Source organism: Primulina tabacum, chromosome 8, assembly GCF_025594145.1.
Source record: "Primulina tabacum isolate GXHZ01 chromosome 8, ASM2559414v2, whole genome shotgun sequence".
Taxonomy (NCBI): domain Eukaryota; kingdom Viridiplantae; phylum Streptophyta; class Magnoliopsida; order Lamiales; family Gesneriaceae; genus Primulina; species Primulina tabacum.
In genome coordinates this window covers 18,312,938-18,385,026 of record NC_134557.1, presented here as the reverse complement: position 1 = coordinate 18,385,026, position 72,089 = coordinate 18,312,938, and the positions used below count along the sequence as shown (strand labels likewise).

At 37.8% G+C, this 72,089-nt stretch overlaps 2 protein-coding genes across 4 annotated transcripts; one reads left to right on the top strand and one right to left on the bottom strand.

The window, feature by feature from the left end:
• Positions 1-51,466: 51,466 nt before the first annotated feature.
• Positions 51,467-55,532, top strand: LOC142553851 (uncharacterized). Of its 3 annotated transcripts, none has more exons than XM_075664366.1 (4): positions 51,467-51,614; positions 52,166-52,868; positions 54,143-54,196; positions 55,222-55,531. In XM_075664366.1, the coding sequence occupies exons 2-3, from the start codon at positions 52,331-52,333 to the stop codon at positions 54,163-54,165; spliced, it is 561 nt and encodes a 186-aa protein (XP_075520481.1). In that variant the 5' UTR covers positions 51,467-51,614; positions 52,166-52,330; the 3' UTR covers positions 54,166-54,196; positions 55,222-55,531. The 3 variants fall into 3 exon arrangements, with proteins under 3 accessions (XP_075520481.1, XP_075520479.1, XP_075520482.1); XM_075664364.1 differs by having other exon boundaries at positions 55,240-55,528; XM_075664367.1 differs by having other exon boundaries at positions 51,613-51,747; positions 55,240-55,532.
• A 429-nt stretch (positions 55,533-55,961) lies between these two features.
• LOC142553850 (uncharacterized) lies at positions 55,962-60,978 on the bottom strand. Its single transcript, XM_075664363.1, has 3 exons — positions 60,717-60,978; positions 60,483-60,631; positions 55,962-56,354 (listed from the first exon to the last, which is right to left on the bottom strand). The coding sequence occupies exons 1-3, from the start codon at positions 60,820-60,822 to the stop codon at positions 56,277-56,279; spliced, it is 333 nt and encodes a 110-aa protein (XP_075520478.1). The 5' UTR covers positions 60,823-60,978; the 3' UTR covers positions 55,962-56,276.
• Between the last annotated feature and the right edge of the window lie 11,111 nt (positions 60,979-72,089).

The following is a 72,089-nucleotide window of genomic DNA, read 5'->3' as shown; positions in this document are numbered from 1 at the left end:
GGGTAGAATGTGGGAGAAGGAGTTTAAACCTTTATGTTAAAAGTACAGGCGATGTGAAGAAAATGGGACGTATGATAGGCATGTTGATGAGAATAGGCGAGGTAGTAGAGTTGAAGAAAGTCGAGCATCATATTTGAATAGGGATGATGGTAGACGATGTGATGAGAGTGAAAGACATAGAAGTCGGGGATAACATAGTATAAGTTGTGTTAGGAGATGACAGTTCCATCATTCCATGGAAGAGCTAATCCAAAGGCATATCTTGATTGGGATGAGAGGATGGAGTGTATCTTTGAGGCAGGAGATTATTCAGAAGCTATGAAGAAGTTAAAACGAGCTTGTAGCGAGTTTAAGGACTATGCTGCTACTTGGGGATAAGTCAGTGCTGGGTAGGAGACAATGTGAAGGGGACCCTATAGTCATGTGGAATGAGATGAAATGGTGATGATGAAACTATTTGTTCCTAATCACTATTGGACATCCACATGGAGGTCGAGCCTCGAAGATAAAAATCATTACTATGCCAACGATGGAGTCGAAACATGAAGCTACCAAATATGAATATCAAGGTACATCTAACAAATTCAATTTCTCGTACTTGTGAGATTATATGTTGTCGGTTTTTAGAGATGACGTTATATTAAAAAATGTCCAAATGTGGCTGTTACGGCAATGAATTCTCAAGTGGAGCTTGAATCCAATGAAGTAATTGCTCATGAATCTAAAGTTGAGATTGAAAAATTTGAGGATGATGATACCCCACCAGGTGTTGAAGCGAGTGTGAAACCATATGAGGTACAAGGTGAATCATTAGGTGGTGAATAAGTTTCTGTTATGTATGCTATGGATGAGGAGATTAGACAGGGTGAAACGTTGGTATATGAATGCGTTGAGAAAAAATGTTTATATCTTGTTCAATTGCATCCAAAAGGTAGCTCTTGATAATTAATTCAAATTTCTGGAAGTGGGTGAAAAAGATTGTGAAATGGCCGAAAAAAGGAGTAAAAAAAGAGTAAGGTGGCCCTATAAATAAAAAAATATGAAGAAGAAAAAGAAGCTAAAGAAATAGAAAAGAAAATTGAATTGATGACCCAAAAGAGTGAGATGGAGAGATACTTGTCATTGCACAAACCCCTTCAAGTACCTTTGTGCAAATAGGTTTATTCTCATTGTGATTATATAGCCGGTTCAATCTCAAGCAATGTTATTTCATCTTTGCAGGATTCTGGAGATGTCATGATGAGGAGGCAAGCAAGTGTTGATGGTGGGAGAATGTCATGGGTTGATCCATATGAATTCATAAGAAATAGAGATGGAGGTTTTGGAGATGAAATTATGAGGATGTAAACGAGTGTCGACTCTAGAAGGATCCAATGGGTAGTTCCACATGAATTTGGAAGCACTCAAAGTGAGGTAAAAGTAGTTTGTCACGCAACGACTAAGAAGTATAGCTTACTTTCTTACCTTAATTCTTTGTTTTGTTGTTTTCAAGAGTTTGAAGAACATGTTATAAATGCGCATTTAAGGGACATGATTTAAATTTGACTTTCGTCTCTAATCTTTATGAATGTGAGAGCAGTGAGAAGTTGTGTACGTTAAGCTTGATTATTGGTAGTTTTGATGTGTCACAAGTTTTCAAATGGATGAGACTTAGTCTTAACAATGAATTGTATGCCTTCAAATTAAAGTCTTGTGATGTGTTAAAGGAATGTATGGTTCGTACATGTAACGTGTCATATTTGCATGATCTATGTTTGTTAGAGGGTGGTTTTGAAAAGTGAATGGTAGAATATGTCAATTTCTAGGTTCATGATGAATATTTGTTTAAAGAGAATAAATTTTACATTCCATATTCATTTCATGAGCGATGTGTTCTTGAGACACATTGTTTTGATTTGATAATTGATATGATTCATGATTATATGTGTTGATTGCATATGAGACGATATGTTGAGTCGGGTTTTGATAGGTGCACTGTATATAGGAAAATAGCATCAACGCTAGAATCTTATATTGTGAGGATCGGGGCCGAAGAGGGCGGGGGTGATCGCCGGTGCCATGAGGTTGCACGGACAATGAGCGACTCCTAACAGGCTTCTAGATGGAATGAACATGAATGAACCGATCTTACACCGGAAGGAGAGGGATTTCAAAACTGTGCAGGTATGAGACTGTGCAGTTGAGGAGGGCTTAAAAGATTTGCTATGTGCTACTCATATTAAGAATGTGCATCTTCTTTTCGGTAGCTCATCACATAAGAACTTCATAGTTAAGTGTGCTTGACTTGAGGCAGATTCTGGGATGGGTGACCCCCTGGGAAGTATCCTAGGGTGCGTGTAAGTGAGGACATAAGCATGCTAGAAAAACACGTATTAGTACAGTGAGGACAGTCGTCGAATCTGAGGCGTTACATATATCATACATAAACTAATTCTTATTCCTAGTGAGCAAATATCGTACATTTGCATTTTTTGTGTGGTGTTAACTAGGTATAAGAAGAGAGAAATTTGAAGGTTGTGATGCTTAATGATATTATATTATTATCATTTGGTTTCATTGGATATTTAACATTTGATATGATTGATGAAGTTATAAAGAAGACAGTCATGGAGTTGGAACTTCTAGGGATAATGAAGCCCGTGGATGATAACACCTACAAACTAAAGTTGAGAGGTAGTATGGTGGTAATATAATTTATTGTGTTGCTAACTTGCTTTGTTTTTTTGTAGGTAGCTAATGGATCGTTCAAAGGTGCTTCAAACACAATATTCTCAATGAGCTGCAATTGCACGTGTTCGAAGAATGTAAACATCGATGAATTAGATCGAGTTTGGTTTTAATGAAAGCGGAAAATAATCGAAATAATCATTCTTTAAGAAAGCTAATCAGTTTTAAAGCTTTTAAATTGTGTAAACTGATTAACTGATATAAGGGAGATTAGTTCTTGCATATATCAGTTCAGTTATGGTGAGAACTGAACTGATAACAGCTTGAACTGATCAAATCCGTTTTAAAATGATGATTAAACAGTTAAGCACGCAAGATATGTTTATGGATGTTTGGAGACTTCATCTGCTCCTACATCACCCCTTCTACCACCTCGGGTAGGTTCCACTAGAAGACTTTGATTTATATACAATACCTTGTATAAACTCACTCAGCTTAGGACTTACCCTACTGCCTAACTGAACTCCTAGTCTAGACTGAAGACAACACCTTCCAGCCAACACTTGTTTAACGTCTATGTGTTGAAAACTACATACACAAGTTTTACGTCTTTGTGAAAGACTAAGTCTTCTGATCTTTTAAGCTCTACAATATGATATATGTGAGTGATAGTGTGTGCGTGTGTGAGAACTGAACATTGAATACAATACGAATGTGTTCTCACACACAGAGGGAAAATGGCTTCTACACTAAGCTGATAACACGTTGAAGTGTTCCCTCACAACTGGGCTGATTGCTTCTCGTAAGCTGATAAGACTTTTAAGCGTGCCATTCTTCTTCTCACACTCTTATTTTTCTTATGTCTTCACTGATCTATATATAGGCGCGAAGTTTGATCGTACAGTGAGACTCAATTATTGTATCTGTTGCATTTTGAATATGTTCCTCGAAATATGTCTGTACTTTCCGACAGTCATTCTGGAATGTTTTGGCTTTAAGCACTGCTGCAACGTCTATTATTATCCTTTTACTTGACAAAAGCTTTTCCACAGTGCGCACAGTTGGATTCCATTGAATGAGTTTGTCGTGTTCTGCAAACTGATTGATTCCTAACTGATGTTCTGAACTGGTCAGTTGAACTGATCTTGAACTGTCTCGCTACTTCAGTTGAGATGGTCAGCTGGACTCTTCATCAGTTGAGTTCTTCATCAGCTGGCCAGGCTTCTGAAGGTCTTCTGCTGAACTCCTTATCAGCTGGACAATCAGTTGAACTGGTCTTTGATATATCAGTTGAACTGATTCAGTTTGGATGATCAGTTGGCGCTTTCAATTTGCGTCTCGATAGCTTCAGTTTTGGCTCGATAACTGATAAGTTCGAATCTTGATCAGTTAAAGTTTCTGCGCACTTAGGTAAAATCATTAGAAACAAAATAACATGTTTTGTTAACATCAAAATCAAAATCGCGAGCATGAAATGTTCCAACAGTAGCAAAGATTTGATGAAAAATATTTTTGAAGAAGGGGAGTATGATATGAATTTGACCGGGCATGACGTACATTTGGAGAGAATTTTAAGAAGCTTTGTTATCTCGGACATCCAAGCTTAATGATGATTAAAGATAAAGAATAAATCATATTCAAGTGATTGAAGGAGTTCAATGAAATATTTTACGGAGATGTGTCGACTGACCAAGCATGCGAGTGCAAATTGACCCGAGAGGACATCAGCTGACGTGCACTCGTGCAACATGAACGTCCACCCACGTGCCCGGAAGAAAATTTGTGCGCACGAGTAGAACCAGGTGTGCGGCCGCGCACTGGGCTGAAGAAGAAGGCCAGGAACAGAAGCTCGCACGCACCCACATGATTTCAGCGGACAACCACATGCGATGACTCGTGAAAAGATTTTATTTCCTATATTAGAGTCCAATTTTCATAGGAAACTTAGAGATTACTATCTTTTGTTTATTTAAACATATATACACGATTTGTAATAAGAAGAATTCAGTTTTTGATATATTTTGTGAGTTTTTCTCTCAAACTCAAACCTTGACTTTGTTTACACATTTGTGCGTTTCTCAAATCAAACTTATCAAAGTTTCATAATTTTGTGGGTTTTATCGATTGTTCTTCACTTGGATTGTCAAAAACGAGTTATTTGAATGTTCGTTTGAGATCGATTGTTATTTCTTGTGTTATTTGTTACTAAACCACGTGATTTAGGGTCGAATACACATTGAAAGTAATACACTAAGATCTCAATTGGTATACTCTATGCCACTTCGAACATTAGTGGTTTACTAGAAAATCAGCCATTGGTTGGCCTTTCACCGATTTTTTGGGAAGGATAAATCAAATTGAATTCTACCAATAATATTGACCATTTTTCTATCCTTCGATCGAAGATAGGCCTGTTAAATATATATTTGACTAAATCTGTTTGTGAAATCATATAAACTCTTGAATGGATCAAATAATGTCTTAATTACACACATAGAATAATGTAATGCCAAATATAATTTCTCTATAGCTGAATATCTGATCTCTGCTTCTATAAGTGTTAGATTTAAATAATAAACGACATGCTCATTATTCTCTTGGTTATTTTGTGTCAAGAGACACCCATATATTCTTGAGCGGTCGATATATACAATTTGAGGAGAAAACCATGCTTTGTGGGTATCTGCATAGGGGGTTTAGACAAGTACTTCTTTACTCTATCAAACACTTCTTGTGACATTCTTCCCATTTAAACTCTTCAGAATCTTTTAATTTTAACAACAAAGAAAATTCTCGGGTCTTACCTACCAAGTTAGAAATGAATCTTCTTAAATAATTTACCTGACCGAGAAATCTTTGAAGCTCCTTTTTTTATTATTTGGTAACATAGCATCTATGATAGCTCTATTTTTTTATCCAATGCCATTACCTTTTGTTGAACTTAAAAGCCAAGAAAATTGATGTCCTGCACACTAAAAACATATTTTAAAGGATTTAATTGGAAATTGTTTTGCCACATCCTTATAAAACTCTCCCTTAAATGGGCAAGGTGATCTTTTACTATTTTTGACTTCATAACAATATCATCTATATACACATCCAAACGCTGCCTATCATATCGTGGCAAATTGCATTAATGTCTCTTTGATAGGTTGCTCCTGCATTTTCTAGACCAAATGACATGACAAGCCATTCGAATGTGTCAATCTCCCTAGGGCATCTAAAAGTTATTTTGGATACATCTTCCTCTGCTATTTTTATTTGATTGTATCCCAAAAATCCATCCACAAATGATAACAACTTGTTTTTGCCACAGCATCGACAAGCATATCCGCTTCTGGCATGACATAAACATCTTTCGGTATGGGTCTATATTTGTTCGAAGAAAATGCTTAGCTAATTCCATGCATCTAACCAAAAAATCCTTTTTTCTTCCAACCTTTCGATCGTCCCATTCATTTTCTGTGGGTCCTTCTTCCCCTAATTCTTTCCATTCTACCAACGAATTATCTAGAATAATTCGTAAATCTAGATCGGCTAATTGTTCTCAAATAGCACCTGCACCAGTAGAGATTTCTCGATTTCGAAATGTATCGAAGCCTTGGGTAGTAAAAAAAACGGGATGTTGTATTTGCAAGATTCGATTTCATATTCGAATAAACCTCGTAATCGCAAGAAATTGGGTTTTTTCATTAAGGGCATAGCAAAAGAAAAATTGGGATAGGATCCCATAAGGTTTTTGCCCCATCCTTATAAAACTCTCCATTAAATGGGCAAGGTGATCTTTTACTATTTTTGACTTCACAACAATATCATCTATATACACATCCAAACGCTGCCTATCATGTCGTGGCAAATTTCATTAATGTCTCTTTGATAGATTGCTCCTGCATTTTCTAGACCAAATGACATGACAAGCCATTCGAATGAGTCAATCTCCCTAGGGCATCTAAAAGTTATTTTGGATACATCTTCCTCTGCTATTTTTATTTGATTGTATCCCAAAAATCCATCCACAAATGATAACAACTCGTTTTTGCCACAACATCAACAAGCATATCCGCTACTCGCATGACATAAACATCTTTCGGTACGGGTCTATATTTGTTCGAAGAAAATGCTTAGCTAATTCTATGCATCTAACCAAAAAATCCTTTTTTCTTCCAACCTTACGATCATCCCATTCATTTCCTGTGGGTCCTTCTTCCCCTAATTCTTTCCATTCTACCAACAAATTATATAGAATAATTCGTAAAAAACCCCAAAAACAAAAAGATCTACTCCTTACTCAAGTTCCCAGTGAAGACTAATGAATATTTCATTTATTCTGGCTTATTTTTATTTATTATTTATTAAATTTTCTTAATTCGTTATTCAATTAAGACATAAATGAAATGTGAAATTATTGAGTAGTCTACTTCCCCTCGAATGATGAATCCCTAAAATTTTAATTATATTTCAATATAGTTCTAACTCGATAAATAATTAAAGTAAAATTAAAGTAAAGGAGTACCTTCGAATTCATAATGGATTTACTTGTCTATGTATTGTTCCATTCGATCTTTTAGTTCCCGACTTCACAATTTAAGTCTCTGAAATCTATACAAACTCGAAGTTTTTCATTTTTTTTCATGATAGGACTATGTTTGCAATCCATTCCATGTAACTCAGTGGACGGATGAACATAGCTTTGAATAATTTTTCAATTTATTCTTTTGCTCTTGATTTAATTTCTTTGTACATCTTTCTCGCCGATGCTAGTGGTTTTAAACCATTTTTAGTTGGCAGTTAATGCTCTACCAATTTATGCTCTAAGCTAGAATTCTAGGTACTCCCACACAAAGAAATCGTTGAATTCTTTGAGAAGTTCCACGATTTCTCTCTTCACCTTCTCCCCCAACAAACTACTGATATATATAGGTTTAGGCATCTCATAGTTCCCAAATTCATTTCTTTCAAGGGATCTTGAGTCTTCAACTGTCGATTACCTATTTAAGCCAGAGCTAAAATTATATCCTACATTTGTAACTTTGTTTCCTCATTACCTCCACATTCTCGTCAAATATTATTTCATCTCCATCAATGTCCCACGATTCCTGAGATTGAACTGCATTCACCAAATGCTTCAATATTGCTTTCCACATGGAATTTACAGCCAATTCCATATTTTCCTTAGTGAAATTAATCATCGATCTCCTCAATAACAGGTCCAACCATGGGTCTAGGAAAGACAATGATTGTAGGCTTGAGAACTTTCTCAGCTGCTTCTTTAATTTTCTGAGTATCCATGTACACTGCCTTTAGTTGTCAATTCACCTTGTAGTTATGAAACTTAATAGTACCAAAAGCTCCATCGTAATATCTTGCCTCTACAAGCATTGGAGTTAGATTGATACGGCTGAGAATCATCTTGTACCACCTCTACATCATCTCATTTCCACATTAACAGTAATTGGTGCATGGATGATGTCACACATTGATTGGTATGAATTCTTTTTTCTCCCTAACAAAGCATAGAAGCTAGTACTGGAATTGACCATGAAGAAAGCTGATAAAGAGGATCGAGACCCTACAGTGACATTTGCTGGTAAGACCCCCAAAGTATTTGTAGACTCTGTAGTAAAAGCTACCACAGAAACTTCTATAAGAATCGAGTCTTCTATACTCTTCCCCAACTTTTGAAGAATCCTATATGGTATAATATTGACAACAGATCCATTATCTATCAATACTACACCGAATTTTCATTAACATTGTCGTGATGTAAAGTGGTTTGATATGTTTAGTCATCTCACTAGTAGTTTTCTTCATATTTACTATTTTTTCTTTTTCAACAAGAACTGTAACGTACCGTACTTTTAAACTACTTGAAATTTGCGGAAAATAAAAATTTTCTTAAATACCCAATGAACTTTCAATTTTCGTTCATAAATCAATTGTTCATCCAAAACTATTTGCGTTAAAAGAGATCACCAATAAAGTTTGCTAAAGAAAAATAATTGTTCCAAACATGGTAAACAAAACGTGAAATCAGAGTATTTTGAACATTTCATAAGAACTTAAAATATGGCGGTCCTCGGGTTTAGCCTCCCGCTCAGTTCAAGCCAGCTCACTGGTCCCCCCACCTCTCGTCTCTTCAAACTCATCTTCACCTGCATCGATCAAGTCTAGTGAGTCTAAAGACTCAACATATATAAACTGGAAGTAACGAGTACTACATAATAAGATCACATGTAGCTTTAAAATAGAACGTACATACTGGAACTTGAACTTGCATAAATAAGATTGAGCATACGTACATACATACATAAACGTGCCATCAACATAAAACTTTTCTTAAACATGCTTACTTCGTACATACTTGAACATACATAAACTTCATCATTTTGCGTAAAGGCATGTTTCAAAGCAAGTGACCGATACATAAATACGCCTGATCAGACTAAACCATAGTACTGGACAGACAGGGAAGATCCACTGCCACATACATGAGATCCCCGTCCATAATTTAACAGGTGGATTAGTCTCTGGTCATACTTTACCGCTTTCCAATCCTGATCTAAACCCGTTCATAGTTTAACGGGGTAGATTGGTCCCTGATCATATTTTACCGCTTTCCAATCCCATACATAATTTGGTCACAAGACATTTAGCATACCTCAAAAACTAAAATGTATTTTCTTTGCACGTCGAACATACTTACTTGGGGTTGAGGGATTCGTTGGATCTCGCTTGGGGTCACTGCTGCACATACTATCATGAGTTTAAAATACATAACTTGCATAACTTAGACGTAGGTATTCGTGCTCACCACTGAATCAAATAAATAGCTTATGACATTCTAGATTACTCAGGACTTGACCTCATTTAATTGTCGTACTAAACAATGACATAACACCTCAAAACAATCACTAAATTTTTTCCCAAAAATGGAGTACACGGACCCCATGCACCCCTCCGGGTCCGGGTCCGGGTCCGTGTAGGTATTGTATCTTCACTCTACTGAACTAACCCAGGCACGGACCCCGTGTAAGGGTCCGTCTAGAGGTCCGTGTAGGCTCTGAAAAATGACACTCCGACGGAAACAAAGGCACGAACCCCGTGCGAGGGTCCGTGTACCTACGGGAGGAGTAAAATCACGAAAATTTCTGTGCTTGTGACTTAATCTCCCTAACTTGATCATCCCGACCATGAATCGACACCTCGAGACCCATGCTAGGATACTATAACACTGACTCAAGCCTATACAAATATCCCAAAGCAATCACGCATGACAAGTACACAATAAACCCGTGAACACGTCTTTTGACAACAAAACTGATTTTTACGACTACTCATTCTCCCAAGTGCCTAACGACGCGAAACGAATCAACGATAATCATCCCAAAATCATTACCGATATACCTAAACACAGCAGCGATCACCCGTTGATCCCCAATGAAGCCTGCAACAATAAAACTTCAAGAACACATGACTTTGACCGACTTGGTGACCTTGTTCCGAAGTCTCCGCTCCTGTCTGTCTAGGATTTGGACATGTCTTTCCTCATACGACAGATCTGGAGCAAGTTGCAACGGCTCATAACTCAAAACATGGGAAGGATTAGTTAGGTACTTCCTCAACATCGAGATGTGGAACACATTGTGTACCCCGGCCAGATTCGGCGGGAGGGCAACACGATAAGCTAGTGTCCCAACTCTGTCAAGAATTTCAAATGATCCAATAAATCTCGGACTGAGCATGCCTCTCTTTCCAAATCTCATAACACCCTTCATGGGTGCTATCTTTACAAAAACGTGATCACCTACGGCAAACTCTAAATCTTTCCTCCTCTTGTCAGCATAACTCTTTTGACGACTCTGGGCGGTCTTCATCCTGTCTCGGATCTTGACCACCACATCTGCAGTCTGCTGAACAATCTCCGGTCCAAGTTCTGATCTCTCACCGACTTCATCCCAATGAATCGGCGATCTACACTTCCTTCCATACAATGCCTCGTATGGAGCCATACCAATAGATGCTTGGAAACTGTTGTTGTAGGTAAACTCCACTAGAAGTAGCTTAGACTCCCAAGTCCCATGGAAATTGATCATACAGGCTCGCAATAGATCCTCTAAAATCTGAATCACTCGCTCATACTGGCCATCTGTCTGTGGGTGAAAAGCTGTACTGAATAGCAACTTCGTCCCCATGGTTGCATGCAAACTCTTCCAAAAGGACGATGTAAACCTCGGGTCTCTTTCGGACACAATAGAAACTGGGATTCCGTGCAATCGGACTATCTCCCTGATATAGAGCACCACGTACTGCGTCATGGAGAAAGTCGTCTTCACTGGCAAGAAATGTGCCGACTTATTAAGTCGATCCATTATAACCCAAATAGTATTGGATCCCCTGACTGACCTCGGCAATCCAACAACGAAGTCCATGGTGATATTCTTCCCATTTCCACTCGGGGATATGGAGTGGCTTGAGCATTCATGCTGGCCTCTGATGCTCTGCCTTCACCTGCTGGCAAGTAAGACATTCAGACACAAATCGACGGATGTCTCGCTTCATACCTTTCCACCAATACAAAATCTACAAATCTTTGTACATCTTGGTACCTCCTGGATGAATGGAGTACGGAGATGCATGTGCCTCTTTCAGAATATCCTCTCTGATCGAATCAACACTAGGCACCCACATCTTACCTCTGTACCTCACAATACCATCGGACACTGTGTACAGTACACTGCCTTTGGCTTCATCCTTCAGCCACCATTTCTGTAACTGCTCATCTGAAGGCTGACCTTCATGGATTTTCTCAAACAAAGAAGATTGGATTGTCAGATTAGACAGCTTAGGAGCCCTGCCTTTAGGATAAACTTCTAAATCAAACCTCTATATCTCTGACTGAAGATATCTTTGTGCTGACATCTGTGCTACGACTGCAACTTTACGGCTCAAGGCATCTGCCACAACATTAACTTTCCCTGAATGGTAGCTAATCTCACAATCGTAGTCTTTTACCAACTCCAACCACCGTCTTTGTCTCATGTTCAGCTCTTTCTGCGTGAAGAAATACTTGAGACACTCTTGTGATCAGTGAATATTTGGCATTTCTCGCCATACAGATAGTGTCTCCATATCTTCGACGCAAAGACAACTGCAGCTAACTCAAGATCATGAGTCGGGTAGTTCTTCTCATGCACTTTCAACTGCCTAGAAGCATAAGCTATAACCCGACCATGCTGCATCCACACTGCGCCTAACCCGAGCTTAGATGCATCGGTGTATAACACAAAATCTCCTTTCCCCGATGGCATGGCTAACACTGGTGCTGAAATAAGAGCTTGCTTCAAAGTATCAAAACTCTTCTGACATTCATCACTCCACACGAATTTAGCATTCTTCTTTGCCAGTAAAGTGAGTGGCACTGCTATCGAAGAAAACCCTTGAATAAATTTCATGTAGTAGCCTGCTAGGCCTAGGAAACTGCGAATCTCTGACGCCTTCTTCGGTTCAACTCATTCCTTAACTGCTGCCACCTTAACTGGATCCACCTTAATACCTCTGCTAGATATTATATGACCCAAAAACGCTACCTTTTCCAACCAAAATTCGCACTTACTGAATTTTACATACAACTTGCGACTCTGTAAAACCTGCAAAACTATACCCAAGTGGTGATTGTGTTCCTGATGGCTCTTAGAGTAGATAAGGATGTCGTCAATGAATACTATGACGAACTAATCTAGGTATGGCTGAAATACTCGATTCATCAAATCCATAAAAATTGTTGGAGCATTCGTCAGTCCAAACGGCATTACTAAAAACTCGTAGTGCCCATATCTAGTCCTGAAGGCTGTCTTATGAACATCTGCATCCTTTACCTTCAGCTGATGATACCCTGATCGAAGATCTATCTTAGAGAACACTGTAGCTCCCTGCAACTGATTGAACAAGTCCTCGATCCTTGGAAGTGGGTATTTATTCTTGATCGTTACCTTGTTCAGTTCTCGGTAATCGATACACAGTCTCATGCTCCCGTCTTTCTTCTTCACAAAGAGCACTGGTGCGCCCCATGGTGAGAAACTAGGGCGGACGAATTCTTTGTCTAGGAGCTCCTGAATCTGCTGCTTGAGCTCTAACATCTCAGCTGGAGCTAACCGGTATGGTGCCTTAGAGATTGGCACGGTTCCTGGCAAAAGATCAATTGAAAACTTCACCTCTCTCTGGTGGAAGGCCTGTGATGTCATCTGGAAAGACGTCAGGCAAATCTCTGACTACTTGAACATCAGTTAATGACGGAGTGGGTACGTCAGGTGCAGAAATAACACTGGCCAGGAAAGCCTGACACCCTTTGTGAATGAGTCTCTGCTCCTGCATGCAAGAGATCATGCTAGGGAAACTCCTCCATCTAGCTGGCTCAAAGAGAAACTGCTCCATACCCAAAGGTCTTACTAACACTGACCTTTTCTGGAAATCAATAAGAACTCTGTTCTTTGTCAGCTAGTCCATTTCCAAAATGATATAAAACTCTGGCATCGGCAGCTCGATCAGACCGGCGTACACTAGGTGGCCCTGCAAATCGAGATCGATGTCTCTGACCACACTAGTAGCTGACAATTCTTCCCCTGATGGGACTGTTACTGAGTAGCTCACGTCGAGTCCAATAGACTTGACGTCCAAGTGACTATCGAATGTCTCTGAAATAAAAGAGTGGGTGGCCCCTGAATCTATCAAGGCCTTCGTGGCTACTCTCTTTATGAAAATATTCCCTGAGAGACATTGGTACAACCCAAAAACCTATATCCCGAATTCTAACCTCAACCTCAAGCATAGAAGACATTTATATCCCAAGTCACCAAAATATTAACTAGCACACTAAAATTCCAAATACAATTCAAAACATGCATGGCAGAATAATACGATGCTTAACTAAATGAGTTTACCAGTCAATAGCGTCGTGTCTGGGTTCGCCTCCTAAGCATGCATCGGCGAACACTCTCCCCTGGGTTGGCTACCTCCACTGTGGGCACTCCTTTAGCATGTTATCACTAACTCCACATTTGAAACATCTGCCCGGCTCCGACCTGTGAGGAGCCTTCGGCTGTGGGATATGACCCTTGCCTTTCGGCGGTCCCTGAAATGGCTTTTTTACTTGGCGGCCCCTGGAATGGCCTCTTGAACTGAGGTCGCTGCTGCTGCTGCGGTGCCTGATAGTGCCTCTTGCCCTGCCTATCACCCTCAATATCCCTTTGGTCATGCTCTGCCGCCAAGGCTCTATATACTGCAACGGCATAGGTAGTCAGACCAGAAACCTTCACATCGCGGCGCAAGATCGACCGCAACCCATCCATAAAATGCCTCAGCTTCCCCTGGGCATCATTAGCTATCAGGGGCACAAAGTGACACCCCCTGTAATGCCCCAGATTCGATGATTGTCCTCACTGTATCCAGACGGGTCTTTCCAGCGTGCTTATGTCCTCACTCACATGCACCCTGAGAAAACTTCCCAGGAAGTCACCCATCCCATAATTGCCCCAAGTCAAGCACGCTTAACTTTGGAGTTCTTATGTGATGAGCTACCGAAAAGAAGATGCACCTTCGTGATATGAGTAGTACAAATCAAATCTTTTAAGTCCTCTTCAACTCTACAGTCCATTACATTGAACAGTCTCGGAATCCCTCTAATTCCGGTGTGGAATCGGTTCATTCATGTTCCCTCCACCCAGAAGCCTGCCAGGAGCCACTCATCGTTCGTGCAACCTCATGGCACCGACGATCACCCCCCACCCTCTTCGGCCCCGGGCCTCACATGCCCACCAGTTTCCGCTTGGTTCGTCCCCGAACCACACCGTACCAAGAGAGGTCGGCTCTGATACCAACTGAAACGTATGCTACTCGTTTTCTTAAAACGTGGTAGAATTTTTTTTTTCAAACCTCACATAGCATTCGGCCGAACCATAAAATAGTTTGGAACCATTTAAAAGTAAAACAACCAATTATTTTATCAACCCAAAAACATTATTTGAAAAGTATAGTCCATACTATAACCTCTCAAAAACCACTCATAAATAAATCATCGTAAAAATATCTTTAACATAACTTAAAATCATGAATCATAAATAGTGCGAAAAACTAGCGTCGGTCCTCGGGTTATGTGCACCTCCAGTCCAGTCAGATGCAACCATCAAGACCTCCATTCACATTATTATCATAATAACCTGCATCAATCACACATAGTGAATCTAAAGACTCAACACATCATATCCTTGATAACAAGTAATACGTAATACAGTTAACATACAACAGTGAAAAATACTTATACTTAAAATATCGTTTTCATAAAGATGCATAAACTTAAAACATAACATTTTGGTAAACATTTTCATGATGCATAAAACTTTAAATAAAAACGTTTTCATAATCTTATGCATAAACATTTTCATAGACCTTTTCATATAAACATAAACATATTCATATTCGTATCCATATTCATGTCAATATATTCATATCATCATATTCATATTCATATTCATGTTCGTGTTTATTGAATTCAGATCGTTGATTGTGACTTTTGTGTTCATATACGTGTTGGACGATGGATCCATCTACATGTAACCACAGTACTGAGCGGCGGGGGACACCAGCAACACTCTCACCGGTCAACTGGGCCCTGGCCTTACGTATTAACATATCATTATATACATATACATACACATATCCGTATCAAAGGAAAACCGTCGGGCTCCCACTGGGACCATAACCCTCAAGAAATTTCCAACATATCATCGTAATAGTCACAATCCCTTAACGTCCTTCAACATATTATCATCACTTATTAAAAAAATCCTGCATATACGTATCGTTTTTATTTTGAAACCAAGCATGCAACATATCTTTTAAATGTCCATAAGTAATCCATAAAAATCCATGAACATTTAAAAATCACGATTTAACATCTAAAAATTCATAAACATCCATAAAAATTTTAAAATAACATTTTAACATCATAAACCTTTAAAGTAAACATTTAAATCATAAACATTTAAAATAAACGTTTTGACATAAAAATCCATAAATATATAAAATTCCATAAACATTTAAAATAATCATTTTAACATGTAAAAATTCATCAACATTAAAAATAATCATATTAACGTATAAAACAGCATTCAGGACACTGCAATGACATTTACTAATTTTTAGGTGTAAAAAGACCGTTTTACGCCTGGAAGTAAAATATCACGTTTTTGACATTTTCTTAATTTCATTGACTCTAACATGTCCCAAATAATTATTTAAGCTTTCAATGAATTCTCTCATATTTTTATTTAGCTTAATTCGATGACTTTTAAATAAATCTTTAAATAAGGCGTATTACTGCATTTTAATCCCGAATTAAACCAAACCTTAATATAAAATTCCCAAATTGAAAAAGTAGACTTTTAATAATTATTTAAGCTTAATCTAATTTTCTATAATTTTATAAAGCTTAAAACTGGGCTTTTCAATTAACTCGTTAATTAGCGTAAATCCAAAACTCATTATTTTGATCCCAAATTTTTAACATAACCTTTTTATGATTTATTCTACCCTTTCAAGTCATGGGCCACACCCATGGACCCATGGATTCATTTTTAACTTTATTATTTTTGTTTTTGACACATCGACGAACATGCCGAGCCATCTCCCAATTTACTCGAGCCACGCCCAAGCCAACTCGAGCCAAAACCTAGCCAACCCACCTAAGGATCCTATAGACCAAGCCCAGCCCATAAAACCAGCCCTGGCCCGCCCAAAACACTTCTGAAACTTGGCCCAACTTTCTGCACTCTCCTAAGACTCACGTTAGAAGACTCCTAGTCATCCTAGGTCACCTCCAGCCGAGCCACCCCCGAGCCCAGCCGAACCTGACCACCCCTGGACCATGCCCAGACCCTAACCAACCAGCCCAAGCCCTGGACCCCACGCAGCGAGCCACTGAACCCGCCCAGCAGCCTCGCGCGTACACATGCTACCCATGCGCTTCATCAAGTTCCCTCGAGCCACAGCGCACCCAAGCTGCACCAGCCGCTAGCCCAGCCCTTGTGCACCCTCCTAGGACCTAAGGACCTAGCGTAGCCCAGCCCTAAGCCCCTGGCCGAGCCTCTTTCTTCCCTGCAACAGCAGCAAACCTACGCCACTTTATTTCTAGTTTCTCGGGTGGAGTCCTTGTTGGCAAGGACTCTTCCCAGCCCCTGGTTTTCGAGTCCTAGCGTGACTAGGACTCTTCAATTGACTCATACCTGACCTTAGCCCAGCCCTGGTCCAGCCAAAGCCGAGCCATGCATCACCTTTCCCCTTAACCAAACACACGGCCACCATAACGTGAAATTGGGTCCAGCTTTGTTCCATTCTTATGTGCAGTCCGTGCGTGTGTTTGTATGACTCTAAAACTTGTGTGAATCGTGCCCCTTAACATCCTAAGACATGGCAGCCCCTTAATCAACATAATAAAAAATTTTCTATTTTTTCAGCCATCGGTCTCCGTTCCTCGATCGCAACTCAAATAACCTTTAAAAATACATTTTAATGCTACCATGAAGAAAATATATTTTAAACATGTCAAAATGTACCACATAATTAATTTATGTAATTAAAACATTTAACTAAAATACACAAGAAATTTAATAATTGTATGCATGTGGTTCGCGTGGAACTTTAAATTTTCGGGGCGTTATAATCTTCTCCCCTTAAATTGAATTTCGTCCTCGAAATTCGCTTATCCTCGATAATCAAAAGTTTAGACTTAGTTTTAGTATCCCAAAAATCCACGCTTTCACGGCGCTACTCTGATCAAACTTAAGTTCTAGAATGTCCTTACGTCTCCTTGATCTCAATTAATTTTACCTTCTAAATCCTTATTTTCAAATGGCAACTTAAAAATACCCAAATGACTTAGTGCTATTACTATTATAACCTCGAATTTCAATTTTTCTTACAATTCCCAATATTAAAAGATGGATGACCATACTTACCGTAGATTACTTTCTTATTTTATATCCAAAATTTTCAACTTATCTTATTTCAATCTTAAAATCCCAAACGCATCCGCTAACACTTAGATTTTTCAAGTTTAGTATTGATTCATCCTTAAAAACCCATGATCAACATTCCTTATAACACTATAACCAAGATATCCCAAGGTTCCAAATATTCTTAAGGTCTAAATCATCGAAAACTCTTATCAATTAACCCATTCAATTCTCGCTTATTGCTAAACTAGTCCTCAAATTCCGTAATAATTGCAAAACTAATTCTTAATTTCCTCAAAATTATCCTAATTGGTCCTTAATTTCAGGAATCCTACTATTAACCCATAAATTCTTGGCATTCTTAATTCTCTCCTACATGTTTCCCATAACATAAATTTCGAAAATTTAAACTTATTTACCCAAAAATCAATTCTCATAACAAATTTCACCTTTCATCAAATTTAAATTCCCAATTTATACATTTTCTTACTTCCAAAGATAATTGCAGTCCTCGAATAATTATTACTTATGTCTAATTCCCAAAAATTTATTCAACTAGCAACCATGAGTCATCAGTATTTTCTTAGAAAAATCTACGTGTCCCAAAAGCATTCATAATATTCAGGATTAACTTATAGCCCAAAAAGTAGAACGTCAATACTAAAACCAAAAAATCAAAATAGTCCAATTCTACCACGAAGCCAACATGCGTTGAAATCAAATAATTTTTTATTTCATGTCATATCACGTATAAAAATTCTAATGCATATAAAACATATATCCTCATAATCTATTAAACATGTGACGCATAAAATCATATAAAGCATTTAAACTTACAAGTTTGAGGCTTGACGACTGATCTTTCCGGCGCTGACGGTGGCACAACCCTTTACAGAACCATTGCTCTGATACCAACTGTAACGCCCCAGATTCGAAGACTGTCCTCACTGTATCAAGACAGGTCTTTTCAGCGTGCTTATGTCCTCACTCACACGCACCCTGGGAAAACTTCCAGGGAGGTCACCCCCATCCCAAAATTGCCCCAAGTCAAGCACACTTAACTTTGGAGTTCTTATGTGATGAGCTACCAAAAACAAGATGCACCTTCGTGATATAAGTAGTACAAATCAAATCTTTTAAGCCATCTTCAACTGTACAGTCCATTACATTGAACAGTCTCGGAATCCCTCTAATTTCGGTGTGGGATCGGTTCATTCATGTTCCCTCCACTTAGAAGCCTGCCAGGAGCCACTCATTGTCGGTGCAACCTCATGGCACCGACGATCACCCCCCGCCCTCTTCGGCCCCGGGCCTCACAACCCCTCTCAAACTTCCTCACAAACTCCGGAACGCTGCTATCCCTCTGACGCAACGTCATGAAATCCCTAATCAGGCGAGAGCGTACTTCCTCAGTGAATTACTTTGAGTAAAAGACCTTTTTAAATCCATTCCACGTCAGTGTTTGCAAGTTAACTGACACTAATGCACTTTCCCACCATATCCTGGCGTCTCCGGTCAACAAGTAGGTGGCGCACCTAACCCGGTCTGCATCCTGCAGCTCCATGAACTCGAATATCACCTTGATGGACTTAATCCATCCTTCAGCTATTCATCAGGTCAGTAGTCCCCGAAAACTCCTTTGGGTTCATCCTCCTGAACCTCTCATACACTGCCTCTGGTCTAGGTCAAGCCCCCGTATCAATTGCAGCCTGGTTCCTCGCAAATTGTGCGAAGAACTGAGTCATACTTGCAAGCATCTGTGCTTGCATATCTAGCGGTGGTGGAGGAGAAGTGTCTCTCCCTTCCTCCCAAGCCTCTCTGTCCTCATCCCTTGCTTCCCGGTTAATCATGCGTCTAGGAGGTATACTGATCCAACAGTTTACCCAACACGTAAACCCAATGTGCATGAATGTAATATCAATAGCATAAGATGCACGTAAATCGAACTTAAAACATGGAAATGCAGAAATCATGACTTAATGCTTAATCCATAACTTAATTCAAAACTTACAGACTTGAGTTGTGGCTTCGTGAGCTTCTCGCAACTGGAGGTAGACATAACCCTTTACAAGAACACCGCTCTGATACCAACTGTAACGTACCGTACTTTTAAACTACTTGAAATTTGCGAAAAATAAAAATTTTCTTAAATACCCAATGAGCTTTCAATTTTCGTTCATAAATCAATTGTTCATCCAAAACTATTTGTGTTAAAAGAGATCACCGATAAAGTTTGCTAAAGAAAAATAATTGTTCCAAACATTGTAAACAAAACGTGAAACAGAGTATTTTGAACATATCATAAGAACTTAAAATATGGCGGTCCTCGGGTTTAGCCTCCCGCTCAGTTCAAGCCAGCTCACTGGTCCCCACCTCTCGTCTCTTCAAACTCATCCTCACCTGCATCGATCAAGTCTAGTGAGTCTAAAGACTCAACATGTATAAACTGGAAGTAACGAGTACTACGTAATAAGATCACATGCAGCTTTAAAATAAAACGTACATACTGGATTTTGAACTTGCATAAATAAGATTGAGCATACGTACATACATACATAAACGTGCCATCAACATAAAATTTTTCTTAAACATGCTTACTTCGTACATACTTGAACATACATAAACTTCATCATTTTGCGTAGAGGCATGTTTCAAAGCAAGTGACCGATACATAAATACGGCCTGATCAGACTAAACCACAGTACTGGGCTACAGGGAAGATCCACTGCCACATACATGAGATCCCCGTTCATAATTTAACGGGTGGATTGGTCCCTGGTCATACTTTACCGCTTTCCAATCCTGATCTAAACTCGTTCATAATTTAACGGGGTGGATTGGTCCCTGGTTATATTTTACCGCTTTCCAATCCCATACATAATTTGGAGAATTGGGGTGCCAAATTCTGAAAAGTGGCGTGAACTTTGTGTGGGGTTTGGAAAGTGTTTACATAATATATAGTAATTAAATCACTAACAAGGCTTTAGGCCTATCAAGCCAATAATTTAGGCTCATTAGTCTTAATTAGGATTTAATTAAATATTAAAAATAGTTTTGGTAAAAATAAGTTTGTGAATTTAATAGCCGGGTTGCCAAAAAGTTCGTATTTTTGTTGAAAAACCAACACCGATAAAATTTACGCCCCGGCGTATAAAATCACCTCAAAACCCGCTTATTTTCAAAAATAAGAAAAACCCACAATCATATTTTAAATAATTAAAAACAATTATTTAATAAAAACATTTTCTATTTTTTCAGCCATCGGTCTCCGTTCCTCGATCGCAACTCGAATAACCTTTAAAAATACATTTTAATGAAACCATGAAGAAAATATATTTTAAACATGTCAAAATGCACCCAATAATTAATTTATGTAATTAAAACATTTAATTAAAATACACAAGGAATTTAATAATTGTATGCATGTGGTTCGCGTGGAACTTTAAATTTTCGGGGCGTTACAATCTTCCCCCCTTAAATTGAATTTCATCCTCGAAATTCGCTTATCCTCGATAATCAAAAGTTTAGACTTAGTTCTAGTATCCCAAAAATCCACGCTTCGCTGCGCTACTCTGATCAAACTTAAGTTCTAGAATGTCCTTACGTCTCCTTAATCCCAATTAATTTTACCTTCTAAATCCTTATTTTCAAATCGCAACTTAAAAAGACCCAAATGACTTAGTGATATTACTAGTATAACCTCGAATTTCAATTTTTCATACAATTCATAATATTAAAAGATGAATGACCATACTTACCGTATATTATTTTCCTTATTTTATATCCAAAATGTTCGTCAACTTATCATATTTCAATATTAAATCCCAAACGCATCCGCTAACACTTAGATTTTTCAAGCTTAGTATTGATTCATCCTTAAAAACCCATGATCAATATTCTTTATAACACTATAACCAAGATATCCCAAGATTCCAAATATTCTTAAGGTCTAAATCATCGAAAACTCTTATTAATTAACCCATTCAATTCTCGCTTATTGCTAAACTAGTCTCCAAATTCCGTAATAATTGCAAAAATAATTCTTAATTCCCTAAAAAATTATCCTAATTGGTCCTTAATTTTAGGAATCCTACTATTAACCCATAAATTCTTGGCATTCTTAATTCTTTTCTACATGTTTCCCATAACATAAATTTCGAAAATTTAAACTTATTTACCCAAAAATCAATTCTCAAAACCAATTTTACCTTTTATCAAACTTAAATTCCCAATTTATACATTTTCTTACTTCCAAAGATAATCGCAGTCCTCAAATAATTATTACTTATGTCTAATTCCCAAAAATTTATTCAACTAGCAACCATGAGTCATCAGTATTTTCTTAGAAAAATCTACGTGTCCCAAAAACATTCATAATATTCAGGATTAACTTATAGCCCAAAAAGTAGAATGTCAATACTAAAACCCAAAAATCAAAATAGTCCAATTCTACCACGAAGCCAACATGCAGTGAAACCAAATAATTTCTTATTTCATGTCATATCATGTATAAAAATTCTAATGCATATAAAACATATATCCTCATAATGTTATTAAACATGTGACGTGAACATATAATTCATGTACTTATGCAGGTAACATCATAAAATCATATAAAGCATTTAAACTTACAAGTTTGAGGCTTGACGATTGATCTTTCCGGCGCTGATGGTGGCACAACCCTTTACAGAACCATTGCTCTGATATCAACTGTAACGCCCCTGATTCGACTATTGTCCTCACTGTATCAAGCCGGATCTTTCCTGCGTGCTTATGTCCTCATTCACATGCACCCTGGGAAAACTTCCCAGGAGGTCACCCATCCCAAAATTGCCCCAAGTCAAGCATGCTTAACTTGGAGTTCTTATGTGATGAGCTACCGAAAAGAAGATGCACCTTCGTGATATGAGTAGTACAAATCAAATCTTTTAAGCCCTCTTCAACTGTACAGTCCATTACATTGAACAGTCTCGGAATCCCTCTAATTTCGGTGTGGGATCGGTTCATTCATGTTACCTCCACCTAGAAGCCTGCCAGGAGCCACTCATTGTCGGTGCAACCTCATGGCACCGACGATCACCCCCCGCCCTCTTCGGCCCCGGGCCTCACACCCCCTCTCAAACTTCCTCACAAACTCCGGAACGCTGATATCCCTCTGACGCAACGTCATGAAATCCCTGGTCAGGCGAGAGCGTACTTCCTCAGTGAATTACTTTGAGTAAAAGACCTCTTTAAATCCATTCCACGTCAGTGTTTGCAAGTTAACTGACACTAATGCACTTTCCCACCATAGCCTGGCATCTCCGGTCAACAAGTAGGTGGCGCACCTAACCCGGTCTGCATCCTGCAGCTCCATGAACTCGAATATCACCTCGATGGACTTAATCCATCCTTTAGCTATTCATCGGGTCAGTATTCCCCGAAAACTCCTTTGGATTCATCCTCATGAACCTCTTGTACACTACCTCTGGTCCTGGCCTAGCCCCCGTATCAACTGCAGCCTGGTTCCCTGCAAATTGTGCGAAGAACTGAGTCATACCTGCAAGCATCTGTGCTTGCATATCTGGCGGTGGTGGATGAGTAGCGTCTCTCCCTTCCTCCCGAGCCTCTCTGTCCTCATCCCTTGCTTCCCGGTTAATCATGCGTCTAGGAGGTATACTGATCCAACAGTTTACCCAACACGTAAACCCAATGTGCATGAATGTAATATCAATAGCATAAGATTCACGTAAATCGAACTTAAAACATGGACATGCTGAAATCATGACTTAATGCTTAATCCATAACTTAATTCAAAACTTACAGACTTGAGGTGAGGCTTCGTGAGCTTCTCGCAACTGGCAGTAGGCATAACTCTTTACAAGAACACTGCTCTGAAACCAACTCTAACGTACCGTACTTTTAAACTACTTGAAATTTGTGGAAAATAAAAATTTTCTTAAATACCCAATGAGCTTTCAATTTTCGTTCATAAATCAATTGTTCATCCAAAACTATTTGCGTTAAAAGAGATCACCAATAAAATTTGCTAAAGAAAAATAATTGTTCCAAACATTGTAAACAAAACCGTGAAATCAGAGTATTTTGAACATTTCATAAGAACTTAAACTATGGTGGTCCTCGGGTTTATCCTCCCGCTTAGTTCAAGCTAGCTCACTGGTCCCCACCTCTCGTCTCTTCAAACTCATCCTCACCTGCATCGATCAAGTCTAGTGAGTCTAAAGACTCAACATGTATAAACTGGAAGTAACGAGTACTACGTAATAAGATCACATGCAGCTTTAAAATAGAACGTACATACTGGAACTTGAACTTGCATAAATAAGATTGAGCATACGTACATACATACATAAACGTGCCATCAACATAAAACTTTTGTTAATCATGCTTACTTCGTACGTACTTGAACATACATAAACTTCATCATTTTGTGTAGACGCATGTTTCAAAACAAGTGACCGATACATAAATACGTCTGATCAGACTAAACCACAGTACTGGGCTTACAGGGAAGATCCACTGCCACATACATGAGATCTCCGTTCATAATTTAACGGGTGGATTGGTCTCTGGTCATACTTTACCGTTTTCCAATCCTGATCTAAACTCGTTCATAATTTAACGGGGTGGATTGATCCTTGGTCATATTTTACCGCTTTCCAATCCCATACATAATTTGGTCACAAGATATTTAGCATATCTCAAAAAATTAAAAATATTTTCTTTGCACGTCGAACATACTTACTTGGCGTTGAGGGATTCGTTGGATCTCGCTTGGGGCCATTGCTGCACATACTATCATGAGTTTAAAATACTTAACTTGCATAACTTAGACGTAGGTATTCGTGCTCACCACTGAATCAAATAAATAGCTTATGACATTCTAGATTACTCGGGACTTGACCTCGTTTAATTGTCGTACTAAACAATGACATAACACCTCAAAACAATCACTAAACTTTTTCCCAAAATGGAGTACACGGACCCCGTGCACCCCTCCAGGTCCGGGTCCGTGTAGGTATTGTATCTTCACTCTACTGAACTAACTCAGGCACGGACCCCGTGTAAGGATCCGTCTAGAGGTCCGTGTAGGCTCTGGAAAATGACACTCCGAAGAAAACAAAGGCTCGGACCCCGTGCGAGGGTCCGTGTACCTACGGGAGGAGTAAAATCACGAAAATTTCTGTGCTTGTGACTTAATCTCCCTAACTTGATCATCCCGACCATGAATCGACACCTCGAGACCCATCCTAGGATACTATAACACTGACTCAAGCCTATACAAATATCCCAAAACAATCACGCATGACAAGTACACAATAAACCCGTGAACACGTCTTTTGACAACAAAACGATTTTTACGACTACTCATTCTCCCAAGTGCCTAACGACGCGAAACAAATCAACAATAATCATCCCAACATCATTACCGATATACCTAAATGCAGCAGTGATCACCCGTCGATCCCCAACGAAGCCTGCAACAATAAAACTTCAAGAACACATCAATAGCATATATTTTCAGAAAACGCAGTTTGAGCAGTCCCACAAAAACGATCGTAACTCACTCATTTCTTATCCAAATATTTCAAATTTACTGTCAAATCGAAGGTATCAAAAAGTTCAACGTTTTGTATGTTGAAAGTGTTTCCAGAAAAACGATCGAAAATCGCAGTATTTAAAAGAACAGTAAATTTCGAGTTTTAGATCTAAAAACGTTTCAAAAATCAATCCAAAAATTTTCTACTCAAACTTTACACATTAGACATGGATTTTTACGCATAATAAACAACACAACGCATAATATGACGAGATCGACGCAGCAAAAATAGAATATACATGCCTTTAAATCTTTAACGTTATCGAACAACGACACCGAAGCGGGAAGAATGCGAGAGACGATCCGGGATGAACGTGGTGCGATTTTCTTTGAATAAAACTCAGCGAAATCTTGCTGGAAAGTCAGAGGGAGGGTGCGGCTGCTCTCTAGGCCAAGAACCCTAGGTTTTCTCTTTCAAAAATATAAAAATCTGAATAATGAAGTGTGTGTGTGTGTGTTAGTCGATTTTTGTGTGTGTGTAAATGTGTGTGTGCGTTTGATTAGTGTTAATTAGGAGGAAAATTTGTTTAATTAATAATTAACCCCTAATTAGATGGTAATCAAACACTAACCTTAACAAACCCTTTAATTAAAATAAAATGCACACTCGCTAGACTTTAAAAGTTTTAAATTCTAAAATCACTTAAATAAATACTTTAGGCTTTTAAAATGATAAAATTTAATAAATTATTTAAAATGCCTCAACCTTAACTTAAAATAAAATACAACGTTTTTAAATTGCCAAACTCGTCTCCAGTCTCTTTTCCTCGATCCCGCATCGAATATTCGCCTGAAACATGAAACTCAAGAAAACATTTTTAACGTGTATCATATAAACATAAATAATTAAAATAATGGGATTTAAATAGATCATGCATCGCTATAAATCATTTTAAACTTAGATAAATAATTTAACAATTAAATAAATGCATGAGTTTTACGTGTACTGAATTTTGGACTCTACAAGAACCCTAGCACAATCCTTCAAAATATCATTTTGAATGGATCTTGTGACAATTTTATTTTCCATGGAAACATCATATTCAAACATCCTTTTGCATTTGAACTCGTCCAGTAACATCAAAGAACATGTGACACACTCAAATGAAACAAGAATATGCCCCACCTTGAAGGTAGATTTATTTACCATATCATTGTCTTCCTGTGATAACATGTCATCATCTTTTTCCTCAGTAGCTCTTCTCCCAAACTTCTTATTCTCTTTTAATGATTCTTCCACCTCCACAACCCGTTTCGCATCCTTCTCTCTTAATAGCATTTGTTTTTGGGTTTGAAAACGAGGCTTTGGAAACTTTGGATGTTCCATACGCCTCCATTGCCTATTTGGGGTTGTTATAGGAGGAGCAAAAAACGGGGATTCTTTTCATATTTTTTATGACTATTAAGGAGTTGTGACCTCTGAATTACCTTTTGGAATGACTGTTGGTCATCTTTTCTTTCATCATTCATGGCCTTAGTAAACGAGCTTCTTCTAAGGTACAGGTTCATGATGCTTTTGGCCATGGATCCCCCATTATACCTCGTATTTCTCCTTCTGTAAAGTACATTGCCCTTACTGTAATGACGATATTTTTCATAGGAAAATTAATTTTATTTTGTTCTTAACCTCAAATATCATCTTACTATGTACCCAGCATTTCCTTATAACACCTCTCGGCCTGACGAATCTATTTTTACTACACTCTGTCCTCCTTTCATTGATTAAAAACCACAAGTCAGTGTTATTCACATTCAAGTTGGCTACCGGGGGACAAAAGTATTCACTCACTGTCATTGTTTCTTTTTTCTTGGGGAATTTCAGAATTCCCTTATTGATTTTTTTCCTATAGAAAATTTTTAAAAGCCCAACAAGCATTAGTATTATGGTTGAATAAAATATCATACTTATAGTAGTATATTCCGTTTTATCCTCTCTAGTTGGTAACTTATGATTTAGGAGAAATTTATAAATTTTTCCTTCATCAAGTGATCAAAACTTTCTTCTATCTTTGACGCATCAAAAATATATGGCATTTGAACTGGAGGATCATTTTTCTTGGAAAATTTTTCACTCTTGCGCTTCAATAAAGAGATTGTGTGTGATCCATAATTTGCCACTTTTGCCAACAGAATTTTCTCAACTTCCTAGAAGTAAGATCCTACAGTGGATTGTTTTATGACTTTTCTCACTCAATAATTCTTCGTACTATGACACTTTGGCAACAAGCTCATAAAAATCATGGAATTTCATCTTTGGAATTTCATTTTTAAGTTCGAAATCTAGTCCTCGGTGTTCCATCTTCATATACTCTGATTCAGGAAGGAACACTCTGCACCTACTCCTAATTTCCTTGAACTTACATATGAAATCATTAGCATATTCTCTTGGTTTTTGGATCATCCTTTATAATTTTGCTACACTAATCTTAGACATTGTTTTGAAAAATTGTTTATGGAACTGGCGTTCTATGTCATGCAAATTCATAATTCAATTTTGAGGTAGTGTTGCATACCACGTAAAAGCAGTGCTAGTAAAGGAATTGGGGAACAATTGTAGCTTGTAGTTGGAAAAGTTATTCAAGTTTGCTAATTCGCTGCATTGTATAGTATTTACATTGCCCAATGTTCCACGCTAGACTGACCATCTTACCCCCCGATATAAAGTGAATTTTGGAATGTGGTATTTTAGAGCCCAAATTCAGTACACGTAAAACTCATGCATTTATTTAATTATTAAATTATTTAGTTAAGTATAAAATGATTTTTAGCGATGTATGATTTGTTAAAATGCATTATTTTAAATTAATTATGTTTATGTGATGCACGTTAAAATATTTTCTCGAATTTCATGTTTCAGGCGATTATTCGATGCGGGATCGAGGAAAAGAGATCGACGACGATTTTGGCAATTTTAAAATGTGGTATTTTATTTTAAAGTTAAGATGGGGCATTTTAAATGATTTATCAAGTTTTTAGCATTTTTAAAACTTAATTTATTTATTTAGTTATTTTAAGATTTTAGAACTTTTAAGGTCTAGCACATGTGTATTTTATTTTAAATTAATGGATTTTATTAAGTTAGAAGTGGGATATCATTTTTAAATTTATTTCTAGTATTTTAGTGAAATATTAGTATTTTTTTTTTGTAGTGGGTTTAATTGTTATTAATATTTTTAATTAGTCAATTAACCTACTAATTAGCTCCCTAAATTCCTAACACACGCACACACACATTTTTCACACACCAATAGTGAAAGGGATCGATTTTAGGGTGTTCAAATGCGCAATGGAAGCAACAAAAATGTTTTCAAGCAAGAAAACCGAAAAAATTTTATAAGAAAAATTGAACACCACATGTACTAGGATGTAGCATATACAAAAACACATTTGTCATACATAGGGTGTTAAGAAATTATACCTATCAACCTCTTGAGGTTGATGATGGCTCCAACCAAGTTGTAAACAACTTGGCTCTTCAAAGGCAAGATAATCTACAAGCTTCCTTCCTTCAAAATTAGGCCCACCACCAACTAGGTAGATCCCCTCATATTTTGCACTAGAAAAATAGGAAGATTTTTTTTTTAGAAGTGATTTCTTTCCTCAACTCTTGAAGAAGAAAAATGAGAGAAAAATTGAGAGAATGGCTCATGCAAATTTCGGCCATGTGAGAATGAGGAGAGAAGGGAGAGCAACTTTCTTGGTTGTGTAAAAAGTGAAGTCCAACTTTTTGCATGCCATGCCTTGGTTAAACAAAAAATTGTCTCTCAACTCTTCACCTCCCATGCATGCATTTTGAATTGGCTTGTAACAATTACAAGGCTCATGGACTTTAATTTAATTGTCTCAAACATATTTGAGCCCAATTAAACTTTACTTGATTTTACTCAAGTCCACCAGTTAAATAATTATTTCAATTAGGCTCTACAAGGCCCAATGTTATTTAATTAATTCAACACTTGAACTAATTTAATTATTTGGACTCTACTAGGCCCACTAGTGTTCAATTAATTCAACACTTGAATTAATTTAATTTAGTCCATAACAATGTTTATGAAAATCACAATTTTCAAATACATTATTCACTTGGCCTACTTTTAATTTAGGAACACATTCATAAATTTAAAAATACATTTCTCTCATAGAAGTCATACTTCTATTTTCTTTACACTTATAAACTCATTTATAATCCGTTCAACACATTGAACTATTTTACTCCTCAACGGGATCTAGAAAGCTAGTACTTGTGTGGCCCTCAATGGTTCATTGATACAGCTAGCCGTGGGTTCACATCTCCATGTGATTCGGACTAAACATGTCCTTATATGAGCATACCCCAATTGCTCCATTCTTACTTATCAACTCCTTGATAACAAGAACGTCAGAATTCAAGTCTGATAGTACCCAACCAATCATGTTAAACGCCTAGCAGCATCGCTTACATGATTCCCTAGATATCAAATGATAGTGCCTGCAAGAACCATTCAATTATGGTTAGCGTACAGTACGGTCCCTTCAACTCATATATCCCGACCGATTCGACAACCATTGGTTTATCGAGAGTTGTCAATGAATCGATACTATGTGTCATGTCATAGTTGCATCGATGGTGTAATCTATGAAACCCCTTTCATAATTACCACCATACTCTGATCAGATATTTCAACCTACATACACATGAGAACACATAGGATATCCATACCCAAAGGTAAGCGGTAAATCCCCGACTACAATGCATCGACTCCTATAAGTTTCGACAGAACACCCAACCTTGCCACCTGATGACCCCATGAGAGTCGGTAAACAAGTCAAAGTGTAATTCTAGCACATAGAGTCTCAATGTTGTCCCGGGTCATAAGGACTAATGGTGTACAACCATAAACTAGGACGTTTCCACTCGATAAGTGAGAACCACTTGGAAAGTCCTTTATGGAGGGTTGTTCAGTGCACTTTACCAGGAGCACCTATCTGCATGCTCGGACATCACAATGTCCCCTACCAATGAAACATGGTACTCACATCGCAGATACTAGTCTCGAACTCCAGCGGCCTATATCCTTCTTAGCGGCGGCTGAATTGACTAGGAACTGTTTAGAATATACAGTATTCCAAATATGAGTTTCATGATACTCACCATATGAGCATCTCATATTCTTTCTACTATTTGTATATTCAAGGGCTTTATCTATGCAACTAGCATGGGTATTCAGATAAAGATGTGCCAATAATAATTTCAAATATTATTAAAATAAAGATTGTTTATAAATAGAGTTTCATTGTGAACACTCGGCCAACACTTGGCTCGACGTGCACCTACTCTAACAATCTCCCACTTGCACTAGAGCCAACTATCCATATGCTTTAAATCCATCGATTCGCGATGCTACTCGAATAATGGTCCAGGTAAAGGCTTAGTTAGTGGATCAGCAACATTATCTGCGGAGCCGACTTTGTCAATCGAGACATCTCCTCTTTCCACGATCTCTCGGAGGATCTGGTACTTTCTCAATACATGTTTGGACTTCTGATGAGACCTTGGCTCCTTTGCTTGAGCTAAAGCTCCCGTGTTGTCACACAACACTGGGACAGGAGCAACTCCATTAGGAATGACATCCAACTCTTGGACGAAATTCCTTATCCAAACAGCCTCCTTTGCTGCATAATGTATTCGGCCTCAGTGGTGGAATCCGTAGTACTGTCTTACATGGAACCATTCCAAGAGGCAGCAGCACCATTGAGCATGAATACAAAACCAGAGGTTGAATTCAAGTCATCGATATCGCTTTGTAAGCTAGAGTCGGTATAGCCTTCCAATTTATTTCTCCACCCCCATAGACCAAGAACAACTTATTGGTCCTTCTCAAATACTTGAGGATGTCTTTCACAGCTTTCCAGTGTGGAAGACCAGGGTTCGATTGATATCTACTCACTACACTTAGTGCAAAAACCACGTCAGGACGTGTAGATATCATCTCATACATGATGCTACCAATCGCAGATGCATAAGGAATGCTTGTCATCGCCGCTATCTCTGCATCAGTCTTGGGAGACATAGACTTGGATAGGGACACGCCATGACACATTGGTAGATGTCCTCTCTTGGACTCATCCATCGAGAACCGCTTCACGATGGTATCAATGTATGTGGACTGGGTGAGACCAAGCAATCTTCTTGATCTATCTCTATATATCTGTATTCCCAATACAAAAGATGCTTCACCCAAGTCCTGCATCGAGAACTTACTCGCTAACCATATCTTAGTTGATTGCAACATCCCTACATCATTCCCAATGAGTAGAATGTCATGAACATACAACACCAAGAATGTCACAGCACTCCCACTGACCTTCTTATACACACAAGGTTCCTCAGGATTCTTAGTAAAACCAAACTCTTTGATTGTACTATCGAATCTAAGGTTCCAACTCCTAGATGCCTGTTTTAGACCATAAATAGATCTATGAAGTTTGCATACCATATGCTCACTTCCGATAGATGTAAACCATTCAGGGTTGAGACATGTAAATTTCTTACTTAATATCCACATTAAGAAAGGCTGTCTTGACATCCATATGCCATATCTCATAGTCATACCATGCAGCTATGGCTAGCAATATCCTTATCGACTTGAACATTGCAACTGGAGAAAAGGTTTCCTCAAAGTCAACTCCTTGTCTTTGAGTATATCCTTTTGTCACCAATCGCGCCTTGAAGGTCAATACCTTCCCATCCGCCCCAAGTTTCCTCTTGTAAATCCATTTACACCCTATGGGAACAATTCCCTTAGGTGGATCCACGAGATTTCACACTTGGTTCGAATGCATGGAATTCATCTCAGATTCCATTGCTTCAAGCCACTTGGATGAATTGGCATCAGATAACGCTTCCTTGAAGGTCCTTGGATCACATCCATGGTTAGGCTCATCATGGCCCTCTTCAAGAAGCAGAGCAAACCTCATAGGTGATCTCGAGACTCTCTCGGATCTTCTAGGAGCTTGTATCTCCTCCCTTGGCTCTTCGGGTGTGGGTTCTATAATTGTGGGTGTCTCTCGAACCTCTTCGAGTTCTATCATCTACCCTTTTCTATCCAATAGAAATTACTTTTCCAAAAAGGTTGCATTCCTAGAAACAAACACCTTTGTTTCTTGGGGATGATAGAAATTATATCCAACTGAATTCCTTGGATATCCCACAAAGTAGCATAAAATGGATCGACGATCCAATTTATCTCTCACTGCCTGCTTCATATAAGCAGGGCACCCCCATATTCTAAGATAAGAATACTTGGGAGGCTTACTCATTCATATCTCATAAGGTGTCTGCCTTTGAATGGACATTTAGTGGAATATCTTTCAATTTTAAGTTATAGAGATCGTTTTCAAGTTCACCAGTACCAATCAAACATTCATTCTTGTAAATATTGCAAACACCTTTGCTAAATAAACAAGAATATCCATTTTTATCAGCATAGAAATGGAAACAATGTTTTTCACCAAATCAGGTACAAACAAAACATCTCATAAAATTAACTTAAAACTATTGTTCAACAATAAGTAAACATCTTCAACAGCCTTGGCAGCAACTCTTGCTCCATTGCCCATCCTCAAGAAGGTCACACCTTCCCTAAGCTTCCTACTTCTTCCCATCACCTGTAACTCATTACAGAAATGTGAGCCACAACCGGTATCTAATATCCAAGAAGTAGAGTTAATTGAAATGTTTACTTCAATTTAGAACATACCGTTTCCAGAACTCTTCTGGGCAAGATATTCCCTGCAGTTATGCCTCCAATGTACAAGCTTCTTGCAGTGATGACATACATCAGCAGTCTTGTCAGCCTTAACTGGTGTGGCTGCCACGACGGGATTCGGAGATTGCCTCAACAAGGGAACGTTCTTCTTGGGATGTTGGAAAGAACGCTTCTTTTCCCTTCCCATGTGGATCAATCTTCGTACCAGATGAAGAACCCATATAAAGAACCAGCTTCTCTTTCTTGATAGTGGACTCAAAGGTACACAAGCATGTTCACCAACTCCTCAAGGGTCAGCTCCATCTTGTTCATGTTGAAGTTCACCACAAAAGGATCAAATGAGCTAGGCAGCGATAAGAGCAACACGTCGGTGGTCAACTCCGAAGGCAACATCAGATCCATGCCAACGAGCTTGTCCACGAGCCCAATCAACTTCAGGCCATGCTCATGGACCGAGGCCCCATCTCGCATGCGCAAAGTGATCAGCTCATTGACGGTAGCATGCCTAAGAGGCCGTGTTTGCTCACCAAACAGCTCCTTGATAAGCAAATGAATGTCAGCAGCACTCTTTGCATCTTCAAAACGCCTCTGCAGCTCATCATTCATTGAAGCCTGCATATAACACCTGGCTTTCAAGTCATGGTCACACCATTCCTTGTAAGTCTGCAATTCCTCAGGAGTGCAGTCAGTCGGAGCCTCAACAGGGGGCGACTCAGTCAGTGTATATGCTATCCTTTCCGAATTCAAGACAATTTTTAGGTTTCTTAGCCAAGTGAGGTAATTAGGTCCGGTTAATACTTGTTTGTCGAGTATTGTAGATAGCGGATTGCGAATCGAAGACATTGTCAAAAATTGTACTGAAAAGTATAACAGATAAATGTTAATGACTATTTTAAAATATTTAGTAAGATATAAAGTATGGACTTTTACTTTATAAATGTTTACTCCCACTGTTTTGACATCTTTCACTACCCTCTAGTGAAAACGGGAAACTCTTTTCCTCAGTAGGTACGCAAGGTCCAATTAGCTAATCATGATCCCGAATAATATCAGCCAATCACAATTCCTAAAAGGTAGTTTCCAATTGCATCACAATGCAACCCTCTACGTAAACTTTTGTCTCACGTTTGATTAGGACCCAATAATATGACGTCGTTCATCTTCACGTCTCAAGCCTTACCCATCGATGTTGAACCTTAATGGACGGTCGCCATGAGTTCCCCCAATAATATGAGCCGAAATCATGGGAGTTCCACGTAGTTCACATCACCATGTTAATGGATGTCACAGCTTTCCGGCACCCAGGGCCCCCCCAATAATATGAGCCGAGCCCCGAGTACGGGTAGCGTTCATCATGCACCCATTGTCGATGGAAGACATGGAAATTATAAACAAATTTATAATTCCCCTTTTCGGGCTTGATATTAATTTTGAATCTTATTCAAAATGAGGGTTTTTTTTAATTTTGAAAGGTCTCATCATTAATTTTATTTAAAAGCTCGCCATGTTTGATCGTATGTTTGCCGGATTCATGCAACTTTGTTATTATCATAATAATAACGCACATACTCATTATTTATAACATATCATGCATATATTATAAACAGTAAACAAACAAAGATGATCAATCGCCCCAATACTAATGGCCCGTGTGAGCTAAACACGGGCCTAGGTCCAATCCTAGGGAAATGCATGGGATGCAAATGCAACTATTACATAAGCTTCTAATATTTACATGTCTTCGATCTTCATAATCATCAAGGTCACCATCTTCCAATCTTGATCATCCACTATACTAATATTTACAAATAAATATCCATGGCAAATAGGGATACATCTCATGGGGTGGGAACGGGCCATAAATCAAGCCCACTTGAAATTTGATAATTATTACAATCATTCAACACAAAATATCCTAGCATACACCTAGCAAATTGGGCTTGGGCTTTTGATCATCCTTCATGCATAATATCACATATCATACACCATCAATTAATTATTACAATAATTAATTGATCCAATATTATATATCTTGATCCAATCACTAACCGCCACGATTATAAACTAAATTAACAAAATATACAAACACCTTTATCTACTTTCTAATTAATTTATTTATAACCGAATTTCTTGTAAATCACCATTTACTATAAATAACTAAAGTCCAACTTCAATTATTTATTTTATGAGAAAATATTTGCAACTTTTGTAAATTTAAACTTAAGGGTCCAAAAAATCATTTTTCACCAAAAATATTTTGGCCCATTTAAATTTCATAAATATGTTAGCCATCCAATGGCCCAACAACTCAAGGCCCATGACACTTTGATATTTCAAAACACCTTTTGAAAACCATAGTCGTCATCACCGTCGCCGGAGCTCCGTCGTCGGATTTCGGCCAACATGCAAAAATTTTTTTTAATTTTTTCAAGGAGGGGGATTCGGGCAGCCCGAGGGGCTGCCCTTGTTGCCCGAAATGGGCAGCAACAAGCTGCCCAAATTTTCCCCAAAATTCAGCCTTGGTTTTGTTGCAAAAATATTTCTCATGCGGTTAGAAATCGATCTCAATATAATATTATGTATATGCTACAAAAACTAGTACCCTTAGCTCTGATACCACTTGAAAGAGGATCGATTAAGGTGCCTGAATGCGCAACGGAAGTTGAAAAAATAATTTTCATGAGAAAACCGAGCACCCTAAGCCTATAATGTGTAGCAAATACAAAAACACAACTATGACATTCATAGGGTGTTAAGAAATTATACCTATCAACCTCTTGAGGTTGATGATGGCTCCAACCAAGTTGTAAACAACTTGGCTCTTCAAAGGCAAGACAATCTACAAGCTTCCTTCCTTCAAAATTAGGCCCACCACCAACTAGGTAGATCCCCTCATATTTTGCACTAGAAAAATAGGAGGATTTTTCTTTGAGAAGTGATTTCTTTCCTCAACTCTTGAAGAAGAAAAATGAGAGAAAAATTGAGAGAATGGCTCATGCAAATTTCGGCCATGTGAGAATGAGGAGAGAAGGGAGAGCAACTTTCTTGGTTGTGTAAAAAGTGAAGTCCAAATTTTGCATGCCATGCCTTGGTTAAACAAAAAATTGTCTTCCCAACTCTTCACCTCCCATGCATGCATTTTGAGTGGGCTTGTAACTATTACAAGGCACATGAACTTTAATTTAATTGTCTCAAACATATTTGAGCCCAATTAAACTTTACTTGATTTTACTCAAGTCCACTAGTTAAATAATTATTTTCAATTGGGCACTACAAGGCCAATATTATTTAATTAATTCAACACTTGAACTAATTTAATTATTTGGACTCTACTAGGCCCACTAGTGTTCAATTAATTCAACACTTGAATTAATTTAATTTAGTCCATAACAATGTTTATGAAAATCACAATTTTCAAATACATTATTCACTTGGCCTACTTTTAATTTAGGAACACATTCATAAATTAATAAATATATTTCTCTCATAGAAGTCATACTTCTATTTTCTTTACACTTATAAACTCATTTATAAGCCGTTCAACACATTGAAATATTTTACTCCTCAACGGGATCTAGAAAGCTAGTACTTGTGTGGCCCTCAATGGTTCATTGATACAGCTAGCCGTGGGTTCACATCTCCATGTGATTCGGACTAAACATGTCCTTATATGAGCATACCCCAATTGCTCCATTCTTACTTATCAACTCCTTGATAACAAGAACGTCAGAATTCAAGTCTGATAGTACCCAATCAATCATGTTAAACGCCTAGCAGCATCGCTTACATGATTCCCTAGATATCAAATGATAGTGCCTGCAAGAACCATTCAATTATGGTTAGCGTACAGTACGGTCCCTTCAACTCATATATCCCGACCGATTCGACAACCATTGGTTTATCGAGAGTTGTCAATGAATCGATACTATGTGTCATGTCATAGTTGCATCGATGGTGTAATCTATGAAACCCCTTTCATAATTACCACCATACTCTGATCAGATATTTCAACCTACATATACATGAGAACACATAGGATATCCATACCCGAAGGTAAGCGGTGAATCCCCGACTACAATGCATCGACTCCTATAAGTTTCGACAGAACACCCAACCTTGCCACCTAATGACCCCATGAGAGTCGGTAAACAAGTCAAAGTGTAATTCTAGCACATAGAGTCTCAATGTTGTCCCGGGTCATAAGGACTAATGGTGTACAACCATAAACTAGGACGTTTCCACTCGATAAGTGAGAACCACTTGGAAAGTCCTTTATGGAGGGTTGTTCAGTGCACTTTACCAGGAGCACCTATCTGCATGCTCGGACATCACAATGTCCCCTACCAATGAAACATGGTACTCACATCGCAGATACTAGTCTCGAACTCCAGCGGCCTATATCCTTCTTAGCGGCGGCTGAATTGACTAGGAACTGTTTAGAATATACAGTATTCCAAATATGAGTTTCATGATACTCACCATATGAGCATCTCATATTCTTTCTACTATTTGTATATTCAAGGGCTTTATCTATGCAACTAGCATGGGTATTCAGATAAAGATGTGCCAATAATAATTTCAAATATTATTAAAATAAAGATTGTTTATACATAGAGTTTCATTGTGAACACTCAGCCAACACTTGGCTCGACGTTCACCTATTCTAACAAATAGCCGATCCATACACGCACACAATCACAATTCAGATTTATTTTCTTTGAGAGCAAGAAAAACCTAGGGTTCTAAACTAGAGCAGCCGCCCCTCTCCTTTGATTTTTCCCAACGAATTTCGTTTGTTTTCTTCGAGGAAAGTAGTGCCACGTTCGTCCCGGATCGTCTCTCGCATCACTCTCGTTTCGGTATCGTCGTTCCGGTATTTTAATTATCAAAAGGCATGTATTTTCTTTCGTTTCTGCATCGATCTTGTCATAGTAATAATTTTGATGCTTATCGTATGAAAACCATGTGTATGTTATGTAGAAGTTTGAGCAAATATGGTTGGATCACTTTTGAAACTGTTTTTGGATCTCAAAACTCGAATTTGCTGTCATTTTAATTACTGCGATTTGTCGGTCGGTTTTCTGGAAAAAATTTCAACATATGAAACATAGAAATTTTTGATACCTTTGATTTGATATAAAATTTAAGATATTTGGATAAAAACTGAGTGAGTTATGATCTTTTTCGTGGGACTGCTCAAACTGCGTTTTCTGAAAAATACGTTCTTGAAATTTTATTGTTGCAGGCTTCGTTGGGGATCGACAGGTGATTGGTGCTGCGTTTAGGTATATCGATAATGATGATGGGATGATTGTTGGTGTTTCATTTCATGTCGTTAGGCACTTTGTTGAATTAAAAGTCGTAGGAATGGTTTTGGCGTCAAGTGTTGTGTTCACGGATTTGTTGCGTGCTTGTGATGCGTAGTTGTTTTGGGACATTTGTATAGGCTCGAGTCAGTGCTATAGTATCCTAGGATGGGTCTCGAGGTGTTGATTGAAGGTCGGAATGATCGAGTTAGGGAGACTAATTCACATGCACAAGGATTCTCGTTGGTTTGCTCCTCCCGCAGGTACACAGACATGGGGCCGGACCCTTACACGTGGTCCGTGCCTTTGTTTCCTTCGTAGTGTCAACATACATAGCCTACAGGGGCCCTTAGACGGACCTTGACACGGGGTCCGTGTCCTTACTTCCTTTCGAGTATAGTTTTACAGAGCCTACACAGACCCATAGCCGGACCTGGGCACGGGGTCCGTGTACTTTTTTTTGGGAAAATTATGTTGATTGCATTGGGGTTCGGTGTCTTGGTTTATTACGATGATTAAAGGAGGTCAAGTCCCGAGTGATCTAGAATATCATAAGCTATTTATTTACTTCGGTGGTGAGCACAAGTACCTACGTCTAAGCTATGAAAGATAAGGGTTTGAACTCATCTTAGTATGTGCAGTAGTGGCCCCAAGCGAGATCCAACGAATCCCTCAACGCCATGTAAGTATGTTCGACATGCAAAAGAAAAATCTTTTTAAGTTTTTCAGGTATGCTAAATGTCTTGTGACCTAATTATGAATGGGTTTGGAAGTCGGTGAACGTAGCCGAGGAACTCTCCACCCCGGTAAAGCATGACCGGGTTTACATCAGGATTGAAAAGCGGTACAGCATGACCAGGGACCAATCCACCCGTTAAAGCATGAACGGGGATCTCATGTATGTGATAGTGGACTTTCCCTGCCAGCCTATTACTGTGGTTTAGCCTGATCAGGCGTATTTATGTATGGGTCACTTGCTTTGAAATATATCTCTACGCAAAATGATGAAGTTCATGTATGTCCAAGTATGTATGTTGCAAGTATGTTTCAGAAAAATTTCACGTTATGGCATGTCTATGTTATATATGTAAGTTCAAGCTTTTACATATATGTTCAAGTTCTAGTATGTACGCCCTATTATAAAGATTGTATGTGGTTTTATTACGTATTACTTGTTATTCTCAGTTTATGCATGTTGAGTCGTTAGACTCACTAGACTTAATCGATGCAGGTGAGGATGAATTTGAGGAAGACGAGAGGTGAGGACCAGTGAGCTGGCTTGGAACTGAGCAGGAGGCTAAACCCGAGGACCGCTCATGTTTCTTTTTAAGTTTTTATGCAATGATTAAACTACTCTGATTTCATGTTTTGGGTTACGATACTTAAACAAGTGTTTTTAGCAAACTCTATTCACGTTCTTTTTATTGCAAATATCTTTGGATGAACAGTTTATTTCAAACCGAAATTTTAGAGTTTATTTCTTATGTAAGAAAATTTTTATTTTTCGCAAATTTCAAGTAGTTCAAAAACACGGTACGTTACAGGTATCCTCACGGATAAGTATTTTCTCGATCAACCACATCAAGGTACGGTTTGTGAAACTCTAGTCGGTTGATTGGTCTCACCACTGGGCCATACAATTATTGAATGACGTCATGTACAATTTCAAAATCTAAGACATGAGTCTGCCTTACTGGATGTGAAAAATACCTTGCGCCTCGAGCATTAATCCCCGAATTTAGTCTTGACAATTCCTTGCATTCTTCCATCTTTATACATTTTAGGCTGCACATTAGGAGATGCCATAGCAAAAATTTGAGTGATTTTTATCATTAATGCGGTTTTGGTGCCTTGTCCACGAATCATCCTCTCTCTTGTGAGGAGTATACTTGCTTTCCCCAGGAGACACAAAAATCGGTATTTCTCTAAGCGACAAGCTTCGCCTGCTTGAGACTTCCCCGACCCCTTGGACCTTATCCACGAACTGCTTAGCCTCAGTGTATTTGAGTTTTTCATCCACTGATGATTTATCCTCTTCCTTTGGAGATCTTCTCTACACTCTCATTTCTGCCATAAAAGTTTGTCATGACAGTAGTAAAAGCATCAATCATTTCTCTGAGTTCACTGCGTATGTTTTTCTCCAGAGACATCGTAATGTTCACGAGAATTTTCTAGTCAATAGAAGATGAAACTCCTTCTTTAACAGCATCCTCCTCGAACTTGTATACAAATTGTTTCACTGATCTTCCGCCACCATCAGTATCTTCTACTTGTGAACGATGGTCCTTTCTCTGAGACCGGGGAATTTTTTCATGTTTTCAGTACGCATAGAGGCATAGTGTCCCACCGAGCATGTCAAAATCTGTTTATATAGAAAATTACAGGCGTGTAAGGCACGTGATCGTGCCAAGTTTGTGATTAATCTGGCTTCTTTTATCAAGCGTTGTGTGTCCCGATTTCGTTGTTCATTATAATTCTCATGATATGACTTTAAAGAAAAATATATAAAATGAGGAATATGATGAAATTACCGAGATAATCTACGAATAACATCAACTTTAATTATGTTTTTATGAACTTGAGCCACGTTTTTACAAGACTATCCCTATTGTACAAAGACAAGTCTTTTCAGCGTGCTTATGTCCTCACTCACAAGCACCCTAGGAAACTTCCAAGGAGGTCACACATCCCAAAATTGTCTCAAGTCAAGTACGCTTAACTTTGAAGTTTCTATTTGATGATCTACCGAAAAAAGATGTACCTTCATAATATGAGTAGTACCTATCAAATTTTTTAAGCACTCCTCAACTGTACAGTCCCATACTTGTACAGTTTTCAGGAATCTCCCTCCTTCCGCTGTAAGATGGGTTCATTCATGTTCCCTTCACCTAGAAGCCTGTCAGGAGCCGCTCATTGTCCGTTGTGGGGACCCGGATGCTAACTCATTTTCTTTAATCATCGGGACTAATTGGATCAGTTGTGTATGCTAAAAAAAATTTTATTATATATATACATCATAGCATTACTAGCCTAAATATATACAAGAATACAACAAGTTAAAGTTCTTATTATACAAGATCAAAGGTAAAGTCTACAACACATGATCCACTTGCAAATTTATTCTAAATACAAGTCATACGACTAGTGTTTAGTTGTTCTTCACTACAAGTCTAGGAATAAACCACTAGTTTCATATGTAGGCCCGGATCACCATGCTAATCACCACTCGTTCAAGCTCTTCTCGGTACTGATCTTGTCCCACCTTTTGCCATGCACACATACAAACACGACAACAGCCGGAAACTCCTATGAGAATAAATCCCAGTATAAAACATGTATACATGCAATGCATAAGATCATATACAAAACATAAACCATGTATCAAGATCATGAATCATGATTTTAAGACACATTAGTGAATACAGATAAAACTCTTGACTCGACTCACATCTAAGTCTAGGGATCCCGGTGTGAATAAGACGTAACAAGTCTCCCACCTACTCTCTCAATCGGGGTGGCGATACGTCTTATTCCTAGACTTCGGTCCTCTATGTATCGAACGTCTACAATAGGAATCGATCTTCTCCTATGCAATTCGATACCACCGAACATCTAGTAACTTGGCTGCTCTGCCAAGGACTCATCTATCTCAAATGCATTTCTATAATTCAATAGACAAAATGTAAACATCTCAAAGCATAAACAATCTAGTATGTGGTTTAGGGAAACTCCAGTCCAATCTGACTCGAGTCGTATTTCCCGGTTCAACATTGATTTATACCTTTCTTTGTTCGGTGTTTGGTTGGATGAACTCAATCTCAATCTTCAAAACCTTCAATACCAATCTGAAATACATGTATAAGATGCACTATATCAATCTTCAACTCAACGTATAAATATCAACATGAATCTCGATGCATTTCTACGGCATAACGGTGTAGTCTTGATATACCGGCCACTTACACATCATAAGAGCAATATCACCAATTCATAACAACAATGATATGCATATCATAACCCCAAAATTCCGTACAACTCATACCATATAAGCTGGAAAATTGATAACAATCGCATACGATAGCATTTCTTCGATCCGGTTTAAATTCTACTTATCTCAACATATCAAGAACACATCCTATAGCTCAAAATCTGATTTCCCCAACATATATTCCAATTCAAGCAAGAACATAACAAAACTTACATCCTTTAGAAGCCTATGATGCAAGGAGCAAGAATCTAAGCTCGGATTCAAAATCGGATAGTTAGATGTTGCACAACCAAGTTGTTAATATATCTTGAAGCTTGAAGGAATTTCTAAATCTTCTCTCGGTGCTTGCTGCTGGAGAATGAAAGGAATGAAGCCAATTCATATATATATCTTGCATGTAAGGGGCAAATGGCTTCACCTTAACACAACACGTCTCGCGCATATGCGCGACCATCTTCGGCACATATGCGCGAGACACTATGTCTCGGCAGCGTGTAAGTCTCGGCAGCTCGCGCATATGCGCGCCCTCACTCGGCGCATATGTGCGAGGCCCTTTTCCATTCTTCACAACTCTCGGGTACCCTCGCGCACATGCACGGATTCATGTCGCGCATATGCGCGAGGTGCTCTGCCTGCCTCGCGCATATGCGCCCGGCGGGTCACTCATATTCGCGAGGTGTTTATCCTCGCACATTATTCGGTCTTCTTTTCGTCTATCCCGGTCTGATCCGTTCCGTCTATAATCACCTCAATCTATCCATAATTTATTTCAGATTACAATAATCAAATTCTTGGGCCTTACATTTCTTCCCCTCTAAGATCTGATTTCGTCCTCGAAATCACAGGCAATCAAATCATATCAATAAGAAGGTATAACAGAGAAGGCTATACAGAAGACTTACATCAGTGGAATAACTCTGGGAATCTTTATCTCATATCTGACTTCGTCTCCTAGGTAGCTTCTTCGAGGCCATGACGACTCCACTGAATCTTTACCAACGGAATAGTCTTCATTCTGAGCTGTTTTTCCTTCCGATCAAGAATCTGAATCGGTTTTTCTATATAACTCAGAGTGTTGTCGAGTTCTGCTTCATCGGGATGAATAATGTGGGAATCATCAGGGATATACTTCCGCAACATTGATACATGAAAAACATCATGTATTCCAGATAGAGAAGGCGGAAGAGCAAGTCGATAGGCACGATCACTTATCTTCTCCAGAATCTCATACGGACCGATATAACGAGGAGACAACTTTCCTCGCTTGCCAAATCTGACAATGCCTCTGAACGGAGAAATCTTCAAGAATACTCTATCCACCTGCTCAAACACTAATGGTCTACGTCGAATATTCGCATATTTGGCTTGTCGATCTTGAGCCGTCTTCATTTTCTGTTGAATCAGCTTCACTTTTTCTGTCATATCTCTGATCATGTCAGGTCCAACCTCAGGAACTTCAGAGATGTCATCCCAATACAACGGAGATCTGCACTTCTTGCCATACAACACTTCAAATGGTGCCATTTCTATGCTCTTCTGATAGCTATTGTTATACGAAAATTCACAAAGAGGTAATGAATCTTGCCAACTTTTGCCAAAATCTAGCACTACAGCTCTAAACATATCTTCCAATGTCTGGATAGTCTGCTCTGACTGTCCGTCTGTCTGTGGATGATATGCGGTACTCAAATGTAATCTCGTACTAAAGCTTCCTGCAAACTGTGCCAAAAATGTGAAGTAAATCGTGGATCATGATCTGATACGATAGACTTCGGCACACCGTGAAATCGGACTACCTCTCGGACATAGATTTCTGCTATCTGATCATATCTGTACGTCATTCTGTACGGAATAAAGCATGCTGATTTGGTCAATCTGTCAATCACAACCCAAATCGCATCACAGCCTCGGGAAGAACGTTGTAGTTTCGTGACGAAATCCATGGAAATGTTATCTCATTTCCATTCTGGAATGGATAAACTCTGTAGTAAACCCCCGGGTTTCTTCCTTTCTGCTTTTACTTGTTGGCAATTTAAACACTTGGACACGAATTCTGCAATGTCTGATTTCATCTGTTTCCACCAAAACTGTTTCTTCATATCATTGTACATTTTTCTGCCACCAGGATGAATACTAAACTGACTACAATGTGCTTCTGTCAAAATCTGATCCTTCAAGTCCGAACATCTGGCACCACAAGATGGTTATTCACGTATAACACGAGATTACGAACCTGATATTTAGATTGATGCCCTGATCTGACCATCTCAATCGACTTCTGAATATTTTGATCACTTGTCTATGCTTCTTTAATTCTCAATATCAACTCAGGTTCGACTTGAACAACATATAATTGTATTGGTCTACGATCTGTCTGAAATACCATCCCAGACAAATAGCAATCTTCTATCAAATTTGAAACGCCAATAGTCGATAAGGATAAAGAACATACCTTACGACTTAATGCATCAGCTGCTGCATTGGACTTTCCTGGGTAGTATTTGATTTCACAATCGAAATCCTTCAATAAATCAAGCCATCTGCGCTGTCTCATATTCAACTCAGACTGTGAAAACAGATATTTCAGGCTTTTATGGTCCGAATAAATCTCAAACCTCTTACCGTAAAGGTAATGTTGCCATATTTTTAAAGCAAAAAAAATGGCAGCCAATTCAAGATCATGAATTGGGTAGCGAGTTTCGTGTGTCTTCAGTTGTCGTGAGGCATAAGCGATAACATGACCTCGTTGCATCAACACGCAACCCAATCCTCTGTGAGAAGCATCACAGTAAACAACAAAATCACCAGTACCTGAGGGGATAGTCAGTATCGGTGCACTGGTCAGTCTCTTCTTCAATTCAAGGAAACTAGACTCACAATCTTTAGACCAAACAAACGGAGCATTCTTCTGAGTCAGTTGAGTGATCGGTTTCGCAATACTGGAGAAATCCTTGATGAATCGTCGATAGTATCCGGCCAAGCCCATAAAACTGCGAATCTCCGGCACGGATGTCGGTCTCGGCCAAGAAATCACGGCTTCAACCTTACTAGGGTCCACTGATATACCATCTTCGGATATGATATGACCCAAAAATACAACCTGTCTCAACCAGAATTCACATTTCGACAGTTTTGCATATAATTTCTCAGCCCTTAAAATTCGCAACACAGTTCTCAAATGCTCGGCATGCTTGATCATATTCTTTGAGTATATCAAGATATCATCGATAAAGATAATTACAAACTCATCAAGATACTTCTGAAACACACGGTTCATCAGACACATAAACACCGCTGGAGCATTCGTTAAACCGAACGACATGACAATAAACTCATAATATCCATACCTGGTTCTAAATGTTGTCTTCGAGATATCAGAGTCTCTGACTTTCAGCTGATGGTATCCAGATCTCAGGTCGATCTTGGAGTAGACAGAAGAACCTTGCAACTGATCAAATAAATCATCTATACGAGGCAGAGGGTATTCATTATTTACCGTCGCTTTGTTCAGTTGTCGGTAATCTATACAGAGCCTCATGGAACGGTTTTTCTTTCTAACAAATAGTAACGGAGCGCCCCAAGGAGAAACACTCGGTCTGATATATCCCTTGGCCAGAAGATCTTCTAACTGAGTCTTTAATTCTTTTAGTTCTATTGGCGCCATTCTGTACGGAGCTCTGGATATAAGAACGGTACCTGGTATGAGATCAATACTGAAATCTATCTCTCGAGCTGGAGGTAACCCTGGAATCTCATCCGGAAAAACATCAGCGAACTCACACACCACTGGCAAATCTGCCAATGAGGGGCTCGATTTCAGTACATCTACTGAATATACTAGGAATCCCTCCGCTCCCTTCTGTAGTAATCGAGTCATAGCTAACCCTGATATCAAAGGAATCCGAGATTTGGAACCCTTACCGTAGAATTTCCACTCCTCAGTCATCTCCGGTCTGAATCTGACAATCTTGTGAAAACAGTCTACTGTAGCTCTGTACTTGGATAACATATCAATGCCGATAATACATTCAAAATCAGACAACCTAAGTACAATGCAATCTAGCTCAATCTCATTACCCTCGAACTGTAGCATACAATTTCTAACAGAAGTCACCGATATCAAACCACTTCCCAAAGGAAAAGAAACAGATACTACAGTAGCCAATGACTCGACAGGCAATGCATGTATCAATGCAAATCGTTCAGCTATAAATGTATGGGATGCACCAGTGTCTATTAATACATGAGCAGGGTAACCACAAAGGAAACAGTTACCTGCAATAACATCATCCGGTGCATCCTGAGCCTGTTCTTCGGTCAGTGCAAACACACGGGCCTGCTGTCTCGGAGGTTGGCTCGCCGTCTGGCTTCCTCCTGGCCTTGATTGGGACTGTACAGGTGCAGGCTGAAAAGAGTGTACAGAAGATGCATGTCTCTTCGTCTGAGCTAATGAACCGGATGATCCCACACTCTGAGATCGCTGTGCACCTCTATGTGGGCAAACTTTAGCGAAATGTCCTGGTTGTTTGCAGACGTTACATTTACCAGCCACTCCTTGACACTGTTCTGTGGGATGTCTTCCACCGCAAGTAGTGCAATACACACCTGTGTAACCCTGGCTAGGACCACTCGGTCTTGGGCCACTGGAACTGGAGGAACTGCTGCCAGATTTCTTGAATTGCTTCCCTCTGACTTTCAACCAATCTTTCTTACCACTACTGCTACCACTACTTTCGAATCTAGGAGGAGGGGGTGAAAACTGCGTAGTAGGCTGTGGAGGTCTCGGAGTCTGAACAGTATACGATGCTCCTCGCTGCTTTATCAAGCCAGCTTCAGCACCTTTCGCCCTGTTCAAAGCATCAACAAAGTTGTTGGGTCGTCCCGTATTTACCAATGTAAAAATGTCCGGATTCAAGCTGTTGATAAACTGATCGGCAACAGCTTCATCATTCTCTGCCACGTGTGGAGCAAAACGTAGCAATGTAGAAAATTTGGCAACATACTCTTCAATGTTCAATTGCCCTTGCCTCAAGTTTGCAAATTCCGCCCCCTTGTCCTTCCGGTAAGACACTGGAAAGAAACGTTGATAGAACTCAGTTTTGAATACTTTCCAAGTAATTTCTGTACCTCGTTGTTCCAATGCTCTCCTAGTTGTAATCCACCAATTCTTTGCAACTTCTTGTAACTAATGCCCAATAAGTTTCACTCTTCGTTCATCTGAGTAGTCAAGGGAATCAAACAACATCTCGATATCATCTAACCAGCTTTCACAATCAACATAATTCTCGGTGCCTTTCAGTCGGTGGTCTGAATGACTGAAATCGTTTCAGCAATGTTTCCATTGGTGTAGCCGTCACATCCATAGGATCATTGGATGTACTGCCCTATTCTGGCACTCTGACTGCTGCTCTTCGTGGAGGCATATCTGATTATCAAAAGGATTAGTTCTCAACTATATGCAGTCTGTCTCAGTCCTCCTCTGATCATCTTACCTCTGATTCAGAATCGGTTCTGATTCATTCTTTACAAGTACAATTGCAATCAACGAAATAAATCAAACAACCATGTACTTTCAAAGCAATAAAACATGCTTTCATGCTAGCATAGAACATACGTATAATAACAATACAATATTCTCATGCTAGTATCAATAAGTAAGTAAGGAAAAGACTCAATCTACCCCACTCACCCTCTTTTATCTCAGGCTAAGAAACATAATGCTCTGATACCACCTGTTGTGAGGACCCGGGTGCTAACTCATTTTCTTTAATCATTGGGACTAATTGGATCAGTTGTGTATGCTAAAAAAAAAATTTCTTATATATATACATCATCGCATTACTAGCCTAAATATATGCAAGCATACAACAAGTTAAAGTTCTTTATTATACAAGATCAAAGGTAAAGTCTACAACACATGATCCACTTGCAAATTTATTCTAAATACAAGTCATACAACTAGTGTTTGTTGTTCTTCACTACAAGTCTAGGAATAAACCACCAGTTTCATATCTAGGCCCGGATCACCACGCTAATCACCACTCGTTCAAGCTCTTCTCGGTACTGATCATGTCCCACCTGTTGCCATGCACACATACAAACACGGCAACAGCCGGAAACTCCGGTGAGAATAAATCTCAGTATAAAACATGTATACATGCAATGCATAAGATCATATACAAAACATAAACCATGTATCAAGATCATGAATCAAGATTTTAAGATACATTAGTGAATACAGATAAAACTCTTGACTCGACTCACATCTAAGTCTAGGGATCCAGGTGTGAATAAGACGTAACAAGTCTCCCACCTACTCTCCCAATCGGGGTGGCGATACGTCTTATTCCTAGACTTAGGTCCTCTCTGTATCGAACGTCTACAATAGGAATCAATCTTCTCCTATGCAATTCGATATCACCGAACATCTAGTAACTTGGCTGCTCTGCCAAGGACTCATCTATCTCAAATTCATTTCTATAATTCAATAGACAAAATGTAAACATCCCAAAGCATAAACAATCTAGTATGTGGTTTAGGGAAACTCCAATCCAATCTGACTCGAGTCGTATTTCCCGGTTCAACATTGATTTATACATTTCTTTGTTCGGTGTTTGGTTGGATGAACTCAATCTCAATCTTCAAAACCTTCAATACCAATCTGAAATACATGTATAAGATGCACTATATCAATCTTCAACTCAACGTATAAATATCGACATGAATCTCGATGCATTTCTACGGCATAACGGTGTAGTCTTGATATATCGGCCACTTACACATCATAAGAGCAATATCACCAATTCATAACAACAATGATATGCATATCATAACCCCAAAATTCTGTACAACTCATACCATATAAGCTGGAAAATCGATAACAATCGCATACAATAGCATTTCTTCGATCCGATTTAAATTCTACTTATCTCAACATATCAAGAACACATCCTATAGCTCAAAATCTGATTTCCCCAACATATATTCCAATTCAAGCAGGAACATAACAAAACTTACATCCTTTAGAAGCCTATGATGCAAGGAGCAAGAATCTAAGCTCGGATTCAAAATCGGATAGTTAGATGTTGCACAACCAAGTTGTTAATATATCTTGAAGCTTGAAGGAATTTCTAAATCTTCTCTCGGTGCTTGCTGCTGGAGAATGAAAGGAATGAAGCCAATTCATATATATATCTTGCATGTAAGGGGCAAATGGCTTCACCTTAACACAACACGTCTCGCGCATATGCGCGACCATCTTCGGCGCATATGCGCGAGACACTATGTCTCGGCGCGTGTAAGTCTCGGCAGCTCGCGCATATGCGCGCCCTCACTCGGCGCATATGTGCGAGGCCCTTCTCCATTCTTCACAACTCTCGGGTACCCTCGTGCACATACGCGGATTAATGTCGCGCATATGCGCGAGGTGCTCTGCCTGCCTCGCGCATATGCGCCCGGCGAATCGCGCATATTCGCGAGGTGTTCTGTCCTCACACATAATTCGGTCTTCTTTTCGTCTATCCCGGTCTGATCCGTTCCGTCTATAATCACCTCAATCTATCCATAATTCATTTCAGATTACAATAATCAAATTCTTGGGTCTTACATCCGTGCAACCTCATGGCACCATCGATCACCCCCCGCCCTCTTCGGCCCCGGGCCTCACATGCCCACCAGCTTCGGCTTGGTTCGTCCGTGAACCACACTGTACTAGGAGAGGTCGGCACTGATATCAACTGTAACGTCCCAGATTCGACGACTGTCTCCATTGTACCAAGACGAGTCTTTCCAGCGTGCTTATGTGCTCACTCACACGCGTCCTAGGAAACTAGGAGGTCATCCATCCCAGAATTTCCCCAAGTCAAGCACGCTGAATTTTGGAGTTCTTATGTGATGAGCTACCGAAAAGAAGATGCATCTGCATGATATGAGTATTACCTACCAAATCTTTTAAGCACTCTTCAACTGTACAGTCCCATACCTGAACAGTTTTCGGAATCCCTATCTTTCTGGTGTAAGATCGGTTCATTCATGTTCCCTTCGCCTAGAAGCTTGCCAGGAGCCGCTCATTTTCCGTGCAACCTCATGGCACCGGCGATCAACCCCTGCCCTCCTCAGCCCCGAGCCTTACAAACATGTTGAAAAGTAAAGAACTTCAACTACTGAAAATTGAAATAAGCGAAACTCTAAACTAACAGATGAGAGAATTTGCAGAGATTTGCTGTAGTTTTTTGCTGATGAGTTTGCCAGAACCTTCAGATTCTTCTTTTCTGTTTTTGTTCAAAACCACTGATCCAGTTCTAGTCATCTTCCACGATCATCACCATGGGTCATGCACCAACTCCTCCAATCATGTATATCAACTGATTTCTTCAGGGCTTGAGAATTGAACTTTCACATTAGATGGCCTTCACAATAAGCTTTGTAGAATTTGCAAAATGAGCTCAACACGGGTTAACTTATTTTGATCAACTTCTAAATGTCTAAATCCAAAACACAACCCATCTTTTTTGTATTGTTGGTTGGGTCAATCCGATTGACTAAACCTATTTTGACAACACTATCAATCAATGTATATTTCTCATTTTATCATCTCACTTCAATAATCATAATATCATTATCATTTCACCGTCATACGAGGACGGGTTAAATCAACCAAGCACAACCTTTGTTACGAGTGAAACTTTTCTAAAAATTATATGAAATTTTTGATTTATTCTCCTAGCAATCTTGCTCAATTTTGTTGGTTCTCTCCAAAAATTATATATTTAGGTATCGTTTGGTTCATGGTATGAGATATATATTTTGAAGATAAGTAATATTTTGTAATAATAAAATAAATAAAAATGATAGTTAATATACTGTTTGATTTAATTGATTTGATTGATTAAATTTGAGATAATATGATATTATCATTTTGTCATTGTTGAAAATATTAATAGAATATTAATAATATTATTTATTAAGGATAATATCGTAATTTTATATTATTGATTTGATTGATCTGAGATAAATTATTACGAATTTGATTGATGTGAAATAAATAATTAATAATTTGATTGATACTTATACAAAACAAGTGATATGATAAGACTATTTACAAGTACTTGAACCAAACGATACCTAGAGTATAATTATTCAAAATTTAAACTCTCTTTTTTTTTTTTTTTGGGGACGGCTTTGCCCCGATCCTGACACAAGCTCTTTGTCGCCAACACAATGAAAAGATCCAAGAACATGACACATCAAAATCCAAGCATTCAAAATTTCGGGATCTCTTCCACTCCTCGGCGAATCAATGTATGTCGATTAGTTTACTCTGTCTTTTTTTTTTTGTCCCTTTTCAATTATTGACGCGCATAGGCAGAAGTTCATGCAGGAAATATGTAATTTTGCAAATTGAAAGAATTCTACTTATATAAATCAATATATGGTCGGTAATTTCTTCCAGTTTGAAGTTTATCTGTATCAGTGTTTAAAAGGGTCTACTTTTTGTTGATTGATGCGTCTTTCATTGTGTTTCCCCCGTCTGTCCGCTTGTTGGTTTAAGAAATTTCCCAAATCGGTGTCTTGTTTAATTGGATTATAATTTTGATCTTGGGACTTGAGACAAAAATTCTAATGGTGATAAATGTGGCGGCATTTACCAAGAACTTTTTTCTTCATTTTATTTTCTGTAATTTTTTTGGTTCCTGTCATGATTCTTGTTTAAAGTCGAATTTCCCCAAAAAATAATTTGGTCTCAAGATAGGAAATTATCTCTGTGAAGAACTTGGCATACATTTGATTTGATGCTTTTTTACCGTATTGTGAGTTAATTATTCTTGTTGTGTTTCTTGCTTCTGAACCAGGGTGGTGTTTAGAACCCAGAGATCGTGATTCGATGTAGAATTGGAATTTAGTTGAATGTATGGTGTTTGTTAGGCTAATGTGAAAGCTGTTGCCTTTTTTTCCCTTTGGGAAAAACTATCTATAGGCTTTTGTGGACCTCTGAGCTAGGAAAGAGTTTTGGGAGTATGGACGGGATGAACTCGAGTGGGAGTGATTTAGACCTGGACATTGATTTGGAGAGTGGAGAAACAACAAGTGAGGAAGATGCGCGTAAAGAAAATGTTATGAATGGTCAAGATGTGAAGAATCTGACAGGGAGGATGAGGTGCGAGAATCTTAGAGTGGAATCGCCTTATGGATCTACTAACTGTAGTGATAGTTCTAGTTCTTATGACAAATTATTAAATTCAGATGAGATTTCTGCCAACGGGGAAGAGGCACAATGCTGTAGGTTTAGGGAAGACAAGACTTTGGATAAGGAAAAGTCAAAGAAGAAGAATCCTGCAAAGCCTCCAAAGCCACCAAGACCTCCTAGAGGTCCCTCATTGGATGCTTCTGATATGAAGTTGCTGAAAGAAATCTCGGAGCTTAACTTAAAACGTAAAAGGATGGAAAGAATCAGGACCTTAAAGAAAATGAAAAAGGAGAAGGCATCTTCGTCAATTAGCAATCTTTTTGCCTTGTTGGTTACTGTGATCTTCCTTTTGGTTATTGTATTTCAAGGTACAATGTTGACATTGATTTCTTGTTTTTTTAGTTTTCTTCTCTACATTGGAAACTCCATATTTTCCGATGCATTATGTGAAACTGCATCACACCTGCATTCAGTCTTCATACTTAAATATATGGATAATGTCTGAATTTAGATACTCCATCCCTTCATTTTGTTTTGCTTTCGAAGTTGAGAAACATTAATCAATAAACTACTTAATCAAAGGGACATCCAGCTCATAATGCTGGAGATTACATATAGCTTACAAGACTACATCTTATCCATCTTTACATCACTTTCAGTTAAGAAGTCTGGAATCAAAATGCATGTATCTGAGAATCACATATTATGCTTATCCGCATCAGGCTAAGCTTTACTTATGTCTGAGAAAACCTCTGAAGAAAATTTGCATACTTCTTCCCCTCTCCACATTGCTATGTTAAGCTATAAGACAATTATATTGGGTTTTTATTGATGTTTGTTGTTTTGATGTCAATCAAAATACCTATGTGAGAAGGAAAAATACTTGATATATATATATATTGCTTTCTATATATATAATACTTTATATGATTATATAGAATCTCAATGCCCAATATCATCAACTCACGGATCATTCTTAGCTCTTTATTTTACGTGATGAACCAGAGCGTTCAGTCATGGATAATGTGAGGAGAATATGTATAAATCTTTAATCTCTCTAGAAGGCTGGTCAATTGTGCCGTTTAAGGGTGTTGTAATGGGCCTGCAACTATTTATTCATGAAGCGGCAAACTCTTAAATTTTTTTGTTTCAACTTAATTTTGATTTTGCCTTGTTGCATGTTTCAAGCGGTAACCATGTGAACTGTCATTTATGAAAATTGCAAAGTGTTAAGAGTTGACTTACAGTTTGTTGGAACAAAAGGAAGTATGCGGACAGATCAAGATGAAATATGTTGCAACATGGATAACTGTGAAAATCTAGCCTAAGAGTCCCAGTAGAATTAGGAGTCAAGTGTCCCAATTGGGTTAGGAGTCAGTTGTGTTGCGGTATAGTTAGGATTCACTCTATTCTCTTCATCTTTTTTCAATTCAATTACATCCAAATTCTTTGTATTATTCAATATCAAGGTTGTTTCCATAACACAAAGAATAAAGAAAGAGGAGTGGTAGAAAAGGTGGTAAGATGGCAGGGACTTGATGAAACCTGTGAACGTTTGATATCATACATGTTGACATATCAGATGAACTATTGTTAGTTTAGTATTTTTGACATGATGTGATCTCCCATTGTTGATTTTCAGGTCTCCTGGGCTCACGCGCATGATGCCAATTTTACTGCCTCACCAAATTCCCGAGTAAGTTCTTGATCGTTCTCTTTTAACTTTAGAATATTTAAAGTTGAATGGCATGGTCTTAACGATGAGAGGTTGGCAGATATCTTCTGGGTTAAGGGCTACTGGCCCATGCATGGATTTACATACAAATTACTAGTATCCATGAACAGATGCATATAGGAGAATAGTAAATTGGTGTGTTAGATCAAAAGTGACTGATGATATGGCATAAACCATGGAAACAAAAACAACGTATATACCGATATCACGTCTCATTTATTGATTTACCTTGTGGAGAAAAGAAGAGTGCTCAAAACATTTAACATGAAGTAAAATCTGATTTTGTCCGAGAGGACTCTAATCCCACTCCATCTCTTGCTTTCACCAACCTTACTTTACTTATATATCTGGACAGTGTTCGGATGAATGTTAACATCTATGGACTTTGTGCAGATTTTTTCTTGCGAACGCCTTTCCAGATAACTGGAATAGTTTGACATATTGTTGGGCCTTCTGCTCATAACATAACTGGAAAAGTGGAATACGATAATTCGTGAAGTATTTGGTGTAAATGATTGAATGTGAGTATATTATGTTTGTGAAGTAAAATGATCATTATGCCAACATCTGTGTAGCTCAAACAGTTAAAGACGAATAATGAAGATATGGCTGGCTTGTCATTTTACATTCTTAGAGAAACTGCTCAAATTGGGAATAGAAATCACTTCAAACTGAAGGGATTCATAACCAAATAGAACCAGTGTGTTACTGTACACCAAAGGTTTCTCATCGGTGTTGCATTTTGGAAACCGGGATATGGCAAGATTACAAAACTATCAAGCTGTAATCCTTAATGGTAAACGCTACCTTGAGATATAAACTCACAACCACGTACCACCTCATGTAGTTGCCCAATTTTAGGCCTCCATAGTCCACCATTTCTTTCTCGTGTGTGTATCGAACCTTTTTAGTGCACTACTGTATAAATTGTTGATCATATTATTTGGAAGCTTGCAAGTTTTTGGTGTTTTATAACTTTCCAACAGGTGTTTTTGTCTTTTTAGGCTTTATTGATCAGAGGACATGGTCAGAATGCTCACGGAGTTGGAAGAGTCGCACGATAAAAGGATACCGGTGAAACTAACATCTGTTTTATGTACAGCAGTTTTGCATAGATGAATTGATGAAGGATCTGGGGACCTTAGACTAGCGTTTAACAAGTCCAATATTGGCTACTTGTAATTAAAATCGCCTTTATTTTGTTTTTAGACTAGCGTTTAACGAGCCCGATGATCTCGTGTGTCGGTTGGTTGTAATTTAAATCGCCTTTATGTTGTTTTTAGACTAGCGTTTAACGAGTCTTATGATCTCGTGTGTTTCTGGATTAGATACTGTTTAAGTTTTCTCGCGCAATTTTAGTCGTGGTTTACAATGTGCTCCTTCCCATGTGTTGTTTAATGATCGACTCAATTTATAGAAACATACTTTTTCCATCCTACTGTCTACAGGCATAGTAAGATCAACTATCTTAATATTTGTTATATCTTTTTCTACTAAAAATGGTAGAATGGATAAAACGGGTGATTGAGTGAATTTTTTTGGTTGTAAAATTTCGTTTTGTAAAAAAAATGTTAGGCAACACGATATATATTGGGGATCTTAATTTTTCAAACACTTCTGGGAACCATGTTAAAAATTCGCAACATTTTCCGGAAGCACTTGAGAAGCTGATAACTTCTGAAGCCCAATCTAAATAATCTCAAGTGTCCAGTCTTTGATAAGTGCATTTAATTCATAACATGATTTAAAATCATAGTATCTGCACAATAGTAAGCTTGTATCATGTTGGCAGTGTCGGTCGAACTCAAAACAAAAGGTGCAAGGTTCTGGTTTTGCAAAAACAGAAAGCAAATCTAAATTAAAATGATCCAAACAAAATGTTAACAGGGGTAGTAGATATCTTGAAGTTGTTCATGATCTTTGGTAATGATTATTTCAGATTAGACAAGTGCAGCACTCGAGTCTCGAGGATCGTTTTTTTTTATATCAAGATCTTTAGTTTTGGATTACAAAAGTAAAGTTCAGTGACCATGGCTGCTCCTTAGGACTTCAAAAGGTCGGCCCTTGGCCTCCACAGTCCAAGTCGATACTTGTGGGCAAACTTCAATATCAACTTTCTCTGCAAAATTTATAGAATTGCACAACACAGATTATTAATACCACGACATTAGAAGACATCAAAAGGTTTAATAAATGTTTGTCATTGAATGCAATTTCATGTTCAGAGCTCCCACAATCAGAAAATAAAATCCAACTAATAACAAGGGTAATAAAAATCTTTCAAATTTCCATATTTTGTAGGATAATGAACAAGATAGTATCCCTATAGAAATAGCTTTATCCTAAAGTAGTCAAAAGAGAACTTAAACTTCTGATAAAACATAAGAGAGAGTCACAGATGAATCAACATTCACGTCAGATCACATGGACAAAGGGTCACGTACCTTGATGAAAAAGTAAGATGACTGAACAATGTTTTTTCAAATAATATAATATCAGTTTTAACAAACAGATCCCTCATTTTTGGCGTTAAATAGGTAGAACAGTGATAAATGCAATTGGCATTGTTGTCTCTACAAGGATGATGCATCAAGACTTGACACATCCACGGCAATTGAAAATGATAAATAAGCAGAAAAGTTTCTAGAATTGAAAGTAAAACAAGAAAGAGGTTCAGTCACTAGTAAAAAATTAGACATTTCTAGTGGTTCCTTCTCCACCTTTCTCAAAAATCCACCCAAATCCCAAAAATAATTAGGAGATGAATAATATTCGTAAAGTTCCTCAACAACCCCAAACCCGAAAAAAAAAATATAAGGAAGAAAGTATTCGTCAAAGTTCCTCATCATTTATCTACTAAAATTTTAAATTCAACTTTATTTTACTCAGCAATCAAACATTTTTATTTTTCTACTATATGGACCTTGGTGTAAGTAACTGTTCAGACACAATTTACGTCAGGCAAGCCATAAAGATCGGCTACTATCATGACTACGACCTAACTTGTCACATTTTCCAAATTTTCTTATGCACTCACAATATCAACCTTCTCCTTGATGTCAAATATGACAAGAAGAATCACACAACCATGGCAGGGAAAACATTTGGCACCGGAGCACAAATCCATTGAACTATTTGAACTAAATAGCTGAAGTTGTTTTGTTCATATTACAGGTGAATTAGTTAATTTCATAGAAACATTGAAAACTCCATTAAATTAGACTTATTTAACCTAATTTAAGTGTCAAAAGACCATATCTCTACTATTTTATAAAAATTCTAGCACATACAGAAACTGATTTGGTCCGACTTGATTACACTAAAATCAAATTGCATATATAACTTCCTATTGTCCCTTGACATAATGGTAAAAATAATACATCTTTCACTTAATCACGCTTTTGATTCAGAAGTCCTCTAACTTCCACTCCAATATCCCTCCACTCTCCATTTTTCCCGTTAAGTTTAAATTTTCAAAACTCGAAAAAGTGCTTATGAACATTATTTTCTTTCCACGTTCACTTTTTTATCCCTTCCTCTATTTTTGCAACCACCAAGAGCTGCACTTCTGTAAATGTTTCAATTCTTCCGACTTCCAGCTCCATGAAATCGATTTTGAACCCTTCCTCTATTTTTGCAACCACAGAGCGCTACATCAACAGATTTGTAATACATGCAGAAACCCACCACGGTGATAATTTCTCTTCGTTTTCCAATTTCTGATTGCACTTTTATGTGTTGATTTTCAAGTTCTTTTTGTTTTTCTTTCAAATGGTATGTTTGACGCTCACTAATTATTTGACATAAGATTTGTGTGGTGATTTATTCTTCAATTCTGGCATCATCTGTATTTTTCCGTTCTTTTTTTAAGAATTGTGGTAGAAAGATGTGGTTTCAATTGTTTCAAATTATGTTTTTGAACTAATTGTTCAAATTATGTTTTTGAACTAATACTCTAAAAGATACATAAAAAACAAATTATGTCTTCGAACTAATTGTGGTGGAAAGATGTTTTTATTGTTTCAAACCTGCATACATGCATGCAATATGTTCCAACAGAAGCTCATAATGAAATTAGGTATCGATTAGATATATACTTTTGAATGGAGTCAATGGTTTTTTAAGTATCTTTTAAATTATTAATGTGAAATCAAGGCACTCAGTCATTCCTTACACTAGACACTTCACATAGAAGAAGATGATTTTATTGTATCTGTCTCTTGCTACCAACTTAATATCTGGATAATCGCTTTGGTTTTCTTCAAAACCCAAGAAATCTAGGGCCACTTCAATTGATAAGCAGAATGTAAATTTTCGTTAGATTCCTAGCTCATGTTTTCTCTGGAAAAAAAAATATGCACAGGAATTGAGAAAATACCATAACACTTACCGACTTCAGTCATGAAGACAAGCCTTAGAAATATAGGAAGAAGCAGAAGACTTGGCTTATTTTCTTAAACATTGGTGTGCATTTTCACCAGAATTGGTGTGCTGTAAGAAAACATGAGAATGGGGTGAAGGAGATGGATTTGGTTGAGGAGGTTGTTAATTGCTTTAACGGTTAGCTAATACGCAAGATTTTATTAAAGTTTAATTAGATAATAGGTTTTGTCAACACAAGCTCTGTAACATCAATTATATTTTTGAAATCGAAGCTATCTTACTTTTCAGGGAAAAAAATATCATTCAAGTTCCTTACCACAATTTAGTGTGCAGGGGAAATATTGATTAATTCGCCTTTTTTCATCTGGATCAAACCCAAAAAACTATGGAGTTGGTATACGGGTAATATAAGTCTTTGTCGTCGCCGTTCTTCAGTCGTCGATGAGAGCTCATTGATGAGGAAGATTATTAATTGTACAGTTCATCTTGGTTGTTCTCCTCCGATGATATCTTCAAGCATTACATTTTAATTTTTTGTTGGTATAATACGGATTTAAAAGACTATTATAGTACCAATGATTTCTTCTCCTCCACGTCCTACCACTGATGCTAATCCGAACAACAATCATAGACGTCAATTAAGCACAACGCTTCAGCGAATAAGAAGACAATCAATGACAGATGAACGACGACGAGAATACCTTTCTCGGCGTAGAAAAAACTATAAACAACGAAGATATGGGATTGTACCCGAAGATTCCATCTTGAATGTGTCAAATGTTGCTCCAAATTTACATAAATTTTTGAACAATTGACTCAAACAACTGAAAGTGAGGGAATGAAAACATGATTCAAGGTTATTAATTATTTTTTTTGTATTAGGCGTTCATTTTCAATAATCGCTCAATTTTCTAAGTTTCCATATAGATACACTGCCTAAACATTCATGTATAATATCCAAAAGTCATTGTATAAATTGATGCAAGGGCTAAAAATTCGTTGTATGATTTATATCATACTATAATATTCATATCAAATTACACATATCCAACATTCATTTTATAAATTGATTAAGAAACCTATCAAATATCCAATATTACGTTACACACGTGTTGCGTGTGCTTCGGTCGCTAGTATGTTATAAAGAAAACAGATAACATTAATGTTTAAAATGTGACATGTATGTTGGAGTTCCTTCGCCTATATGACAGTGTTTCTGGTTATAGTGAAGGTGCTAAGTTTATTAAACCAGCGTATCACGATATGAATTTAAATCAACACGAGTGCGCTGGAGATATCCTAGTCTACAATGAGTCTTTTGACCATCTTAATCTTAACAAAACCCACAAAAAAAGATTTAGTACATCACCGGTCTATTCACATTTAATTCATGGTTATATGTTACTTGACACAATCCGCATTTATCACTTAAGAACATCAAATCGATTAAACTATGTCCAGTCATTTTAAAAGCATCAAGCACAATATATACAATGTGCTGAGTTTGCCTTACTTTGATGGAACAGTTGCCTCGCTTTGCACCTTATGGATCCAGGAAACATGTGCGCGTTAGTGCACCTAATGCCGTAATAAACTATGATCCAAATTATAAGCACGCCCGTGAACACAACCTTAGAAGTAGACCGTAAATAAGAAGCCTAGAGTAAATAATCACGAAGCACAAGCAAGGTTAATCACTCATGCAATTTTCAAAATCAATCAATCACAAAGTAAATTAAAGAAACACACGAGACCTCCCACTCCCTCGAATCCCAAACAAATATCGGTACTCAGGTAAAAATACATCCAAGCAAACATGAAAATCCATAAAGCGTAACCTTTTTACTTCACATATAGTTCTTACATCTTGGCAGGGAATGCCGAGTCTCTTGAGCTTAATAGTGCGAGTGACGAGAAGTTTATTCAAGTCCCCAATTTCAGACTCCAGCTTCTCCACGTGCTTTTCAACTCCTTTCCCCACTCCATTCAAGAACTCTGGTATCCCCACCTTCACTGCACTTTTAACAGAAAAATGAGAGTAAACTAATTTCACTACCAGCCATCAAATTAAAACTGCGCATTTCAATAGAATCATTACCCATATAATGGATCGACTTGGAAGAAAAATTCGCGAACCCGGATGCGCAATTCAATGGGTTTGAAAGTAACTGCGAATTCAACAACAGGATTTGCCTCCGCGCCATGTCGCGGCCAATGCAAAATTAGTTCACTAGTGAGAGAATCAGAAATTTAGGTTTAATTCTGCAATTGGATCTTCACATCAGTGCTGCTTCAACTAAACCCTACCAATGCAACAACCTATCGGGAGAGCTTGCTAATCATTTGAATATATTTAGCATTAAAAAATTATTATTGAATAAATAGACTATTTTTAAGATATAATCCAAATTAATTTATAAATTAGAAACTTTTTTGAAAGAATTCGTCTCAAATAAATAGTTAAAATTACAGAATTATTAGTATCTCTTTTTAATAAAGAAATAGTTATTAAAAAATTATCTTACCTAATAGAAAAATTATAGATTTATTCATATATGATTAATTCAAATTGTCTTTAGAACTTTAACTTTAAAAAGTTTATCAGAAAACTTTATAGCAGCTTTAAAAGATGATGAAAATTTAAATTGGAAAAAATCTCTTATGAGAATAATTCAATCCAGTTTGTCTCATGGTCCAATATATTTTGATGTTTACCTCAATTTATATTGTCTATGTCAGACATAAATATACTAGATTATTTAACATTAAAGGTTAAAACACACGATTATAATTATACTATTGGAACAGGATTTTATGTATATGTTATCGTATTTATTATAAACCACTATTTACACTGAATCTTATGTGTAAAAGAATAGATAAAAAATTAAATGAAAATATTCTTATAGAAACTAATTTCAATAGATCTAATATTACAACTCGTAGATCTATAAATGGGAAAAAATTGAATTTCTAGAAAACTGGATAATTGAACAAGTTGTTCCTAAAAATCCTATAATAAATAAAGATTTACAACAAGTTATACAAACTAATGAATGATATGTTCAAATTCAGTTTAATAATGAACAAAGAAGATTGTTACCATCTTCTGTCTATGCTAGATCAAGATCTAATCATTCTTTTATTTCACTTTTAGATTATATGGTGGATATTTCACAAACTTCAAGAGCATCTACTTTTCAAATAAGAGAAGAGATAGAATCTTCTATAAAAGATACAGTAGAAAATTTAATTATTAATTAAAATAATATTGTACATCAAAGTAATTTTCAAAAAGTTAGGAAAACCGATACAATTTTAGAAATGAATTTTACTATTTAATGGAATAAAAAATAAAAATTAATTTACTAAAGGATCTCGTGCTAGAGCGATGGTCAATGCATAATTTTATCAATCCAAATGGGAATCACTCAGAGAATGATATTTTAAAATTTTCTCTGAACAATAATTTGAATATTTTGTTACAGAATTTTATAAATATTGTGAAAACCAAAATAAATTAATACATTTTGTTCCTTGGTTTTTTAAAACATTTATTATATGTTATATTTTTGTTCTTGAAAGAAATTATAAACTTTATTCTGGATAAATTCAAAAATCTGTTTATCCTCCTCAACAATCTTTTATTATAGAAAAAAATAATAAAGTTTTAAATTTTACCGTTTTTTCAAAATTATTTGGTAATGATATTTTAGAAATAACTGTTAAACATATTAATGAGATACTTGAAAAACAAAATTATACAAATATGTCTTACAATAATAGAAGAAGAAATTGTATCTCTTAAAGATCGCATTGATAAAATTACTTTAGTCATTAATCAAATCAATCATGATGTTCATATACAAACTAAAGAAGAAACTAATATTGTTTCTATTGCATCTTCTTCTATTCAATACCCTCCAAAAATAAAAGATTTTAAATTTAAAGTCTTTTGTTTCTGATATAGAAAAATTACTAGAAGAAAAATTTTAAAAATCTCAATTTATATACTCTTAATGAAGAGTTTGAAAATAATAAAAATTCTTCTAATGAAGAAATTAATAAAATAAAATGGACAGATAAACCTACACAAACTAAATATTATTATGATAGACCCACTCCCATGGATGTTCTTTTTGAAGAATAAGAATATATTTTCTCTAATAATTATAATGAGAAAAATATTTATGAATGAAATATTAATGGTTTTATTGATAAGAAAATTTATAATATTGCTCACAGAATGCTTATGTATAGCACTGTGTGTAAAAATTCATGCAATAATGATAAAAATATTGCTAAAATGATTATAGCAGGTGAAACGTCTGCTATTCGTTTTGCTTAAAAAGTACTAGAATTTTTTTTCTCTCCTTCAACTTGATAATTCGAAAATACACATATATATACTTTAAAATACCTTGACATCATTTTAAAATAAAACAACCAACTAGTATTTGAAAAATCAAAGGAAATCGTCAAAACATGAAATCATTAAACGTCTTACCAAACCTAAAAAGTAATAATTTGAAAAGTATATGTTGGGATCGGTAAAGAGTTTGGGGGGGAGGGGGGTTGAATGAACTCTTTCAAATTTTCTTAAATAAAATTAGTTTTTCAAACGTTTTTAGGCGGTTGAAAATTCTTTCTCAAACGGTTCGAAAGTTGAACCACTGATGAGTGCGGAAAACGGTTCACAATTTCCAATGACGGCTTCAAACACTTTTAGCAGACTTAACAAATTGCGGTTAAAAATGTAAGAGCTTGCGATAAGTAAATAACACAAGATTTTTATGGATGTTCGGAGATTGAATACTCCTACGTCACCCCTTCTTCCTTTTCCAGGAAGGATTCCACTAAAAGACTTTGGCTTTACAACGTATTTGCAACAGCCCACTCCAATCAGGACTTATCACACTGCCTGTATTGGAACTCTTAGTGATCACTTTACACTTCTGGATATTAAGAACACTCAGTTCACCAGATAACAAGACTTGATCTAATAACCAACAGGTTACTGATGAGAATGAACGGTTTGGTGTGAGTAGCACGAAAATGATCCTAAGAAGATCAAAAGATTTTCTGTTGAAAGCGTGCTGATTTGAGCGAATAAGTATGTAAACTTTTAGGAGCGCTCGGAGATCTTTTCAAGTATGCAAGCAAGCTGTTATGATTCAATTGTGAGCTGAAAAGAACTGCTGCTGCTTGGCACACTCTTCCGTTAATATATACGATTTTCTTAACGGTCGGGAAGAACATAACAACGTTAACCTGAATCTCTGAACAGACGAGTCGCTGTCGTCTTTATGAGCATTAAATGTTCTTTAATGAATGCATTTAATCTTCCTTTTGCTCAGCACCGTTCTGAAGTGCTTTTCCTGAGGAGTTCTTTTTATAGTAACTGTATTTAGCATCAGAACATGCAGTCTATACTTGGTCTCTCTTCTTTGGGAAAAGATCATAAATGCGGATCAATCTTGGAGCAGATGTATATACGTTGACTTCAAGATAGTGTAATACTTCGAATGTATTAAACCGGTCAGAGAATGTCTTTGAGTAATAAATGGTCCTTTAAGTGATCCGGTTCTGTTAAGCGGTTGAGACTGCCTTTTAGCTTTGGTCGATTAGAAAGATACATCATTATTTGAGCTGGACGGTTGAACTGATATATGTCACATATATTAATCGCAGTGTTGTCTTGTTTTTGTCATACGTCAAAATTCTTGGGTATAATATTTTCTTCAACAATTTCTCCCTTTTTGGTGATGACAAAACCCAGCTGGAAGATTTATTCAGCATAAGATTTAATATGAGCGAAAGAATTGTATTTCATTAAGTGAATGAAATTACGATGTTCAAAATATTTCACAACTATTCGAGATGACTAATTTCCATTCTTTGAACCTGAGCTTTGTTCCCCATCTTTAGCTTTGCCTTCCTTTTCTCTTGACTTACGTAATTTCTTCATTACAGATAGTTTTGCTTCTTGAATAGCCTTTTGCCGCTCTCTTTCCCCCTTTTTGGCATCACCGTGTACTGAGGAAAGTCATAATTTCCGCAAGCTGAGCACCTTGGGCATCGAGGCGTTGTTCAAGATTTGTCTGCAGTCGAGTCATTTGCTCCGAAAGACCAAGGCACATGTTTATATGTTTAGAGTTGTGTTTGGCTTGCTTGATAGAAAAACTTGTTTCTATGGAGGAAATATCAGTGCGAAGAGCCGACTTTACCGATTGAAAGGCCTCTTGTAGATCAGATTGACTATGATTGAGTGCCAGAATTGATTGATCCATAGTGATCAATCTTGCTAGAATTCGCGGTTGATAGCTTTCTTCTAGAGCTTCTTCTTGAGATACATGTTCTTCAAGTTTGTCTTCTCCAGATAATAAGTTGTGCTCGAGAGATATCAATTGAGAGGAGGGCAGCTTCTCAGCAATTTGTAACGGTTCTGGCTCATGTAGTTCAGCTGTAATATTCTCAATGATCTGATCAATATCCTCAGCGGAGGCAGAGCTTTTAGAACCGGTTTCAGTTGGTGCCTCCGGCTGAGCTGGCGTTGTATGCAATTCCTTGGGGGATGTCAATAGCTGTTCTGAAGGAGCTGTTGAATCATCCTTGGTGGGGTCGACTGTTAAAGAGACTGTTTGATCTTGAAAAATGACAACTTTATCAAATTCAGATAAAAATTGCTCTGCCTCATCAACAGAAACAGTTTCAGCAGCTGAAGGATCAAGTAGAGGCAGTTGGGTAGACTGATCCATTGCAGATATTGTTTGAGAGTCAGATGGAATGACGGTGGTAAGCTGATGACTCTGTGTTTCAGCACCTGGAAGATCTTCAGCCGAGATGTTTGTTGTAGAAAGAGTCTTCAACACCCGGTTGAGCTGTCATGGTACGTGCTGGTGAAGAAGATTTGGTGATTGTACCGGGAGAAATGGATGATGAATCCTTTTTAGTAGGGATGACTGGACACTGTTCAGAGCTCAGATCTTCATGAATGTCCATCAGAGAGTCTAACTTTGTTTGATCTGTAACAGTGGGGAGATTAAGATCTTGTCACATTTGAGCGACTCTCATAGCCAGTGACAATGCGTCCATCTCAAGTTGAGAGATGACTGCCGAATCATCCTTGGCAGTAGGACAAAAAAGGGTCAAAATTATCTCTTTTCAACCGGATGATGATTCGGAGAGTGCTTTCCTTCATTTTAAGTTCCAGAAAGTCTCGTCGTTGAAGAGCGGTTTGAATATCAGTCGTTTCTGCCCATTCCAAAATGGACCGCTCCAGCTTAGCAGCTGCTTTAATTTTGCCGGTTTCAAGTAGCGAGTCAAACGTTACAGCAGTTCGATACTTAACCCATCTGCCAAACATTTTTATCTTTTTCTGGACAGCCTCATTAACACGCTCGCTTGCGAGTACTATGGTCCGTATGAACTGCATTGTTTAGAGGTGGATTTTCAATCATCACCTGTTTGCCCTTATCTGAAGAGAGAATGATGGGGACTCCAGAATAAGACGATTCAATCTCTTTTTCAGCAATACGAATCCCCTTTTGTTTTGTGACTGAGATCGTAGGGATAGGGGCAGGAACAAGTGGAGCTGAAAGATGTTTGACCAATCTTATCTTGGTTGGCTGTGCAGTTCTCTTTTTCTTAAAAACTTGAGCAACTGGAACGTCATATTTGGACTCATCATCGGAGCTTGTCTTTGGAACCAGCTTTCTCTTGGTTTCCTTGGTGGTTGAAACGGTTGTGGATGATTTCTTTTGTTTGACAAACTCTTCCCCAGTTTCAGTCTTTATGGAGATTATCTCCTCAGTCGGCCGATTCTTTGGGATAAATTTTTCAACCGATATCCAGTTGAAGAGCTTAGTTTTGCCAACATCTATCATATCAAACGGTTGAACCCCGGCGTCAATCAGCATGTGGTAGATTGGAACCGCAAACCCTTGTGATTGGTTTTCTTTGTTGATCATGGCCACCAATATTCTGAATAGAACGTCATACCAGTTAACCTTCAATTTGGATGAGATAGTGGCCATAACCTAGAAATTTCTCCAAAGTGATTTTATCATAAGCACCGGCTTTGGCAAGCAGTCCTTTGGTAAGCAGTCCTTTGGTAGCAGTCTGTATTCAATCTTTAAGTCACGTTTCTGACAAGTGGGATGTGAAATTGGAAAGTTTGTGTCTGAGAAATCACTACGCCAGATATCAATATTTCCATGAGGCAGTGTAGATAAATCAGTTACTCCTTCCATTGGTAAGCTGAACAATTCAGCAAACATCTTTTGTGTGAACAGAAGTTTTTTGTTTTGGACGACACAAATGATTTCGCCGTTCTTCATGTGGGCAGACTCGAAGAATTCCTTTAGTATTGTGTCTGAGTATTGGTAGCTGCAGCCCAGAAAGGAGCGAAGCCCGGAATTTTCGAGTGTGCGAAACATGGCTTTCATTGCTTTGTTGGGCATGGAAAATATGGACGCGAAGTTAACAGCGACTGTATTCTGAGCAATTGAGGCAGCCATTTTCTTGATTTATCACGAGTGTTCGAACTTAGTACCTGCAGGTTAGATGAATATGCGATAGAGTTTGCAATAGCAAGGTAAGCTCAGCACGGTTGCAAATGAAGAGTATGTATTTGCGGTTCAGATTATCACTAGTCAGTCCACGTGGAGGACTGTTAGTGGAGAAAATTTTGTAATATTTGAAAAATTTTGGGCGACTGGTAAAATAATTGATTTTGAAATTTCAAAAGTAAAAACTGTGACGTCATTCAGAAGCAGTTGAAAAATTGAGTAATTTTTACCCAATGACGTGGAAGTATCTCGTCCAAGTAAACTGAACCATATGCGTAATGTAGTTAGGAGGAAACGGTGGAGAAGTCTATTTAATTAGTGACTGAACCATTTTTCCCCCCTAAACATGTGGATTGAAGACTAATCCTGGATAATGAACCGTCGATGGCTTAGATCGAAATCCTATTTAAATTCTAGTGTCTGTCAACAAGAGAGAGAGAGAGACCCTTCAATCACTTTATCTATAGAAACAGGTGGAGAGGTTAGTTTTACACACAACAAATATCAAAATGGCGAAAGCAGGCAGTTCAAATGAGCCAGATCTAGTGAAAGAGTTTATGGAGTCAATGATAGCTTCTCGCAAGGCTGCTTAAGAAGATAGCGTTTTTGAGAAGACGCTGGCAGTCTGGTCAAAGGTCGAAGAGCTTCGGTCCTCCATTGATGGAGGACGAGGCGTTACTGCTTAGGAGATGTCTCTCCTGAAGAAATATCAGCGACTCCTTTATGTCGCTGATCCATCATACGCCTTCTCTGATGATGGCATTTACCTCCTCATGCTCTTAAAAGAGCAGAGGACTCTGAGGAAGATTGCTTCCTCAGATGACTTTTTACGTACCTCCACCGGTAAGCTGACCGCTTGGTTGCGCAACTGGTTGAGGGCGGTAGACGATGAAGTTAGGGATGTACAATGCCGATGGTTTGTTGAATAAAATATTTCTATTTTTGTATTACCTACTATCTCTTTTTATTTCCGTTTATTTCCTGCAATACAAACTGAATAATTGCAAGAACTAAATATATCAAGATAAATCAATTAATCCAAGCATATTGAGGAAATAAGAGAACTTAGCCTCTGGTAATGGTTTTGTGAAAATATCGGTCGTTTGTTGATCAGTATGAACATATTCAAGCCGTATTTCTTTCTTCATGATGTGTTCTCGAATGAAGTGATGTCTGATATCAATATGTTTTGTCCGAGAGTGCATAAATGGGTTGTATGTGATTGCTATTGCGCTGGTGTTATCGCAAAAAATGGGTGATTCAGAAGCTTGGATGCCATAATCTTTCAACTGTGTTGTATCCAAAGCATCTGAGCACAACAACTTCTAGCCGCAAGATATTCTGCTTCAGCGGTTGATGTCGCTATTGACGTTTGTTTCTTACTAAGCCACGAAATCAACCGTTCGCCTAAAAATTGACATGAACCACTTGTACTTTTTCTGTCGACCTTGCACCCAGCATAATCTGCATCTGAGTACCCTACAAGATTAAGACTTGAATCTTTGGGATACCAAAGACCCACATTAACAGTTCCTTTAAGATATTTAAGGATACGTTTAGAGGCAATAAAATGAGATTGCATTGGTTTAGCTTGAAACCGTGCGCATAAACAAACCGCAAACATAATGTCCGGTCGACTGGCAGTCAAGTATAGCAAAGAACCTATTAACCCTCTGTACATTTTTGTGTCCACAGAGATTCCCCCTTCATCTTTATCCAGTTTGATTGATAAGCTCATTGGGGTGGAAGCTTGAGAGCAATTTTCCATCCCGAATTTCTTTAGCATATCTCGAGTGTATTTAGCTTGATTGATAAAAATTCCATTTTCGGACTGCTTGACTTGCAGTCCTAAAAAGTAATTTAATTCGCCCATCATGCTCATCTCAAATTGCTCCTGCATCATCTTAGAGAATCTCTCACATAGCTTAGGGTTAGTTGATCCAAAAATAATATCGTCCACATATATTTGTACAAACAATGAATGATCATTTTTTGAGAATGTAAACAATGTTTTATCAACCGTTCCAATTGAGAAACCATGTTCAAGCAGGAATTTGGTTAATGTGTCATACCATACTCTTGGTGCCTGCTTCAGTCCATATAGAGCTTGTCCAGTTTGTAAACATAATCAAGAAAAATGTGATTAATAAAACCAGGTGGTTGTTCTACATGAACTTCCTCATTTAATAATCCATTCAAAAATGCAGATTTAACATCCATTTGATATACTTTGAACTCCTTAAATGCTGCAAATGCTAAAAATATTCTAATGGCTTCTAACCTTGCTACAGGGGCAAAGGATTCATCAAAGTCTATACTTTCTTCTTGTCTATAGCCCTGAGCTACTAGTCTAGCCTTGTTTCTTATAATCAAACCATTTTCATCCATTTTGTTTCTGAATACCCATCTAGTTCCAATCACATGAGTGTTATTAGGCCGAGGGACCTAGATGCCAAACTTTACTTTTTTCAAACTGAATAAGTTCTTCGTGCATGGCCTCTATCCAATTTGAGTCAAGTAATGCATCATCAATTTTCTTAGGTTCTATCTGAGAAACAAATGCAGCATGCATAACTTCATTTATCATTTGATTTCTAGTTCTAAGAGGAGCAGTAGGGTTACCGATGACCAGCTCAAGTGGATGATCCTTTTTCCACTAGAGACATGGTCCATATGGATTTAGCTCGGTAGGTTGAATAATTTCTTCTTCTTGTTCCAGTGCTACTTCCATCTGCGTTTGTTGGATGTCCTTCGGTTCGTTCATCTGTTGAGTTTGTTCTTGAGCGGTTAATTTTTCTTTTGATGTGATTCCCCCTATTTTTCTCAAATCTACCTCATCATCACTGACTTGCTTCAAGGTTAGTTGCATCAAGATTATTTATTAAATCATGTATACTGTTACTATTGCTGTCATGACATATAGATGATTCATCAAATACGATGTGTATAGATTCTTCAACTGTGAGAGTTTTTTGGTTATAAACTCTGTATGCTTTGCTCACTGCTGAATATCCTAAAAAGGTGCCATTATCAGCTTAACCTCAAAAGCGGTGAGATGTGTTTTGCCATTAATGTGAATGAAACACTTACAACCGAAGATGCGAAAGTATCCAACTTCTGGCTGCTTGCCGGTCCAAATTTCATATGGAGTTTTCTCATGATTCTTATTGATCATGGACCTGTTTTGAGTATAACAGGCTGTGTTGATGGCTTCAGTCCAAAAACTTTGTGAGATTCCAGATTCGGCTAGCATGGTTCTAGCTGGTTCTTTCAATGTGCGGTTTCTTCTTTCAGCTACTCCGTTTTGTTGAGGTGATCTTGCTGCTGATAATTCATGTTTTATGCCATGCTCTTCAAGATAGGATGACAGGAATCAGTTTAGAAATTTAGTTCCTCTATCACTCCTGATTCTGTCAACTGATTCACTTTTCTCGTTTTGAAGTCTTTTGAGCAGCTTGATTAGTTGATCATCGGTTTGGTCTTTGGAATTTAGGAATGTTACCCATGTAAATATGGAGAAATCATCAATTACTACGAGATTGTATTTCTTTCCCCCTAAGCTTGTTACAGGTATTGGTCCGAACAAGTCCATATGAAGAAGTTCCAGGCATCTTCCTGATGAGTTTCTTCCTTTGCTCTTGAATGTTTACCGGACTTGTTTACCTAACTGACAAGCATTGCAAATTCTATCTTTGGCAAAATCAATATTAGGTATAGTGGCAATAGATTTGAAATTGAGATGATAGAGCCGTTTTTGCCAAAGCCAATTTTTATTTTCATTTAAGGCGACAAAACAGGTAGGTGCGCTAAGACAGTCATCATTCCATTTAACTTTGTATGTATTTTTCTCTCTATGACCAGTTAATATGATATTACGTGCCGCGGTTTTGACAGTACATATGAGTTTTTGAAATTCTACGGTGTAACCACTATCACATAGTTGACTTATGCTTATCAGGTTATAACATAGATTCTCTACAAGAAGTACATCCCTAATAATAATTTTGCCGTGGATAATCTTACCCTTACCAACAGCTTTACCTTTAAGAATTGTCACCGAAAGTGATTGTTGGACCTTTGTATTTGATTACTTCTGACAGGAGATCCTTGCTTCCAGTCATGTGTCTAGAGCAGCCACTATCCAAAAACCAGATTGATTCCTCCAAGTTCTTTTTCTTTGACACCTAACATTATAAAAAAAAGGAATTGGTACCCTTTCCTATTTGGGTCCTGAGCTTATTAGACCCTTAGGGATCCACACTTGAATTATCCTGAAGGATTTTTCATGATGTGTCCTAAGGAGAGAGCTGTTGTGTGCATAATCAGGTGGTGTATGCAGTGTCTTTTTCTTTCCAGTATGTTGTTTAGACCATCTGTCATTGTCACTCAACCGGTATCTCTTTTGAATAGGTCGGCTATTGTGGTAATCGTTCGGTCTAGTTTTTGAATGATTTCCGGTTGACCCTGACTTTCTGCTGGCCCAACCTGAATCGTTGTGAACGGTTGTATTAGGCCTACGTCTGAGCCATGACCGGTTGCTTTTAGCATTCTCAATTTCGACGTATCCTAAACCACATCGCCTTCTGTTATTTTCAAGATTTACATTCTGAGTGCCTTGATCTTCAGGTTTATCATGTTCATATACCGTACTAGATCTGACAAATTTAATTGGTTTTAAATTTCCTTTTTCTAGTAGTGGTTGAGTTTGTGCTCCTGAGGTGCTACATTCATTAATGCTATAACCTAGCCCGATTCTATCTCCGGCTGGCTTCTGCATTTCCTGCATCCTATTCAGAGAATCAGAGGACTTGTTCCAAGTGTTAACTATATTTATCAACCGTTTGTTATCTTTCAAAGTGGCATGGAACAATCTTCGCAGATCATCATTCTCAGCCGTTAGC

What these genes read in the sequence shown, in the direction of transcription:
- LOC142553851 (XM_075664367.1), top strand. Translation starts at nt 52,331, where the DNA reads ATGGACGGGATGAACTCGAGTGGGAGTGATTTAGACCTGGACATTGAT. An exon ending in TTTGGTTATTGTATTTCAAG is followed by an intron (nt 52,869 to 54,142) that starts GTACAATGTTGA and finishes GTTGATTTTCAG; the next exon opens with GTCTCCTGGGCTCACGCGCA.
- LOC142553850 (XM_075664363.1), bottom strand. Translation starts at nt 60,822, where the DNA reads ATGGCGCGGAGGCAAATCCTGTTGTTGAATTCGCAGTTACTTTCAAAC. An exon ending in CAAGTCGATCCATTATATGG is followed by an intron (nt 60,632 to 60,716) that starts GTAATGATTCTA and finishes TTAAAAGTGCAG; the next exon opens with TGAAGGTGGGGATACCAGAG. An exon ending in TCGGCATTCCCTGCCAAGAT is followed by an intron (nt 56,355 to 60,482) that starts GTAAGAACTATA and finishes TAAATTTTGCAG; the next exon opens with AGAAAGTTGATATTGAAGTT.